The following is a 72,089-nucleotide window of genomic DNA, read 5'->3' as shown; positions in this document are numbered from 1 at the left end:
CTTGAGACCTCAAACAAATATACCAACAAGTCCTAAAACATCATACGAACTTAGTCGAATCCTCAAATCACCTAAAACAACGCTAAAACCTTGAATTACACCCCAATTCAAGCTTAATGAACTTTGAAATTTCTAATTTCTACAAACGACTCTGGAACCTATCAAATCACGTCTGATTGACCTCAAATTTTGCACACAAGTTATAAATGACATAACAGAGGTATTCCAATTTTCAGAATCAGATTCCAACCCCGATATCAAAAAGTCAACCCCCGACCAAACTTCTCAAAAATTAAACTTTCGGCATTTCAAGCCTAATTCCTCTACGGACCTCCAAATAATATTCCGGACACGCTCTTAAGTCCAAAATCACCATACAGAACTATTGGATTCACAAAATTTATATTTGAGGTTGTTTACACATAGGTCCATATCCGGTCCACTTTTCTAACTTAAATTTTCAATTATGAGACTAAGTGTCTCATTTCACTCCGAATTCCTTCCGGACCCGAACCAACTAACCCGATAAGTCATAAATCAATAGCAAGGCATAAATTGAGCAGTAAATGGGGAAATGGGCTTATAATACTCAAAATGACCGGCCGGATCGTTACATTCTCCCCCTCTTAAACAAACGTTCGTCCTTAAATGGGTTTAGAATAATACATGGAGTCTCAAATAAGTGTGGATATTTGTTTCGCATCTTCTGCTCCATCTCCCAAGTGGCTTCTCCGATTGAATGGCCTCTCCACTGCACCTTCACCGATGGTATGTTCTTTGACCTCAGCTTTCATACCTGCCAGTCTAAAATAGCCACCGGCTCCACATCATAAGTCAAATTACCGTCCAGTTGTACTGTACTAAAATCCAGAATGTGAGATGGATCCCCAACATACTTTCAGAGCATGGATACATGGAACACTGGATGAACACCCGATAGACTAGGTGGCAAAGCAAGTTCATAAGCCACCTCCCCAGTTTTCTTAAGTATCTCAAAAGGCCCAATATACCGAGGGCTCAACTTGCCCTTTTTCCCGAACCTCAACACACCCTTCATGGGTGAAATCTTGAGCAGAACCTTCTCCCCAACCATGTGAACAACATCACGAACCTTCCTGTCGGCATAACTTTGCTGTCTAGACTATGCCGTGCGAAGCTATTCCTGAATTACTTTGACCTTCTCTAAAGCATCCTGAACCAAGTCAGTACCTAATAGTCTAACCTCACCATGCTCAAACCAACCTACCGGAGACCGACACCATCTCCCATATAGAGCTTCATACGGAGCCATCTGAATGCTTGACTAGTAGCTATTATTGTAAGCAAACTCTGCGAGTAGCAGAAATTGATCCCAAGAACCCCCAAAATCAATGATACAAACGCGTAACATATCCTCCAATATCTGAATAGTGCGCTCGGACTGTCCGTCCATATGAGTGTGAAATGTTGTACTCAACTGAACTTGTGTGCCCAATTCTTACTGTACTGCCCTCCAAAACTGTGAGGTAAACTGCGTACCCCGATCTGAAATAATGGACACCGGCACACCATGTAGGCGAACAATCTCACGAATATAAATCCCAGCCAACCGCTCCTAAGAATAATTAGTACCGACTGGAATAAAATGTGCGGACTGGGTCAACCGATCTACTATCACCCAAACAACCTCAAAATTTCTCAAAGTCTGTGGGAGTCCAACTACGAAGTCCATGGTAATACTGTCAATGACCCAAATTATCCCTCTATAAGGTGTCGTGATGGCACCTAGTCTTTACGACTAGGTAAGCCTAATATTGCAAAAAATATAAAGAAAACACTATATTTTAAAGATAAACAGCATATTATAAATAACCAAGAGTAGCACCACTCGGCATATACAAAATAGTTTCCCAAGACCTGGAATATCACTAAGTCACAAGATGCTATAATCTATGTAGCTCTATACAAAAGTCTGAAGATAATAAAGAAAGTCTCTAGGCGAGGGAGTAGAAGGGGACTCCGAAGATCTGCGGACGCAAGCAGAAGTACCTTGAAGTCTTCTAGAATCAGCCGCACGCGCTAACCCCAAGGCTGATAGCTCGTACCTGGATCTGCAAATGAAAATATGTGCAGGAAAGGGCATGAGTACAGCACAATGGTAACCAGTAAGTGCCAAGCCTAAACTCGGTTGAGTAGTGACGAGGTCAGGTCAAGGCCCTACCGGAGTAAATATAATAAATTAAACAATAAAAGATATAAGTAAAATTTACGGTAACACAGTTAAAGAAATTCTCGAAAATTTAACAGTTAAGGGAGCCTTCGGCTCAAAACAAGATAAACACAATGGGAAATCTCCCGGGATGTCGTCCCGTAGTTTCGAATAAATTTGCAGTACATGGGGTGGATCTCCGGAATACGTCCGTAGTCCAAAGTAAATATGCAGTGCTGGTAGATCTCCCAGAATACGTCTGTAGTCCCAAAGTAAATATGCAAGACAAAGGGATCTCCCGGAATACGTCCGTAGTCCCAAAGTAAATATGCAAGACAGGGGGATCTCCCAGAATACGTCCGTAGTCCCAAAGTAAGTATGCAAGACATGGGGATCTCCCGGAATACGTCTGTAGTCCCAATTTAAATATGCAACGCAAGATAATGGCAGGTATGTCATCGAGTTATACAGTTTATACTAAACACAGATAAGGAAAAATAGGGATTTAACTAAGCATGGCGCACAAAATGTCAAATAGGCAGTTAAAACACGTAAGCATGCCTTTCTAGTCTAAACTAAACAATTAAACATATTAGTGCGATTTAATAAGAGAAATAATTTATGATTTAAAAAGGATAAACATGATTTTTGAAATAACAGCCCGTGTATGTACTTGTCACCTCATGTACACGGCGCCCATACACCAAATATTATCGGGATATCCTAAGGGGAAAGTCCCCAACACAAGGTAAGACAAGCCACTTACCTCGAACCGCTCAAATCAACTCAATATCACGTTCTTGCTGCGAGTATCCGACTCCAAATGGCCCGAATCTATTCAAAACAATACAATACCATCAATACGCGCTAATGGAATGAATCCCACAAGAAAAACTACAAAAATTAGGCCAAAACTCGAAATTGGCTCAAACCCGTCCCCCGGGCCCACATCTTGAAACCCAACAAAATTCACGAAACTAGAAAGCTCATTCACTCACGAGTCTAACCGTATCAAATTTACTAAAATCCGACACCAAATGGTCCTCCAATCCACAATTCAAACTTCCAAATCCCTAGCCTCCAACTTTCAATTTTCACCTTAAATATACATTAACTAGGTGGGAAAATACATGGCAAGGCAAGATTATTGACCAAAAATAAGCAAAGGAACTTACCTCAGGAAATGCCTAGAAAATGCTATCAAAAATCGCCCTAACCCGATTTTGCAAAGCCAAAAATGATAAAAATCGCGAAGCCCTTCAGTTTTAATCACTGCCCAGGTATTTCTGCACCTGCTAAACCTAGGCTCGCACCTGTTGGTGCGCATGTGCGGAAAACGTGCGCATCTGCGCAACTCACTTGCCATCTCTGCCTTCGCACTTGCGATGAAAGGGCCGCACCTGCGCACTTGCGCCTGCGGACATCCCTTCCACTTCTGCGCATCTTGCGCATTTGCGAACAACCTTGCGAATTTGCGGGCATCGCAGATGCGGAACTTCCTCGCACCTGCGACCCCAGGCCAACTCTCGACTTCTCGCATCTGCGCTTCAATCTCCGCATGTACGAGTCCGCTGATGCGCACAAATTCTCCGCACCTGCGGAGACTGCCAAGTCCAGCTCCTCTCGCACCTGCGCCTCCATCTTCGCATGTGCGGCTCGCGCACCTGCGGTCTCTTTTCCGCAGGTGCGAAACACCAGAATCAGCAAAGGCACCAGATTTTTCCTAAGTCCAAGTTTCTTCCCGTTAAACATCCGAAACACACCCGAGGCCCCCGGGACCTCAACCAAACATGCCAATCAATCCTAAAATATCATACGAACTTAATTGAGCCTTCAAACCACATCGAACAACACCAAAATCATGAATTAAGCACGGATTCAAGCCTAAGAATTTAAAATCTTCCAAATTCTACAACCGATGCCAAACCACATCAAATCTAGTCCGAATGAACTCAAATTTTACACACAGGTCACAAATGGCACTACAAACCTATAACCACTTTCAGAATTCCATTCGGAGCTCGATACCAAAATTTCCACTATCGGCCGAAAAACTAACTTTCGCCAATTCAAGCCTAAATCTACTACAGACCTCCAAAACATATTCCGGATGTGCTCCTAACCACAAAATCACTCAACGGAGCTAACGGAGTCGACGGAATTCCATTCCAGATCCGTCTTCACACAGTTCTGACTACGGTCCAAATTTTAAGGCTTAAACTCACTACTAGGGACTAAGTGTCCCAAAACTCTTTGAATTCCATAACCAATCACTCCGGCAAGTCCCAATAGCAGAAACAAATGTGGGGAAAATAGTTATTAGGGGATCGGGGCTCAAATTCTCAAAACGATCGGCCGGGTCATTACAAATACGCTCTCATTTCCACTCCGGAATTTCAAGTCTCTGTAGAAATCCGCCCGGTCTATGGTGCTCGTACTTTACCTGTTGACAATTTAAACACCGAGATACAAACCCAACTATATCTTTCTTCATCCGCCTCCACCAATAGTTCTGTCTCAAATTATACATCTTCGCGGCGCATGGATGAATAGAGTACCGCAAACTGTGAGCTTCCTGGAGAATCAACTCAAGCAAACCATCTACATTAGGTAAACATAGCCTGCCCTGCATCTGTAATACACCGTCATCTCCAATAGTGACTTCCTTGGCATCATCGTGTCCTTAAGGACAAGCAGATGTGGATCATTATACTGGCGCTCTCTGATGCAATCATATAAAGAAGATCGAGAAACCACACAGGCCAAAACTCGATTCGGCTCGGAAACATCCAATCTAACAAACTGATTAGCCAAAGCCTGAACCTCCAAGGCTAAAGGCCTCTCTGCTACCGGTAAGTATACTAAGCTGCCCAAACTCTCTGCCTTACGACTCAAGGCATCGGCCACCACATTGGCCTTACCGGGATGATAGAGAATGGTGATATTATAATCCTTAAGAAACTCCAACCACCTTCGCTGCCGCAAGTTAAGATCCTTCTGTTTAAAAAAATATTGTAGACTCCGATGATCGGTATATACCTCACACTGGACACCGTACAAGTAATGCCGCCAAATTTCAAGGCATGAACAATAGCTGCTAACTCAAGATCGTGGACTGGACAATTCTTTAACTGTCTGGACGCATAGGCAATCACCCTACCGCCTTGCATAAGTACTGCGCCGAGACCAATCTGCGACACGTCACAATACACAGTATAAGACTCTGAACCTGTAGGCAACACCAATACTGGAGCTGTAGTCAAAACTGTCTTGAGCTTCTGAAAGCTCTTTTCACATTCATCCGACCACCTGAACGGAGCACCTTTCTGGGTCAATTTAGTCATATGCGATGCAATTGACGAGAAACCCTCCACGAAACGACGATAATAACCGGCCATGCCGAGAAAACTCTGAATCTCAGTAACTGAGGATGGTCTGGGCCAATTCTGAAATGCCTCTATTTTCTTCGGATCCACCTTAATACCTTCATTGGACACTATATGTCCCAAGAATTCCACCGAACTAAGCCAGAACTCACACTTAGAGAATTTGGCATAAAGTTTCTCCTTTCTCAGCCTCTGTAATACAATACCCAAGTGTTGTGCATGCTCCTCCTGGCTACGTGAGTACACCAGAATATCATCAATGAGTACCACGACAAACAAATCAAGATATGGCTGAAAAACACTATTCATCAAATGCATAAATGCTGCTGGGGCATTGGTTAGCCCAAAAGACATCACAAGAAATTCATAGTGGCCATAACGAGTCATGAATGCCGTCTTTAGAATATCCGAATCCCGGATTTTTAATTGGTGATACCCAAACCTCAAATCAATTTTGGAGAACACCCTCGCTCCCTGAAGCTGGTCAAATAAATCATCAATACGCGACAATGGATATTTATTCTTGATTGTAACTTTGTTCAACTGCCTATAATCAATGCACATCCGCATAGTACCGTCTTTCTTTTTCACAAACAGAACCGATGCACCCCAAGGTGACACACTAGGCCTAATAAACCCATTTTCAAGGAGTTCCAGAAGTTGCTCTTTTAATTCTTTTAACTCAGCTGGTGCCATACGATATGAAGGAATAGAAATAGGCTGAGTGTCCTGCACCAAGTCAATACCAAAATCAATATCCCTGTCGGGTGGCATACCCAGCAGGTCTGTAGGAAATATATCCAGAAAGTTTCGCACGGCCGGTACTGAATCAATAATAGGAGTATTTGCATCAACATCTCTCACAAAGGCCAAATATGACAAGCATCCCTTTCCAACCATACATTGGGCCATCAAATAAGAAATTACCCTGCTAGGAACAAGATCTAGAGAACCCCTCCATTCAACCTTTGGCAACCCCGACATCGTCAACGTCATGATTTTTGCGTGACAGTCCAGAATAGCATGACATGGAGACAACCAATCCATACCCAGGATTACATCAAAATCAACCATACCGAGTAATAAGAGATCAACTCTAGTCTCCAGTTCCCCAATAGTTACCACACGTGACCGATACACACGATCCACAGTAATAATATCGCCCACCGATGTAGATACACAAACAAGTGAAACTAAGGACTCACATGGCATATCCAGATAATGAGTAAAATATAATGATACATATGAATAAGTGAAACCAGGGTCAAATAATATAGAAACCTCCCTGTGGCACACTGAAACAATATCTATGATCACTGCGTCTGAGGCAACAACATCTGGCCTGGCAGAAAAAGCATAGAATCGAGCCTGCCCGCCTCTTGATCGGCCTCCCCCTCTTGGGCGACCCCTAGCTGCCTGACCCCTACCCCGAGATGGCAAGGCGGATGGTGTAATTGTTGGTGCTGGTGTCGTCGGTCGAGAACACTGTTGTGAAACCCCACTCAACAACCTAGGACACTCTCTCTTGAAATGACCAAATTCTCCGCACTCGAAACAACCCTTCCTCTGACGGATCTGCTGCTCCTGATAACCTAAGGGATGGCCTGCAGAAGCCTGTGCGGACGAGGCATGATGAGAACTCTACGCTGGTAGTGCACTGAATAAAAACTGGCCTGAGTGAGCACTGTAAGAACCACGGCTAGCTGATGTACCACGATGAGCTGGACGACCCGTCTGAGCGTGTCTGTAAGAACGACCCCTACCACGGTGACACAGACCCCCTGAAGGAGCACCGCTGTAATCACCCGGACCACGAGGCCTCTTAGCCTCTCTCTCACCACGTTCCTCGCTACGAACCATCTCTATCGCCGAGCAATGTCCACTACCTCATCAAAAGTAGTACCAGATACTCTCTCCCTAGTCATAAGTAACCGCAGCTGATATGTGAGGCCATCAATGAACCTCCTAATCCTCTCTCTATCAGTAGGAACCAACCAGACTACGCGACGAGCCAACTCAGAAAATCTCATCTCGTACCGTGTCACAGACATATCACCCTGGCTAAGCTGCTCAAACTATCTGCGCAGCTCTTCTCTGCGGGACTGAGGTACGAATTTCTCCAAAAAGACCACGAGAACTGATGCCAAGTAAGGGGTGTTGCGCCAACATGCCTACGTCTCTGGTAAGTCTCCCACCATCTGAGTGCAGACCCAGAAAACTGAAAAGTAGTAAATGAGACCCCACTGGTCTCCAGAATACCCGTTGTCCGAAGCATCCGTTGACACCTATCTAGAAAATTCTGAGCATCGTCTGACTTAGTACCGCTAAATGGTGGAGGTCGAAGCCTCTAAAATCTATCAAGTCTCATCTGCTCATCGTCCGCTATAACAGGAATTACCGGGGCCTAAGCAGCTGCAACCGGCTGGGCTGGTAGTGCCCCCGGTATCTGAAGTCCCTATACTACCTGGTGTGGAGTACGGGCAACGGGGGTATGAGTACCTCCCCCAGCCTAAGAAGTGGCAGGTTCTGCCATAGCCGAAACCACCTGAGCAAGACCAGTGCAGGTTGCCAATATCTGGGCCAAAGTCTCCTGAATGCCTGCAATCTCAATGGGCACAACTGGTGCCTGAGCTGATCCTGTCGGCTCAACTATATCTGGAATCTGCTCCTGAGCTGGAACAATTGGTGGTACTACAGGTGCTGTTCCAACTGTGGTACGAGCTACACCTCGACCTCTACCTCGGCCCGGGCCTCTATCACAGCTCCGGCCTCTCGCGGCCCTAACTGGTGGCACTGGTGGCTGGCCATCCGATCCGGTAGTACGTGTCCTCACCATCTGTGAGAGAATAGAATAGCAGAAATTTAGTTTCCAGAATCAACAAATTCGCATGACAGAATACAAGAAAGTGAAATTTTCCTAAGAGTTCTACAGCCTCTCGAAGATAAGTACAGACGTCTCCGTACCGATCCGCAAGACTCTACTAAACCTGCTTGTGACTCATAACACCTAATATTTAAGAGTTTGAGATTGAGTAAGATTTTGACTCAAAAAGTTTCTATAAATTAGGCCAAGTAATAACACCTCACTTTTAAGTTCCTTTCACGTTAAGTTATGGATTCCAACAAGGAAATATGACCGAAATCTATAGTTATTTCTTTAAAGAAATACTTTTATAAGGTAAAATTTTAATGAACTTTAAAATTCTAAATATTATGAATTTCTACCTAATTCAAATAAGAAAAGATTTAATAATTTTTTAATTTAATTTTAAAGTTACAAATATTAGAAAATATCTAATGTGAAATTAATTTATAAAGAGTAGAAAAGATGAACGCTATTTTGCTAAAAATAAAAAATTTAAAATAAAATAATATTATTTAAAATATGTGTTTGCATTATAATATAAAACTTAACGAAAAGTTGCAAGTTCTAAAATGATAGATGTGTTAATCATGAATAATGTACAAACTCAAACATTTAGGTACTTAAATTATATCATAAAAAATATCTAACTAAATTTAACTTTAGGTAAACTAATATTAATTAAAACTTCAAAGGGTAAAAGGAACTTTCCAAGTTATAAATGCTTGGATAAAATTATTGCTAATTTAAATATTTAAAGCTTAGATGAGCTAATATGAATTTGAGTCAACAAAATAATTATTTGCTTTAAGGTTGAGAGAAAATAATTAATGTCTAAATTAATTAACTAATTAGCAATTAAAAGAATCCAATTCAATTTCTTTCCAAATTAATTATATAAGTAAAAATTATTTTTCAAGTTGAAAAACTACTAGGCTACATAAAATTGTTTTTATAAGAAGAACATTGGTAGTTAACGATATAAAAAATAAAACAAAATAGTTACTATAGTATAAAGGTCAAATTGGTAGAAATATAAACTTAAATCAATAATAATAAAACAGTAGTAGATAAAATGCATTCTAAAATGAATGAATTGGTATTAATTTTTTTGTTTCTTTTCACATTCATTTCAACACATGATAGCTCCTTATATTTTTTTTGTCACAACCCAAAATTCTAACCCGCCGTGATGGCGCTTATCTCAATACTAGACAAGCCGAAATTTCAATGAACCACAACTTCTTTCAATTCTAAAAATATAATATTTAAATAACATCCACAAATCTTACAATTACCTATACAACCATTCCCAAAACCTGGTGTCATTGAGTACATGAGCATCTAATTATAAATACAAGTCTGAAAAATACGGTCCGTAACAGTCTGAGATCAAATATAGTAAATAAGGAGATAGGGAAGGAGAGGCAAGGTCTGCGAAACACGGCATCTACCTCAGAATCTCCAAAAAATTAACTGTGTGAAAGAATTAACACCCGCTATGTCCGGGAACACCTGGATCTGCACACGAAGTACAGGGTGTAGTATGAGTACAACTAACTCAGCAAGTAATAATAATAAATAAGGAACTGAAGATAGTAACGAGCTACACAGTTATGGTTCATTTCCAGTAATTCCAGTAAAGAATAGACATGCTATCAAATCTGGCAGTTTAATGTCAAATTAATTTTTATACAGTTCCTGTTCATGTAATCAGTATATCAAAATCTTATAGAGATTTCACAACAATGACAGATAACAACTAAGTGCAACAACAAATGGAAATCAAGTACAACCTCTTAGGACAACAGTCACTCACTGGGCTCCCAACCCTCATCACTCACTCTCAATGGGTACCCGCACTCACTGGGGGTGTACAGACTCCGGAGGGGCTCATACAGCCCATTCGCTATAATCTGCACGGACAACTCACGTGCTGCACGGATAACTCACGTGCCATAATATAAATATCTGGATCAGCACGGCCAACTCACGTGCTATAGTAGAATATATGGATCCGCTCGGCCAACTCACGTGCTATAGTATAATATAAGGATATGCACGGCCAACTTACGTGCTGTACGGACAACTCACATGCTATGATATCAATATCTCACAATCAGGCCCTCGGTCTCACTCAGCCATAAATCTATCGAGTCTCTCGGGCTCTCAATAATTATGAAATCAGCCCAAACAACAATGATATGATGTATCAATAATAATAACAGAGACTGAGATAAAATATGCAACTAAAAACTGAGACTGAGTACATATAGCATTTAGCAGGCAATTCAACAAGTAAATGATCTCTGTGGGTCCTAACAGTACTATCATATTATCTACGCATAATTTCTAACATGATTTGGAGTCAAATTTTATTAACACATAAAGAGCATATAGCTAACAACAAATTATACAACTTTACAGTTTCCCGGGACAGACCAAGTCACAATTCCTTCGGTGCACGCCCATATGCCCGTCACCTAGCATGTGCGTCACCTCCAAAACAATCACATGATACCAAAATTCGGGGTTTCATACCCTTAGGACCGGATTTAAAATTATTACTTACTTCAAGTCGTGAAATTCTTATTCTGCAATGTCCTTTCCTCGTAAATTGGTCTCCAAACGCCTCGAATCTGGCCATAAATAATTTGTTTCAGTCAATAAAATTCATTTAAATTAATTCCATAAGAAAATAATAATTTTTCATAAAAATCTAAAAATTAGCTCAAAAATCGCCCGTGGGGACCACGTCTTGGAACTCGACAAAAGTTATAAAATACAGAAGTCCATTCAACCACGAGTCTAACCATACCAATTTTACCAAAATCCGACCCCAACTCGACCCTCAAATCTTCAATTTAAACCAAGAGGTTTTCAAACTTTCCCAACTCAATTCACCAATTAAATGATAAAAAATAACCATGGATTCGGGTAATTTAAGCAATATTGAGTTAAGAACATTTACCCCATTATTTTTTCTGAAAATCACCCATAACCCACCTCAATCCGAGCTCCAAATCGTCAAAAACAGTCCCATTTTCAGAACTTATACTCACTGCCCGGGCTTTTCTTCTTCGCGAACACGGTCAGTGCCTCGCGTTGGCGAAGCACAAAATAGTTCCCGTCCAAATTCCTCCTTCGCGAACGCGACATCACCCTCGCGTTCGCGAAGCACAACATGCCTCTGCCTCAATGCCTTCTACGCGAACGCGTTCAACCCATCGCGAACGCGATGCTTCGTTCCCCCTCACTACGCGAACGCGACACCCCGTACGCGAACGCGTAGACCAATTGCCTGGGGTCCTCAGCTGCTTCCTCTCTTCTTAGCGAACGCGTAACACCTTTCACGTTCACGATGTACACCCAGTCCACCCTTCGCGAACGCGTTCTTCTCTTCACGAATGCGAAGAGCAAATATTGCCAACCTCTCAGTTCCTCTACGCGAACGCGAGGCTCCACTCGCGAACGCGATGAAGGAAACCAAATGGTGCATCAGAAAAATTCCAGCAGAGTTCCAAGTCCAAAATCCAACCCGTTAACCATCCGAAACTCACCTGATTCCCTCGGGACCTCAATCAAATGTACCAACAAGTCCTAAAACATCATACGAACTTAGTCGAACCCTCAAATCACCTAAAACAACTCTAAAATCATGAATTACACCCCAATTCAAACCTAATGAACTTTGAAATTTTTAATTGGTAAAAACGACTCCGGAACCTATCAAATCACGTCCGATTGACCTCAAATTTTGCATACAAGTCATAAATGATATAACAGAGGTATTCCAATTTTCAGAATCGGATTCCGACCCCGATATCTAAAAGTCAACCCCCGGTCAAATTTCTCAAAAATTAAACTTTCGGCATTTCAAGCCTAATTCCTCTACGGACCTCCAAATAATATTCCGGACATGCTCCTAAGTCCAAAATCACCATACGGAGCTATTGGAATCATAAAATTTAAATCCGAGGTCGTTTACACATAGGTCCATATCCAGTCCACTTTTCCAACTTAAATTTTTAATTATGAGACTAAGTGTCTCATTTCACTCCGAATTTCTTCCGGACCCGAACCAACTAACCCGATAAGTCATAAATCAATAGCAAGGCATAAATTGAGCAGTAAATGGGGAAATGAGGTTATAATATTCAAAACGACCGGTCGGGTCGTTACATGTTTTATATTGAATTATTTTGGTAAAATATTAATGCAACATTAGTAATTATTTTCAAATCTCTAAAAGACCAAACGATTTAACTTTTTAATTTATTTTATTTGAAAATATTTTTGTGATTTATTTGTTTTCAGTATTAGGTAAAAGAAAATAAGTTTAAAATCATAATAAGGCATCTAATGACTTTTGTAGAGCAAGCTTTTTTCCATTGAGTTAGCTAAATGAGATTAGCATTCATTATTTTTTCAAGAACTTATTCTTTTTAAAATTTTATTTTTATATTACGTGATTTTTTTAAAATTGTGTACCCCTTAATATAAATACATGCACAAAGCGCGTACCCTAAGACTAGTTAATTTGAAAAACACTTCTGAGCAGTGATTAGTTGACCAAACTTTTAAAAAGTGTTTCTAAGTATATTTTTCTCAAAGTGCTTTTCAAAAGTATTTTTGGGGAGAAGCTACTTTTTTCTGCTTTTTCAAAACTGCTCCTACTTCTACTCAAACACACTTTTTTTTCTTTCTAAAAGCTTGGCCAAACACTTCAACTTAAAAAAAAAATATTTTAAAAAAAATATTTTAAAAAAAAAGTGTTTTGCTTTTGAGAAACTTGGCCAAACATGCTATTAATCAGAATACTATCTTGACTTGTACCGACGCAGAACTTAACTTTTGATGTATTTTTTTCCAGTTACTATTAATTCAGCCAAACACTTGTTCCAAATTGTATTTATTTTCCTCATTTTGTATGTTTTGTCGGACAAGCCCAAAACTTCTTCTTAGTAACTCTTTCGTAAACTACTTTATATCGCTATATGAAGATCTTTACCTAATACGGTATATATATACGTGTTATATTGGTTTTTCCATTTGCTTTTTATACAGTTATCCCAAGATATAGTCAGGTGTTCTTATTTAGGGAGTTCAATTGAATTCCTTCGCGAAAATATTATCGTTCTTAATCCATTTCTTTGTTCATGAATCTCCCCAATTATTTTATATCTTTGGACAAAAAAGAGGAATTTATCAATCTCTATTCAGTTATCAAGATGTTAGTGGAAAAGAATTGGATTTTTCGGCGACTAATTACGTTAATGTTCGTTGATTTTAGTATTGGTGTGATTTACAATACTCTCTACTTAATTAAGCAACATATATAACGCATTATCTGAATTGCCAGCTCCATTAATTAGTCAAGACATATATCCTAATTGGGAAACTAAGTAGGAAAGAATCACTCTTTGCATTTTCTATACAAAGAATTTGTAGCATAGGATATATGGTATTATATATATGAGGTGACAAGTTTAAGTTTTGCTAATATATAGGATTTGAACTAATTCTCTCGAAATTTATGGACTCCTACAATGATCTCAATTTAATACTATAAAAATAACCGGTAGGGGCGGACGCACCTTGACTCAAGGGTATCATCTGACACAACTTGGTCGGAAAATTTTACTGAAATGTATGTTTATCTGATATGCAAAGAATAATGTTACAAAATTTAGTGAAGTTACTCTGCTTCACACGAAGAGCTCCTAGCTCGCCTGGTCGAGCGCCGCTGTTTTGTTAGGAAGATCGGGAGTTCGAATCCTGATATATTTGTATGTTAGGAATTGTAATAATGTACTTGAATTGTCGTCTATTCATATATTTCGAATTGTGTTTTTAATTTTTTTTAATATGATGTACAATAATTTATTTATTTATTTACATCTTTAAGTGTCGACCCGCTTACAAGAAATCCTACGTACGCCCCTATTAATCGGGTTCATGTCATGCTCTTGTTTGGGGTTAGTTGGGTCGGGTACGCCCCTATTAATCGGGTTCATGTCATGCTCTTGTTTGGGGTTAGTTGGGTCGGATATCCAATTAAGGTGGGCTTGTAAGTTGATTCAAATCAAGGATATTTAGGGATCTTTATTACTCAATTAGTTGCCCAGTTTTACGGTTTACATTCCCTAGTCAGTATACATAAATTATATATTGATTATACGTAGTTGTACACATATTATACATAGATTGTACGTATATTATACATTCGCCAGCTTATTTTTATTTAAGTAATTAAGTGTGCAACCGATTAGGTTAATTCTTCTATTATTTAATATACTGATGTATTTCCTATATATATGCCAAGAATCATACTCTTTGTTTCTCATTTCCGAGCTAGTTTGATCATGACAATTGACCATCTTAAATTTACATATTTAGTTAGGAGTATGTTATAGTTATTTATTTCAATGACTTTATTGGATTGGCGCTTTTATCTTTGTGGAATCTCCACACATGTAGCATTAGTGTCCAAAGGTCATGCTATAACAACCTCGTTTGTTTTGATATTTTTTGGCTGCTTGACGAGCGCAAAACACACACTTAAATTATGTTCGCTAGTCAAAGATAGTATAATATAATTATCGTATCCACAAGGATTGGATTTAAATAATATTATCGTAGTTTGTAGCTAGATTGCTATCCAGGAGGATCAATAGTTGAGATTTATATAATTAATAATCTAAAATCTACAGCTATAGACTAATGACAATCGTAACAAAAGTAAGCAAGAAAGTTATCAATGGGAGAAAATAGGGGTTTGACGGAATAAGTACAAGATAATTGTCTGGGATTTAACTCTAGATAATTCATTTCTAATGTTCAAGTGAGTCTCTCGAATTCACTTAATTATCAGTACAAATATTTAGTAAAAACTCCTCTCTCGATTAAGTTTCAACCTCACAATATGAACCAATTTAAGCTCTGTGAAGATATGCAAATATGCGTAGTGGATCAGTCTTTATGAAAACCTCTTTCGATTATTCTCCTAACTAGATTTAAACAATGATTCAACTAGCTTCTTTCGATTACTTAGAAGAATCTATGAACTCAACCAACAATATAGTGCAAAGATATCACAAGTTATGCCTCTTTCGATTACAAGAACAAGTGAATATAGATACAACAATTAAATCTTCCAAAAATAATTCAAATACATAAAAATAGAGTTATAATCCACAAACAATCATCAATACACCAAATCCATCAAAATCCAAAAGGATCTACTCCATATACATGGAGAAGTTCTTCACAAATGAAACTAAAGTATAGAAAAATATAAATTCAATCCAAACCCGGATCTTAAGTGAGGAAGGAATGATGAAATCCTTGTGCTTGTGTTCTTCCAACTCCTCCTTAGCCTCCTTGGCCTCCTTAGGTCGAAATTGTGTCAAAAGTTCATCTAAAATGGTGTTTTGGTGTATTTAAGCCGCCCCAAAACAAACTCCGGACGAAACTACCCTTTTTAGCGGAATTGGGAAGTCACTCTAACATCTTTGGGCTACCTCGCCGTATGTCGTGCCGCCCCATGCGACGCGCATGTAGGAAATTCCAGAACGTGCCAAAATATAATTTTTTGCCACTTTTTGCACTAGCGCCCCGCGCTCCGCGGGGCATGCCGTGGGGCGTTAGTGCAAATTGTGCGCAGAAATGAGTTTTTAAAATTTTTGACATCCAGACTTGGTTTTCGACCCCCGAATATGATCCCGGCTTAATTGCTTGGGCTTCTATTCAGATTTCAAAGCTCCAAATAGCTAGAATTAGCTCCACAACATCTACATAACTCAGAATTACTCCTACAAGGCATAAAACACACAATAAGTGCAAAAACACTACCAATTAAAGCTCAACACAAGTAAAGTGCAGTGAATTAGAGTGTAATAAGCGACTAAAATACGAGATTATAGTCTACCATCACTGCTATAGAGAATTGATGTTATAACTTATAAAGGACATATATTATAACATTACATTAAAATCGGTTCCTAAAAACCTTAGCTTTGACTGTACCTGCCATGCAAATTCATGATAATATACTCATTTCCATTAATCTTCAAATTTAACAAGATTCGACAAGAGTGGGTTGCTCTAGTGGTGAGTATCCTCCACTTTCAACCAAGAGGTTGTGAGTTCGAGTCACCCCAAGAGCAAGGTAAGGAGTTCTTGGAGGGAGGGAGCCGATGCTCTATCGAAAACAACCTCTCTACCTCAGGGTAGGGGTAAGGTCTGCGTACACACTACCCTTCCCAGACCCCACTAGTGAGATTATACTGGATTGTTGTTGTTGTTAAAATTTAACAAGAAAATGGAAACCAAGAAAATGGCTTGACACTAAAATCAGTCAGCTCTTAGAATTTGATTTTTTTTTCTTTTTATTACATGCCCAAAAAAGCATTGTTCAAGAAAATAATTTCTTCAAAAAGGAACTGAAAAGTATATCAGATACTTAATTAATATGCCTCTGAATTCATTCCTCCAAAATAGAGGGTTAATTTCTCAAAACACAATTAGAAGGGAACACAAGTGCATCATGAAATATTGTTTTACCACAAGGTAAGTGCCGTAGACACGTTTCGCGTTTCGTACCTATAATAATAAGAATGAAGGCAAATTGACATGAAATTGTACGTATTATATTCCGGTCAAAGCGGCAACAAAAAGATTGTGAAAGTACTATGCGTTTGTACACAAAGGCTTAAATAACTAACCCTATAGTTAATTAGTCCCACAATTAGTAAGACTACTTATTCTTTTCTCAAATGGAGTCATCTAAGTCCAACTTAACCTAATTCCAAAAATAATTACACGTAAAATAATTTTATTGCTTAATACATTTACAGAAACGTTTCCTCATGTAGTATACAAACAAATATTACAGATAATGCCCAAGGTTTAGCACAAAACCTCACTGACGCAAAACTCAGATATATTTATCAAACATGGGAGCTGCACATGCTATACACTTCGGACTAAGAATTGTTGGTGAGTTGTTATGTGTTGTTTAATTTCAGGCTTATAAGTTTCTTTCTCTTATTTAACTTACTGTTCCTTAATTACAAGAAATATCACTGCGCTTATCCTTTTTGGGATATGAATGGGTGGCCCTCCAAAACTTTTTCCATTGGTTATAATTATTTATATTAGTAAAAAAAAATTAAGTTAACAAAACATTAACGTTTTGTTTCAATACATTACATTGGTTCTAGTTATCAAATATTTTGTTAGTAGATATGAATATTTGAATAATTTAACTCAAAATATTAAAATATTAGACAATGTTATACCGTGGAATACTTAAAAGAAAACTTAAAAACTTGAAAGAAAATTTGTTACATCATACAACTTTTTCTTGGTTATCTAACCGTTGTCACATTACTAATGCTATTTCCTCACATCTTCTTAAGTTTTGGCTTTAGGCCTCCGACTTCATTGAGCCGCCCCTGGGGATATCACCTCCGTATGTCAACTACAACTTTTTCCTCTTAAATTATGTTGTTAAACATGGAATTTAGGTTCACATTCTGGAGAATTGTGAGAACCTGGTCTCGTTCGGTATAGGTTGTCCTGGCTCGTTAGGTCCCAAGAATCCAAAGGATATAAGCTTCTCAAGGCCGAGTCGGAAAGCTTTACTTGTAGAGTCTCTTTCAATTTAGGTCTTGAATCATTTGATTCGGAAAATTTTTGGACGGAGAAAGACTATAGGGCTAAGAGAAGCTCTCTTGTGTCAAGCCTTTAATTCGACTTTTGGCAATGCCATTTTCAAAGAAAGGGAACCTGTTGGGAGAACCTAGATATGTTAGAAAAAGCCGATGCATATGGAAACGAAAGGTGAATAGAGGGATATGGAAACGAAAGGTGAATAGAGGGGTGCACCAACGAATCTCTCGGGTATTCCATATGTGATGACAATGCTGAACCGTATTATCAACATGGTAATTAATTTTGCCGAAACAACTTTCTTTCCTTCTTAAGGTATCTTTTTAATACTTGTGTACCGATTAAATTAATCTTTACGCGAATAGGTATGGTATGCCGCTAGTATCATCAAACAATGTGCGAGTGTCGACGAATGGGATTGGAGCAGCTTTTGCTCTTGTTTATGTGCTGATTTTCCTCAAATTTGCACCTAATAACGAGAGGAGGAAATTCTCGGCATTCTTCTTTCTAAACATTGCAATTTGTATTGCAGTAGCTCTTATTTCCATGCTTGCTTTTCATGGAAATAATAGAAAGAATATTTGTGGTATTGCTGCCCCCGTTGTCTCCTTACTTGTGTATGGAACTATGGATCACCCCTCTCAATCATAGTAAGTCTTAAGTCTTAATTTAACACTTCATTTCTTTTTTTTTAGTATTACTTTTCATTTTCCTTGACCGTTTTGCTATTCATACATGTAGACACAAGTCATCAGGACAAAGAGTGTGGAATTCATGCCATTTTGGCTCTCATTCTTTGTAGCTCTCTCTTGTGGTTCGTGGTTAACATACGCCGTCATTGGTAAAGATCTATTCATAAAACTAAGCGTAGAGTCTCTTTTTAAGCGCCTTTCTTTTTTAATTCTCAAGTGGATCAATTACATATTTACTTTTCTTGATTTATTGCAGATTTCAGCTGTTGTTGGCCTCATTTTGGATCTAAGCCGAGGGTCTTTCGGAAATAACTTTTCTATCTTCTTGAAATTAGGGGTAGTGTCTACGTGCATACTACCTTCCCCAGACCTCACTTGTTGGATTACACTGGGTGTGTTGTTGTTGGCCTCATTTTGGGCATTGTGCAGCTTATCCTCTACGCGGTTTATAGACGGGGTACCGGAGATGACAATAGTGATAGCAATGTGTAATTGAAATATGATGTAATAGTAGTAGTGGTATATGGTGTTTAAACAATCTCTGTCGTACATAACTGAATTTGGATTTGATCAATCTATATGTTTTTTTAAAATTTTTTGTTAAATTTATCCTGTCACTTGATCCTTTTCCCAGTTTAACTACATACAAAGTTGCACCAAGGCCTATGTACGAAATTGAAGGAAAAAGTCTGATTCAAAAGACCAATCTTCCGTGTGTCTTTACATTGAGCTTTGCACATGTATATATTATACACTTACATATATATTTATTCCTCCCACACTAACCCATTAACCTATGTCTCCTTATATTATAATTATCTTACTAACCCCATTAATTTATGTCCCCTAACCCATTAATTATGTCCCCCTATATTCTAAACACTAATATGCACGACATTCTTCTCCATTCTTCTTCTTCTTCTTTACCTTTCTTCTATATCTCCAAGTAAATGTCCAGAGATTGTTAGAATTAGGATATTGTTTCTGGTTTCTTCTTCCCAACATCCCCCCTCAAGGTAGAGGGTAACTTTGTGATCCCTAACTTGCTCAAAATCTCGGAGTGAGAAACCCCAGAAAGTGGCTTTGTGAAGAGATCCGCCAGTTGGTCTTTAGATGGAACAAAAGAAAGAGTAATTAAATCGGAAAGGAACTGTTGACGCACAAAATGACAGTCAATTTCTACATGTTTTGTGCGTTCGTGGAAGACGGGGTTACGGGCGATATGAATGGCTGCCTTGCTGTCAGAATGAAGAGGTATGGGAAGACTTACTGGTGCAGAGAGATCTTCAAGAAGTCGAACTAACCATGTAAGTTCAGCAGTTACTCTTCTCATCGATCTGTATTCTGCCTCTGCAGAAGATAGAGAGATTGACACTTGTTTCTTTGGTTTCCAGGAAATGGGTGTTCCTCCTAGTGTGATGAAAAATCCACTTACGGACCTCCTAGAATCCTTGCAAGAGGCCCAATCAGCATCGCAAAATGCAAGCAAGGAGAATGAGTGTTTTGCTGAGAGAAGAATTCCTTGTCCTGGATCAGAGCTCAAATATTTGAGCACTCGTAAGGCAGTAGAGAAATGAGACTTACATGGTTTCTGCATGTATTGACTAAGGGTAAGGACTGCGAAAGAAAGGTCAGGCCGAGTGTTAGTGAGATAGTTTAACTTGCCAACCAGATGACGAAATACTGTTGGATATTGCAAAGGGTGCCCATCATCAGCTTGAAGCTTGGAGGAAGGATCAAGAGGAGAACTGACTCGAGGCAAATGAGATACATCAAATTCCTCCAGCATATCTAGGGTAAATCTCCTTTGGCTTACAATAAAACCTTCTTTTTCTCGCAGAATTTCCATCCCTAAAAAATAATGTATGTCTCCTAGATTTTTTACCTTGAATTCACTGTTTAGAAAACCCTTGATATGCTGAATTTCTTCCAAGTCATCTCCAGTAAGCAGTATGTCATCTACATAGACAGCTAGGATAGAAATCAGGTTTCCTGTCCGTTTAAAAAATAGTGAGTAATCGTTTAATGATGCAGAATACCCTTTAAAACTCAAAGCTCCTGCAAGCCTAGCATACCATTGCCTGGAAGCTTGTTTTAAATCATACAATGACTTCCTTAGTAAACAAACATGCTTAGGACTAGGAGGTGTTAAGCCTGCTGGAAACCTCATGTACACCTCCTCTTGTAGATCCCCATGCAAAAATGCATTGTTTACATCTAATTGACACACATTCCAATCTCTTTTGGCTGCAATAGTGAGTAAACACCTTATGGTTGTCATTTTCACCACTGGTGAAAAAGTCTCACTATAATCTATTCCTTCTCTTTGGACATCCCCCCTGACCACCAGCCTTGCCTTAAACCTTTCAATTCTTCCATCCGACAAATGTTTTACCTTGTACACCCATTTGCAAGGTAGAGCCTTGTTTCCTTTAGGTAATTCAACCACATCCCATGTGTGGTTGTCTTTTAGAGCTTTAAGCTCTGAATTCATAGCTTCTATCCAACATGGATGTTGACAAGCCTGTCCAAAATTGTTAGGCTCTGTGACAGTAGAGAGGGATTGCAACACATGTTGATTATTGGGTGACAGAGAAAAGAAACAGAATTCCCTAGGCTTACTTGGTTGAGTGAAACAAGCTGCTGCTACATTTGTGAATATGATATTACTGCATACATAATCTTTCAAGTAGGTTGGTTGATTGGAAACTCTTCCTGGCTTTCTCAATGGTGTATGTTGCTTGGGTATAGAAAACAGGCGAGGTAGTGTGTGGTGTATCTAGGATAGACTGAAAAGGAATTGGGGTAGTAGACAATTTGTGATGAGAGGGAGTATATGAAGAACTTGGTGATGGTAAGGAGAAAATATCACAAACTTCAGGTTCTAAAGAGATGGGTGAGGATTGATCCTGTGATGAAGGTGAATATGTGGGTTCTGTAGTAAATGTTGAGCTTGGGAATATAGGATGTTGTGATGTGCTGGTTTCAACAAAAGGAAAGTGCGATTCATAAAATTTCACATCCCTTGATACAAATACTCTTCTCGTGGACAATTCCAATAGCTTATATCCCTTCTGATGAGGCGGATAACCAAGCAAAACACAAGCAGTTGCCCTATCATCGAACTTGCCTCTTCCCTGGGATATTGTAGAAGCATAACAGAGACATCCAAAATTTCTTAAATGATCATACTTGGGTTTCTCTTGAAATAAAACCTCATATGGTGTCTTTCCTTTAAGGACACTAGAAGACATCCTATTAATAAGATGTGTGGCAGTTAGGATAGATTCACCCCAATATGACATGTGTAGCTTGGATTGAGACATTAACCCTCTTGCAATCTCTAAGAGGTGTCTATGCTTCCTTTCAACAATTCCATTCTGTTGAGGGGTTGCTACACAAGACAGTTGGTGTAGAATTCCTTCTGAAGCTAGGAAAGCTGCCTCTTGTGTACCTTTTCCCAATTCTAATGCATTGTCAGATCTTATCATTCTGACTTTCACATTGAATTGCCTTTCAACCATAGACAGAAAAGATTTAAGCATAGGAAAACCATTGCTTTTTGCACTTAATAAAAATGTCCATGTTCCTCTGCTATAGTCATCTACTATAGTTAGGAAATATCTAAATCCATTATAAGTACTTGACTTATAAGGTCCCCATGTGTCTACATGTATAAGTTCAAATATATGCTTGGATTTTATGCTACTGATAGGAAAAGGATTCCTTGTTTGCTTAGCCTTATGACAAACATCACAGATAAACTCAAAATTTGGCTTACAATGAAGGAAATCTAAATGTTTCATTGCTGAAAATGGAAGGTGTCCCAATCTTACATGCCAAAGTTTAACATCAGGAGTACCATTAACTTGAACTGGACTAGAAAAAGAAACAGACTTTGAAACAGAATTTCTTTCTTTCGGAATTGAAGGTACATTACTACTGAATAGCCCCTTAGACTTAAGGCTACTTAGTTCCAATAAGTAGAGTCCCTCTCTAACTTCACCAAAAACTTGCGGACTCTTCATTAAAAGGCCCTGCAACACACACCCAATAGATGTGAATAGGACATCATACTTGAACTGAACACAAAACCTATTAACTGATAATAAGTTATATTTGAAATCTGGAACATGTAACACATTGTTCAGGATATGACCTGGCAGAATAGAAATACTCCCTATATGAGTAACAATCACCTTGAAAGAGTTAGGTAAACTGATATTCAAAGGTACAGGAAGTGGAGTTAGAAACAGGAAAGAATTAGGATCAAAACACATATGCTCTGAGGCACCTGAATCAATGATCCAGGTGTCTAATTTTAGACTAGCAAACACTGAACCTGAGTATTTTAGAATAGTACCAGCAACTGCATTAGCATTGATTCTTGTATTTCCTGCTTGTGCTAACTTTGCCTGCTTATACATGTGCATCATTTCTGCAATTTGTTCCTTGCTGAGTTGCTGTCCAAAATTACTGTTGTTGAGCTCAGTGCTTTGTCCTGCTGAATTCTCACGGTCCTCATGTATTAGGACTGTATTTCCTTTAATTTGAGTATGCTGACCTTTGTGATTGGTGAACTCAAAATCTTCTGGAAATCCAATAATTCTATAGCAATCCTCTTGTGTATGTCCTACTTTTCCACAATAAGTACAAGACACATTTGGATTGTACTTCTTTTTCCCTTTAAACCTTTGCTGAAGTTTAACAAACTTTTGCCTTGAGTTGTTATATTTGGGTGATATGGCTGCTCCTCTTTGTGTTTGGCTTCTAAGTTTTTGATAATTCTTCCCTTGTCCTGTGATCATAAAAACTGCAAAATCAGCTAGAAGTTGTGAATTACGCTGCTTAGCCTCTCCAGCTGCCATGAATGATACTGATTCAGAATTAAAATGTGCATTTGCATAAACTTCTCTTTGATTTTCATCCTGCAAGAGAAGTGAATAAGCAACATCTATGCTAGGCAAAGGGTTCATCATGAGGATATTTCCTCTTGCTTGTGCATAGATGTCATTTAATCCCATTAGGAATTGGATCAATCTCTGATCCTCAAGAGACTTAGTCAACTTTGTCTTTCCTTCACAAACACAAACACATGAACAACATATGATAACATTTAAAGCATCTAATTCATCCCACAGTCGTTTGAGCTTAGTGAAGTATGCTGCAATGTCACTGTTTCCCTGTACTAAACCTGATAACTCCTTCTGCAGATGATAAAGCTTGGCTCCATTTGATCTCCCAAATCTCTACTCCAAGTTGTCCCAAAGTTCTTTTGCAGTTTTGGAGTATATCACACTGTCTGCAATATCCTTTGAGAGAACATTTAGGATCCAAGAGATGACCATGTCATTCACACAACTCCATTGTTCATGGTCTGGAGATTTCAGATCTGGAGATAGACATGCTCCATTGATGAAACCAAGTTTCTTCTTGGCTGACAAAGACAGGAGAATAGATCTCCTCCACCCTGGGTATCCTCTTCCATCAAACATAGTGTTGACTAGAGTCATTCCAGGTGAATCAGAGTTGTTGAGATGATAAGGGTGATTGGCATCATAGCTGACTGATTTTGCAGCATTGCTCGTATCACCAGTATACGTGATGGTTGTTTCAGACATTTTAGGTTACTGATTATGATGGTGAATCTGATGTAAATTGATTTGATGGTTGGACTGTTGGATCGAGCTTATTGCTCTGATACCATGTACGAAATTGAAGGAAAAAGTCTGATTCAAAAGACCAATCTTCCGTGTGTCTTTACATTGAGCTTTGCACATGTATATATTATACACTTACATATATATATTTATTCCTCCCACACTAACCCACTAACCTATGTCTCCTTATATTATAATTATCTTACTAACCCCATTAATTTATGTCCCCTAACCCATTAATTATGTCCCCCTATATTCTAAACACTAATATGCACGACATTCTTCTCCATTCTTCTTCTTCTTCACCTTTCTTCTATATCTCCAAGTAAATGTCCAGAGATTGTTAGAATTAGGATATTGTTTCTGGTTTCTTCTTCCCAACAGCCTAGAAGAGAAGCAGTTGATCAATCAACAACTGAACCCCTTAAGAGAAACTACTATTTAAGGTACATAATTTTTCATCGTTTCTCCTTTGCTTTCTTCTGATTTGCAGTGAGCACAATATGTCTCCTTGTTAAGTTAATTCAACGATACCTTATCGACTTAAAATTGCTACATTCTCACATAAAAGAAATAAAAACCAGAGTTAGAGTTTTCTTCATAATGTTGTCTACTAAGCACACCTCAAAAAAATCCAACTCAATATTCAGAAAATCAAACTTTCTGCTCGAATTAAGTTTTCATTTTTCAGTGATAGCAAAGGAAATCAAGAAAACAAATATCAAGCATTGTCGGGCAAGTTATTTGTTGCAAAGATATGTTTTTTCTTGGATATTTAAGATTGTGGAGAGTATTGGAAAGAGAGTAACAGAACTTGCTATAGGAGATTTCAAGCTCAAAGAAGAGGAAATCAAGGCAGGAAATGAGAAGGTCTTGTCTATATATAAAGACTATCTCCTTCTAAATTTTGATGCCTATGCTTAAGATTGTTTTGTTCTAAGAAAGGCTATCTAGTCTTTATCCTGTAGTTGTCAAATTTATTGGGAAAATGACACTGTGTAGCAGCTCTCCAAAAAAATGTATATTTGTTTGTATATATATGCATTCTGTATTGTATATACAAAAAGTATACAAATTTTATACACTTTATCGGATACCAAATGTAAATAGTTTCTGATACGGGCTAAAAGTGATAATACCTCAAATTTGTTCACTTTGTGTGCTTGGCTGAAGTTGTCCCTGCTTCACCAATTTGTATATAGAAAGACACTGTAACCAGCTACTCATTTTGTCACAACAAAATATCATTAATCAGTCATTATCTCAAAAGTACTAACGATGAATGTTAAGAACAAACTTATTAGCTTCATTCTTTATGACTTGGTGAATTTAAAAGAGGTGAATTTTGCAGGTGCAACATAGAAGGGGTAAGATGAAAGGATCATAGAAACTGCAAAAGCAAAAAAGAAATCAAAGAAATCAAATTGGAAGACCATATGATATTGTTCTACAATCATTAAAAACATACTTAAAAGAGGATACGTGTCTCAATCGATCACTCAAAACAGACTTAGCAATCAGTAGTAATCTGTCTGTGCTTTTGCTGCAGTTGCCTAAGCAAGTGTCAAATTCAACACATCCTCGTTAATTTGAGATCGAAATTAAGAGAAAGCAAACATCTAATATGGGGGGAACTGAAAACTATACCATGTTACGTGCTTGACTCACAGCTTCATATTGTTTGAACATATTGGAGTTTGTTTCTACTTACCTCAGTAACGAGGTCAATACGGTCGCATCCTTCATTCTCTTTAACTTCTTTCTTAATTCTCACAGCTGAAGCCACAAGAGATTTATTGTCGTTGCACTACATCAACTTAATATGTTTCAGCGTTGGAATATCTGCAAAGCTAAGGGGGGTCTCCTTGAGAAAGCGACACCTTTTTATAACAAGTGTTTCAAGCAAGGGAAAAGATTCCTCTGAGGCGTCCCACCTTGAGATATTTAGGCTCAGTTTCAAGAACTTAAGTTTAGGGAACGTGATATCTCCAAGGCACCACTCTCCGGAAGGAAACAAATCCTTTAATTCGAGATACTCCAGACTTGGTAGTCCCGCAATGAAAATCGTGCTTTCTATCCGAGTCCCCCTCAGTAACAATTTCTTTACATTTGAAGGCAAGTGTAACTTAGGAACAACAGGGAACAAGTGAAAGAAAAGGCGAAGTGATTGAAGATGGGTAAGACTCTCCAATTTGAGACAAATCTTTTCTTCATCGAAATCATTTCTCAAAAAAATGATTTCAAGTTCGTGAAGATTAGGACACCTCTGTACTAAAACATTCAAGCAATCAAAATCGAGTGTAAATTCAACACCCCTTAATATCCTCAAATTTTCCAACTTAGAGGATTCTTCATTGATCTGCTTTCCCCCAAAAAAACCAGATTTAGTAAACTCTACATGCCTTAATTTTTTCATTTTCCAAAAATTCCCTGATAACCTTGTACGCTTTAAACACTTGAGAATTAAAGTTTCTAGATGGGGCAGATGTGATTTTCCATGAAAATCGAATGTATATATGAAAAGTGTGACGTACTTGAGGTGAATTAGTGGATTCAACGTAGCTAACGACAAACTAATAACCAATTTATGGGAACTTAAATCCAAGACCTTAAGAAGCCTCATCAAATTAATAACCTGACTGAAGTGATTCCAATATAAAGATTCTCCTCCATTGGTGGTTATCAGTGGCCTCAAGTGTTGGTGGAAAGGCTTCCCCGTTTTGGATGCAAACTTGGAAAGCTCATTACTGAAACTGAAGCTAACTCGACTTTCCTTCAAATCAGAAGGTTGAATGTTCCCTCTCACCGCCAACATAAACTTTTCTTCTCTACTCATCTCCAAGCAAAAGTGAAGCACTACATCATGAACCTGGCAGTATTTGACTTTACCGTTATATCTTCTCCTGAAACCATTACAACGTTACTGCTAATGAGATCCATCAAGTAACCTTCAGCTGCCTCTTCCATTAATCTCCCACATTCAATGTTCTGCACGAAACCTTCCGCTATCCATAAACTTATCAATTTAGACACTGAAATCCTTTCGTCCTCTAGAAACATCCCCATGTAGAGAAGGCAAGGTCTTAAATAGTCGGGTAAGTTATCATAACTTAACTGCATAGTTGCCCGACTATAGTCTTCAGACTCACGGTCAAGATAGGAAAATAGAGCTTTTTTAACCTCATGCCACCAAGATCTTTCCATTTTCTTCTTTTTGATTATTCCAGCTACCAAGACAACCACTAGGGGCAACCCTTTGCATCGTCTTGCAACATCTAGACTCACATCGTGTAGTTCAGGTGGGCAAGCTTTGTTTTGAAACACTTTTTTCTGCAACAATTCCCTACTCTCTTCGGGCGTGAGGAATGGAAGGAAATAAAGATCAGTATAGCACTTGACATGTTCACCCACTTTCTCAAGACGAGTTGTTACTACAATTCTGCTTCTATTTACAACATCAGGGAAACAAAGTCTTAAGTCATCCCATGCCATACAATTCCACATATCATCCAAGACAATGAGATATCTCTTTCCTATTAAGCTTTTCCTCAGCATGTCAGCTAGTTCGCCAACCTCATCTACCTTGTCCTTGGAACCGGTAACTTGATTGAAAATTTCTTGTAATAGTTCTCTACGGATATATGTTTGAGAAATGACGCACCATGCTCGAACATCAAAATGATAAACAATGTTGTCATTATTAAACAACTTTCTAGCACAAGTTGTTTTACCTTGTCCCCCCATCCCAACAATTGGGATGACATCTAGCTTATTTGTCCCTCGTGTCAGATACCGAATTATTCTTTTCGTGTCATTCTCAAAACCAACTATCTCCTCATCATTCATAAGATTGCTATGTTGAGTTGGCATATGTTTAGATGGCTCTACCATAGAGCAGGGCTTAAGAGCAAGGTTCTCCGACCACATCCTGGTCACCTCCGCATTATTATGCTTGATCTCTTTTAAGATTGTAGGAAGTGAGCAAAAAAGATACCAAAGAGCATTACACTGAGAAGGAATAGAGTCAATGGCAACTTCAGCTTCGTATGCCAAATTGATAGTACGCCTCTGAAGATCTTTAAGAATTTCATGTTCATGCTGCATCTTTGCAACATCTCTGAAAACAGATGTTAGATATGAGAACTCTTTCTCTAAAATAACAATATGAGGCTTCATCATGAAATCTAAACATAATTCAGATTTCATCATCTCATTCAATTTCCTTAATAGAGAATCCAGAAAGCTCAATCCACCAACTGTGGGAAACTGAGATGGCCTGTATTTTAAGGATTTGTAGTACCTCTCTAGTTGTGCCTTTAGATCTTCAATTTTCTCCAATATCTGTATCGTGCCAAGATCAATCTTGCTCGCATCATCTTTGATTGTCGATCCTGAAAGAAGCTGCATTTGAATTACACAAAGTATGTCGCCCACAAGCACTCCAACCTTTTCTAAGACTTCATTCAACCTATTACCATTAATAACATGATTTGGTATATCGCCGAGAAAAACTAACAAGAACTCTATTGCCACATCAATGTTTCGAGCAGAGAGAATAGTGGGAAAGTTATCAAGCTATCCTTTTGGTAATTTCTTGTCCTTGAAAGTTCTTGATTGAGTAAACTTTGACGCCTTTAGTTCACGGAGAAAAATCCTTTTCATTTCCAGCTCCACTATCACAACCAAGCATAGTAGATAAGGAGGCTTACTCTCGATATCAGATGTATCATCTCTATCCTTATTAATCCAAAGAGCAAGACAGAACTGTCGCACATTGTCAGCCATGAACTGTATTCGGGCATGCATACCTTCCAACCTCTCACGGTCGACATAACCATTTATCTCTGCACCATATAAGTATCTTACAAACCTTATTTTGTTTTGAATGACTTTGACTTTCCTTAAGTATCTATCTATCTTCTGCAGGATATTGATTTTTTCCACGAAAAAAGTGACAGATCGAACCAAGTACCTCAGTGCATCATTTAGATTCTGGTCAAGGTAATCCATATATTCCAACATATACAAATCATTCAGCTCAAAGTTGTATATTAGACTAGTACCGTTATCTTCACTGAATTCCTGCAACTCTGATACTAGCCTTTCCACATTAAGACTAGTTTTGTATTCACCTGGAATTCCATCAAAAACCGAGTGAAGCATTTCTGCAATCAATTTGGCCTTCTTTCTGATTTCTACTGAGAAATCAGGTAAAAGAGCATGAGGGTACTTGATAAAGGTTCTCAAAAATCTTAACTCCATTTCAAGTGTCTCAATCTTGACAACATTCAAATCACCTCTACTCTTAATCCTTCTCAGGTGATCTAACATATCCTCAATGTCGTTATGCGCCATCTTCCGTAGATAAATTAAAAAGTAGAAAATCCCTGCAAATTCACCAAGCTCTTGTCATATTAATCTTCACTAAGAAGGAAATTTTTTTAATCTCTTTTAATACTATTATCATAAGCTATAATGCTTGTGAAAGATTATACACGTTCTACACATATTTTATTATGAAAAATTTCACAAACTTCCCTTACGTTTTGACATATTGCGCATATCTCTTTTGCGATATCAAATATATTATACGAACTTCCCTTCTTTCATATTTTTTTAGGTAAGTAACTAGTAAAGAAAGGGCAACCCGATGCACAAAAGATCCCGCATTCATGCAGGGTCCGGGGAAGGGCCGCACTCAAGGAGGTGTGATGTAGGCAGCCTACCCCACGACTCGAACTCGTGACCTATAGGTCACAAGGAAACAACATGACCGTTGCACCAAGAAGGTAAGTAACTAGTAACGAGATGATTTATAGCCACATAAATATGTAAGTTTTATTTTAAACCATAAGTTTCAAAATTTCTTTTCTTAAACTATATGAAAAGTCAAACACTATCACATAAATTGGGATGGAAAGAGTAGTAGTTATTAAGACAAAAGTTAAATGGATTCATGTAGCTCTTCTAGCAATACAAGAACTAGATTTGTAGATTGCAAATGAAACCAATTTAGCACTACTAAAAAAATTGGAATTAACTACGAACTTCATTGCTAATCTGTCTCTAAATCGCTCATAGTTAAGATAGTTTTTCGATAATCCGTCGCTAAATAGGATTAGTGATGAATTTTTCTGTTTAACTACAGAATTTGTCCCTCCCTAATTCCTGATTTTAGTAGTGTAGAGATTTGGAAAAGAAGATAAGTTAACACAAGTTCAGTTCAAGTCTTACAATCAATCAATCGTGATTTTGGCTTCTTTCGTCTTCTTTTGTAACTCCAATTTCTGATACAATATATCCTAAGAGGAAGCACAAGAGATGAACATTAAAATTATAAGATTCAGGAGTAAATAAAAGAAATCACAGAAATGATCATATCAACAAATAATGATGAAAATTTTCAAATTTAACCAAATATATGGCCCAGAATTTTCGATATATATATAGGAGTATAATGTTTCAAGTGTTGTTAGAAAATTTTTATTGAAATACCTGTAAAAAGTAAAAGTTGCTGTAGGAGAAAACTACCTAATGAAGAAGATCGGAAGGAGGAAGATATATGTTAGGTTCAGTGGATGAATAATTATCTTGAAGATTTCCTAAAATCCTCATAATGAAAATAAAGTATAGTCCAATCTATTAAATATGAGCTCTAAATTATAGCATTATCTTTTCGAAACTAATATTGGGGCTCGAGCCAATAAGTATTGCGAATATTGTTCAAAGTTTATTTTTTAATCGATAATAAAATAGCACGGATTAAATAGTTTTTGAACTGGAAATTAAAAAATAACTAGTGTTTGTAAAGACATTGAAAAATAGTCACTAATTTGTCAAAACACAGAAAATTCCAGTATAATATGTTATTTTATGAAGCTCTTATGCATAAAACACTTTCAACATATTATATTAGAACTGCAACACATTATGAAATTCCATCACATTATGCTAGAAACTCATATATAAAAAATTCGAACTTCATCATATTATGCTAGATTTTTTTAGATTTTTAAGAATGTTTTTGTTTAGATTTTATCTTTATATGAAAAAAGTAGCTAAATTTCGATTATTTTTTAAACTATGGCTACTTTTTAATTACCGATTATAAATATAACTATTTTATTTTTTAATTTATCATATACATAATATAATTTTTCGGACTAAAAGTATTCAATTCAGCTTAGCCGCCCGAGCCCGTGACGGAAGGAGGGTGCATATCACTTCCTACATCTTAATTTATATTATATCGCACTATTTGTTTGAAATTTTTGGTGTAAAGTTATTTTTATTATTAAACTATTTTTAAATATAATAATACCTTTTTAGCATATACTAAAAGATGTGCCACTAAAGGAATAACCTTTTGGTTCTTTAGACGGGCAAATGGGATCCGTGAAAGGACTAGTCAAGCAATGATGGAGTCCCCCCCATATATATATATATATATATATATATATATATATATATATATTGCTTTTTCACATCGAAGGATATGACTAATAAAGCAACCGCAATCAAAAAATCAGTAAATATATTTTGAGGGAGAGAGAATAAAGTTGTTGAGTTTATAATATTGTTATTTGGATGAAGGTTTTAGAGTTTTTTAAAAAAAGGTATCATACCTCTAACAATATCCAAGAACTTATAAGTAGAATAATACTTCAAAGATTAGTTGTATGTTATCCATGTCAATCGAGTATTTATCGCCACGAAATCCAGATACTAACTTCTTCTAGTTAGACTGGCAACGACACTACGCTACGTCCCAAGTAATCACTTTGCAATTTTCATACTTGTCCCTCCAAATCATCAGCTATGATATTAGTTGTTAACATAGGATCCATGTCTTAGTCAATGTTTTGACTTCTCTTAAGTTACCATATCAGATTTACTATGAATATTTTATTTTTTATCATAAGTAAACTTAATCTGATGATATAAAAGATTTATCTATTATCGTAAGTGAACTTAACCTGATGGTATAAAAGATCTGTACGCTGACAGTGTACAAAACTAAAACTCTTTTGCATATATATATAGAGAGAGAGACCTTCACACACAGTCTTTTGCATATATTTTTCATCAGTTAAGTATTTAGACAGATTGGGAAAATGACTGAAAAAACAGAACCATTTCTAAGTAATGGCAAATTGAAGAGAAAAGCAGGATCATCTCTTGATGAGACAATAGAAAAATGCATAGGTGAATTTGGATGGGTTCAATTTTTGCAAGCTATACTTGTCTCTTTTGCTTGGTTTTTTGATGCTCAACAAACATTTATGTGTTTTTACTGATGCGCAACCATCTTGACATTGCATATCCTGCAATTCTTCTTCTTCCATTGACAAAACTTTTTGTAATCTTCCAAAGGATGCATGGGCATGGGATTTACCTAATTGATATAAACGTTCATTCTTTATTGGGAGAGGGAAAATAAAAAGACATGCAAAACTCTCATCGCCACACATTTAATTAAGCACAATTTTGGTAGTTTGCAATATATACTCCATATAACTTATGCATGAACAATTAATTCTTATATTTTGTACCCGAACATATATTTTCACATAAAATGGCACGTAGGGATTAAAATGTATACTATTTTCAAGATCTTTTGATAATATATTATTGACGTAGCCTGAATATAATGAGTTCAATTGAATTCACTCCTAACAATCGAGGTCCGCCTTTTTAATTACAGGCGCAATCACTGCCTTTTCCACCAATATATGGATATATTCATTCTTGAGATTTATTTCTGGATTTGGAAGAGCTACAATTGGCACTTGCGCGCTAGTCTTGTCCACAGAGCTTGTGGGAAGACGATGGCGAGGCCAAGTTGGAATCATTGGCTTTCTCTGTTTCACTATGGGATTTATTTCATTACCAACTTTGGCATTTATAACCAGAGGTTCTGCGTGGAGAATTCTTTACCTTTGGACTTGTTTGCCAACAATTTTATACTCTTTCTTAGTCCATTTTATAGTACCTGAATCTCCTAGATGGCTTTATATCAAAGGAAACAAAGAGGGATTTGTCCAAACTTTGAAAAGCATTGCACCTCCAGCAACAAGAAGTAGTTTAACCTTGAGTTTCTTCGGATCATTCATTGAATTTGAAAATCAAGAAGTACTTAACAACGACACAGTCGATCTATATTCAGCTATTAGGATATTGGTGGAAAGAAATTGGTCTTTTCGTCGACTAGTAACAGTGATGTGTGTTGGATTTGGTATTGGTATGACTTACATGGTATGCCATTATGTAACGACCCGACTTGTCGTTTTGAGTATTACAACCTCGTTTCCCTATTTACTGCTCAAATTGGACTTTACAGTTATTGTGACTTGCCGGGATAATTGGTTCGGGTCCGGTGAGGTTTTGAAATGAATTGGAACACTTAGTTCCAAGGTTTAAAGCTTAAGTTAAAATGGTGATCGGATGTCGACTTATGTGTAAACGACCTCGGAATTTAATTCTGATGATTCCAATAGCTCTGTATGGCGATTTTGAACTTAGGAGCGTGTCCGAAAAATTATTTGGAGGTCCGTAGTGAAATTAGGCTTGAAATGCCAAAAGTTAAATTTTTGGGAAGTTTGACCAGGGGTTGACTTTTTGATATCGAGGTCGGAATCCGATTCTGGAAATTGGAATAGCTTCGTTATGTCATTTATGACTTGTGTGTAAAATTTAAAGTCATTCCAGATTGATTTGATGTATTCCGGCACAAGATATAGAATTTGAAAGTTCAAAGTTTATTAGGCTTGAATTGAGGTGCGATTCGTAGTTTTAGCGTTGTTTGATGTGATTCGAGGTTTCGACTAAGTTCGTATGTTGTTTTAGGACTTGTTGGTATATTTGGTTGAGGTCCCGAGGGGCTCGGGTGAGTTTCGGGGTAGTTTCGGACCAATTCTAGGCCATTTTTAGTTGCTGATTTCTGCCTACAGAGGTGTGCATCGCGATCGCGAATATTTGGTCACGTTCGCGAAGAGCAAACAATAGTTTGGAACCTTGTGAATCGCGATCGCAGAAGCTCTTTCGCGATCGCGTAGAACAAAATCTCTGCTGCACTGACCCGACTTTGGAAGCTTATATCTCGCGATCTATAAGGAATTTAGAGATGATATAAAAATGAAAGTTGTATCCTTTGATATCTAGTTTTCAGAAATGTAAACCATTTGTCATTTGAAGTGATGTACAAAACGTTATGGTAGCTACACTATAGGCTGTCCGGGAAGAGTTTGGAAATCTATGTTGCACAGGGCTAACTTTGGAAGCCTATATCTAGAAATCTATAAGGAAGTGGGAGATGAGAAACAAATGAAAGTTATAGTCCTTGGTGTCTAGTTTTCAGAAAGTTAAACCATTTGCAATTTGAAGTTCTGTACACAAAGTTATGATCATTAAACTAGAGGTTGTCTAAAAGTGCTGAGAATTTGTTCTTCGCGATCGCGAAAGGCAAAGTTTGGGCTGAAAATTTTTGTGATTCGCGATCGCGAAGAGTAAATGGCCGGACAGAAGATATATTTTGAGGTTTCGGCCATTTTATCACATTTGAAGCTATGGAGCTCGGATTGAAGCGATTTTTGAGGCGATTTTCACCATATGGATTGGGGTAAGTGTTTTTATCAATAAATTAGTGTTTTGGGTTGAAAACAGTAGTAAAATTCATAGACTTTAATTGAGGATTTGAAAGTTGAGTTGTAGTCAGATTTGAGTAATTTTGGTATGGTTGGACTCGTGGTTGAATATGGGTTCGGATTTTGTGAGTTTTATCGGATTCTGAGACGTGGGCCCCACGAGTGATTTTTGGGGGTAATTTCGAATTTTTGGAAAATAATAGTATTTTGATATGGAATTAATTCCTATAATTTTTGTAAGCTGAATCAAATTAATTGTGACTAGATTCGAGCCGTTTGGAAGTTATACGCGCAGAATGGAATTTCTGGGGCATTGCTCAGCTTGCTCGACATTAGATTTGGCTTGTTCGAGGTAAGTAACTCTTCTAATTTTGGAGCTGAGGGTATGAACCCTGAATATATGTATTATGTGAATTGTTGGGAGGTGACGCACATACTAGGTGACAGGCGTGCACTATAAAAATTGTGACATAAATTGTTTCTGTGGAATGTTGTAGTTAAATAATCTTGGCATTTTCCATGTGATTTTATGTGTTAAAGAAATTGAGCTGAAAATCATATTAAAAATCATGTTGAGGCTATGTGCCAGTATTATTGGGACCCACAGAGGTCATATTGCTGTGAATTATTTATTTTAAATTGAAAATTATACTTAGTCATATTCATGTCATTACATACCATATCTCAGTCTCTGTTATTATTTATTGATACATCATATCATCATTTTTGAGCTATTTTTATGACATTGTGAGCCCATGAGAGAGAGACTAGAGAGATTAATGACTGAATGAGGCTGGGAGCCTGATTGTGAGGATTATTATGTGGATCGGGCCTGGCCGCCCGCAGCAGGCCATGTTGGCTTTATATATATTATACTATTGCACGTGAGTTGGCCGTGCGGATCCATATATTATACTATTGCACGTAAGTTGGCCGTGCAACACGTGAGTTGGTCGTGCGGATCCAGATATTATTATAGCACGTGAGTTGTCCGTGCAATACGTGAGTTATCCGTGCAGATCTAGATATGATATTATAGCATATGAGTTATCCGTGCTTATAGCGCTTGGGCTGTAGGAGCCCCTCATGAGTTTGTACACACCCTCAGTGAGCGCAGCCGACTATAAATAGGGATCGGGCTGCACGCCGCAGCAGGTATTGTATAGCGCTGAGTGATTGAGTGTGCTGAGCATAGTGAGAGAGAATGCGAGACATTGAGATTGAGTACTCTCAGAGTGTGAGTACATGAGTACAATCTCTAAGATACATTGCATTGACATGCACACATGATATATATGCATAGAGATGTGTTTTCCTCATACTGTACGGTATCACATTATTCATGATTTCTCACACATGTTGACAGATGGGCATAGTGATGCATTTGTTTTACACTGATTATCTGGAAAGAAAATGAGATATTTTATTTATTATTGAAAGGATTTTGGAAAAATTACTGTTTTCAAACTTATTCATAATTTTGGTAACTTCGGTAAACGATTTGGGTTTTCATTGATGTACTTGAAAGGCAGAACTATTTTCAGAAGTCATGATTTAGCTGAGCATCTATTCTTTGAGTTACTTCTGGTATTACTTATTTAATATTGTTATGAACTATTGTTGGTTATGGAAGTTGGACTCTGGCCTTGGTACAAACTCGTCACTACTTTCAACCTAATGCTAGGTTTGTTACTTACTCAGTACATAAGGTCGGTTGTACTGATACTACACTTCTGCACATTGCGTGCAGATGTTGGCTGTTGTTGTTGATGTGCTCGATGGTTGCGGGATTTGAAGATGTACTTGCATTCCTGTTGGAGCTGCCTCTTGTTCATAGTAGCCTTATATTTATAAAAGCTCTGTTTATGTATTATTCAAACAGACTATGTAATTATTTCATTTCCTCTTTGTATACTCTATTCTTAGAAGCTCATGATTTGTACTACCAGTTCTTGGGGGATGTATAAGATTAAGATCTTTATTCACTTAAATTGCTTTAATAATTGTTATTGGGATTTGATAATTGAAAGTTGGCTTACCTAATGGGTTGGGTTAGGTGTTAATACGACTAGTTGGATTTTGGGCCATGACACATTAGGTGTTGGAAGTTTAAATTTCAATCTTTACTTAAGCATTACATTGAATGTATTATCTGAATTGCCATCTTCCATTTTGATTCTTTTCCTTATTGGGAAACTTAGTAGGAGAGGTTCACTACTAGGATTTGCTATGCTAAGTGGAATTTGAATCATAAGTTGTGTTATACTTGAGGGTGAAAAATTCAAGGAATTTCAATTAGGGTTTGAATTGTTTCATATTTTAGCGCGTGTACATCGTTTAGCATTCTATTGATCTACACGTTGGAACTTTTTCCGACGTGTGTGAGGAACTCGGCTGTGGCGATGGTGAGACAAGCGATGGTTCTCGGCGGAGCTTTCAGTCCAATGCTCATAGCAATTGGAAGGAACAACAAATGGTATTCTTTTGGTGTGTTTGGTTTGAGCATAGCAATATGTGGTTGTTTTGTTGTGTGTTTACAAGAAACAAATGGTAAACCACTTAGTGATACAATGGATGAAGAGGAGGACAAGGAAAGAACATTTATATGTTGATTATTATTGAAATATTTTGCTTGATTAAACAAACTTTAGAAACTTGCCCTTGTGCTCTTTATTTTGGGTTGTAATGGGTTTGGATATTAAAGGTGGAATAGTTATCAGTAGATTCAAATCAAGGAGTAATCTATTGATGTATGTTACTATGAAATGAAATTTACTCTTTGTTTCTCATTTCGGAGTATGTTTGACCGTGACATTTGACCATTACATATTCACTTATTTATTTATATTGTAGTTATGCATTTCAATTACTGTCAAAAAATGCGCGCAATCACCCTGCCCAAAATTTTAGGGCGAGTCGAAACGGATCGGATATTGACGGGTTGAAAACAGGTAATGCAAAACGGATAGATTATTTGCCCCGATCCATATTTAATATGGATAAAAAATGGGTTATGTGATGACCCAAAATGTCATCTTTAAATTTAATAAGTAATTCTATGTTCTAAGATCTCGAAAAGTACTATTTATCATTCCTCGACTTGTGTGCGCAGTCTGTAAAATTTTCTGGAAAGTTTTTATGTGAAAAATGGATTAAAATTTGAAATAGAGCTTTAAAACTCAACTGAGTTGACTTTGGTCAACATTTTGAGCAAACAGACTCAGATCAGTATTTTGACAATTTCGGTAAGTCTGTATCATGATTTGGGACTTGGGCGTATGCCCGGAATCGAATTCCAAGGTCCCTGGCCCGAGATATGGAATTTTCATGAAAAATTTAAAGTTTGAAAGCTTAATGATTTTTTTAAGAATTTACTGATATTGAATTTATTGACACCGGGTCCATATTTTGGTTTCGGAGCCCGATATAGGTCCACTATAATATATATGACTTGTCTGCCGAATTTGGTGAGAATCGGAGTTGATTTGACGTGATTCGGACGTCCGGTTGTAAAAATATAAGTTTTAAAGTTTTATTGATAATTCCCTTTGATTTGGGGTCCGATTCATAATTTTAGGTGTTATTTTGGCGATTTGATCGCGCGAGCAAGTTCGTATGAGGTTTTAGGACTTGGATGCATGTTTGGTTTGGAGCCCCGAGGGATCGAGAGAGTTTCAGATATGCTACGGGATTCGAAGCTTTTGGAGACAAATTTAAAAGAAAAGGTTGTGGTCGAGCAATTGATTGGGATTTGCACAGCGAGGTAAGTGTCGTGATTAACCTTGACTTGAGGGAATAGAACCCTTAAACTATTTGTTATGTGAAATGCATGTGAACGACGTATAGGCGAGGTGACGAGTGTCTATACATCGTCAAATTAATTATTTGCATAATTACTTAAAAAATCATAAATCGTTTTAAATCATGAATTAATTATTATAATAATTGTTTCTCTCATATTCTTTGTCAAATATTAATTCTTGAATTCATGCATTAATTGTTACATGCTATTTGATTTATGTGTCATAATTGTTATTTGACATTTAGCATATTAAATATTAAACTGCCTATTTTCTCCATGATTTCCATAATAAATTGCTATTTGTCATTGTTTGTATCATAATTAAATTATAATTATTGTATGTGTGTTGTCTTATAATTTTATATTAATTGTTGCATTTATTGGGAAAATTTCTTCTATAAGAATTGGTAAATGAATATATTGGAGGAGCGGATTGCACGCTACAACGGAAATGAAAGAAAATATATATATATATATATATATATATATATATATATATATATATATATTGAGGGATCGGATTGAACGCCGCAATAAACTTATTTAAAAGTCAATATTTGGGGATCGGATTGCACGCCGCAGTAGAGTTATTTAAAAATCAATATTGGGGGATCAGATTGCACGCCGCAACAGAATTATTTAAAAGTCTATATATACTTGATTAAAATAAATATATGAAAGGATTGAAAACGAATATATTGTAGGAGCGGTTTGCACGCTGCAACGGAAATTGGTTGAAATAATAATGGGTTATGACTGTTGAGTTGGCTTCAATTATTATAAATGAGTTATCTGATTTATTTTTATTATTTGTTGTTGTTACTAATATTGCGTACATGTTAATGTGAGTGACCGGCCTTAGCCTCGTCACTACTTCGTCAAGGTTAGGCTCAGCACTTACCAGTACATGGGGTCGGTTGTACTGATACTAACTCTGCACTTCTTGTGCAGATTTCGGAGTTGGTCCCAGTGGCGTACCATAGACTTGCTCGAATTTCAACTACTCAGAGGAGACTTGAGGTATAACTGCACGACGTCCTCAGTTCCGAAGTTTCCGTCTATTTTACTTTAGCTGTGTGTTTATTTCCAGACAACTTTATTTTACTCCGACCCTTATTTGTATTCTTCTAGAAGCTCGTTCACTTGTGACACCAATTATGAGATGATATTTAGACACCGTTAGTTTTTTTATAGATTATTCACTATATTTCAGACCTTACTTCCGTATTTGTTTCTTTGTTATTAATTAAGTTAAAAAATATTTAAAAATAGCTAATATTATTCTAACATTGGCTTGCCTAGCAAGTGAAATGTTAGGCGCCATCACGGTCCCGAAGGTGAGAATTTTGGGTCGTGACAGTTGGTATCAGAGCACTAGGTTACATAGGTCTCATGAGTCACGAGCAAGCTTAGTAGAGTCTGAAGGATCGGTACGGACACGTCTGTACTTATATCTTAGAGGCTATGAAATTTAGGAACCATATCACTTATTTCTTATTCTGTTGTGCGAATTTATTCTATCATCGATGATTCAACCATTCTACTCTTATTCTCTCGCAGATGGTGAGACCACATAATACATCCTCCGATGGACAGGGACCAGAGCCCCCGGTGGCAACTATGTCCAGGGGTAGAGGTCGAGGCCGAGGTCGTGCTAGAGGTCGAGGCAGAGGCAGAGGTAGAGCTCATTCTAGAGCTCGAGCAACAACTCCTGTTTGTGATGACCCAAAAGGTCATCTTTAAATTTAATAAGTAATTCTGTGTTCTAAGACCTCAAAAAGTACCATTTATCATTCCTCGACTTGCGTGCATATTCCGTAATTTTTTTTTGAAAAGTTTTCATGTGAACAATGGATTAAAATGTGAAATAGAGCTTTAAAACTCAACTGAGTTGACTTTGATCAATATTTTTAGTAAACGGACCCGAATCGGTATTTTGATATTTTCGATAGCTCTGTATCGTGATTTGAGACTTGGGCGTATGCCCGAAATTTAATTTGGAGGTTCCTAGCTCAAGTTTTGACCATTTAACGGAACTAGCAATTTAAAGGCTAAAGATTTCCAAGTTTGACCACGGGGTTGACTTTTTGATATCGGAGCCGGAATCCGATTCTGGAAATTTGAACAACTCCGTTATGTCATTTATGACTTGTGTGCCAAATTTGAAGTCATTCCGGATTCATTTAATATGTTTTGGCATGAGATTTGCAAATTGAAAAGTTTAAAACTCAAAGTTTGAATCGGGATGTGAATTATAATTTCAGCGTTGTTTGACGTGATACGAGACCCCGAGTAAGTCCGTATTATATTATTGGACTTGTTGGTATATTCGTACGGGGTCCCGAGTACCCCGAGAGTGATATAGATTGAAATCGGATCAAGAATTGGACTTGAGCAAAATTTGAATTTTTTCTTCTGTTGTAATCGCACTTGCGGATTTTTGACTGCAGGTGCGAGCTCGCAGAAGAGAGCCTTCCATCGCAGATGTGCCCAAGCGTGTCCAGGCTTCGATCGCAAAAGCGGACAACTTCTCGCAGAAGCGTGTCCGCAGATGCGTACCAAATCACGCAGATGCGGGACTGGGCTGGCCTGGGTCTTCGCAGGTGCAGCCATTTTGCGCAGAAGCGGATGTCGCAGGTGCGACAGGAGTGTCCGCAGATGCGGAACTTCACCTGGAAGCCTGGAATCGCAAATGCAATCTTTGTCTCGCAAATGCGAGTCCGCAAATTCAGAACTTTTATCCGCAGATGCGGAACTTTTATCCGCAGATGTGAAAATGACTGGGTAGAGCCCATAAATTCGGAAGTCGCCATTTTTACTCATTTTTGAGTTTCAAGTCTCGGATTTGAGCGATTTCAGGGGGGATTTTCACGACTTTGAATTGGGTAAGTGTTCTTTAACCAAAAGTATTTTCATAAATCCATGTCTATATTCATCATTTATTACGGATTTAGGTGGAAGAAACTAAACTTTTTGTAAAACTTTCCAAAAAACGGAAATTTAAATTTAAAGGTCCATTTGACATCGGAATTGGATAATTTTTGTATGGTAGAACTCGTAGCGGAACGTGAATTCGGATTTCATGAGTTTTTTCAGGATTTGAGATGTGGGTCCCAATGTCGAATATTTTAATGTATTTTAGTTTTTTATCCAGAAAATTAGTAAATTCATATAGAATTAATTCCTATGATTAGTATTGAATATATCAAATTGTTTGTAAATAGATTTGAAGCTTTCAGAGACAAATTTAAAAGGAAAAGTTGTGGTTGAGTAGTTGATTGGAATTTGCAAGCGAGGTAAGTGTCGTGGTTAACCTTGACTTGAGGGAATAGAACTCTTAAATTATTTGTTATGTGAAATGCACGTGAACTACGTATAGGCGAGGTGACGAGTGTCTATACGTCGTAAAATTAATTGTTTGCCTGCTTACTTGAAAACCCATAAAATGTTTTAAATCATAAGTTAATTATTATAATAATTGTTTCTCTCCTATTCTTTGTCAAATATTAATTCTTGAATTCCTGCATTAATTGTTACATGTTATTTGAATTATGTGTTTTAATTTTTATTTGACATTTAGCATATTAAATATTAAATTGCCTATTTTCTCCCTGATTTCCATAATAATTTGCTATTTGTCATTGTTTGTGTCATAATTATTGTATGCTTGTTGTCTTATAATTTAATATTAATTATTGTATTTATTGGGGAAATTTCTTCTATAAGAATTGGTAAATGGATATATTGGAGGATCGGGTTGCACGCCGCAACAGACTTATTAAAAGTCAATATTGGGGGATCAGATTGTACGCCGCAACAGACTTATTAAAAGTCAATATTGGGGGATCGTATTGCACGCCACAACAAACTTATTAAAATGTCTATATATACTTGATTGAAATAAATATATGACAGACTTGATTAAAAGGAATATATTGGGAGAGCGGGTTGCACGCTGCAACAGAATTGAAAGTGAATATGTTGTGAGAGCGGGTTGCACGCTGCAACGAATTTGATGGAAATGATGATTGGTTTTGACTGCTGCATTGGCTTCAATTATTATAAATAAGTTACCTGATTTATTTCTATTATTTGTTGTTGTTACTAATATTGCGTACAGGTTAATGTAAGTGACCCGCCTTAGCCTCGTCACTACTTCGTCGAGGTTAGGCTCAGCACTTACCAGTACATGGGGTCGGTTGTACTAATACTACATTCTGCACTTCTTGTGCAGATTTCGGAGTTGGTCCCAGCAGTGTACCATAGACTTGCTCGGATTTCACCTACTCGGAGGAGACTTGAGGTATAACTGCATGGCGTCCGCAGTTCTGAAGTCCCCGTCTATTTTACTTTAGTTGTGTGTTTATTTCCAGACAACTCTATTTTATTCAGACCTTTATTTGTATTATTCTAGAAGCTCGTGCACTTGTGACACCAATTCTGGGATGGTATTTAGACACCGTTGTTTTAATGGATTATTTACTACATTTCAGACTTTACTTCCGCATTTCTTCTTTGATTATTAATAAATTAAAAAATTGTTTTAAAAATAGATAATATTATTCTAACGTTGACTTGCCTAGAAAGTGAAATGTTAGGCGTCATCACGGTCCGAAGGTGGGAATTTCGGGTCATGACACTGTTGTAGAACCTCATGTGGATCTTCAGGAGGAGGTCCAGTTCAGAATGTACCAGTTGGATCAGTTAAGGTCCCGGAAGGATTCATAGCCACTCCAGTACTTCAGGACGCTCTAGTCCGTTTGGTAAATCTTATGGAGGGCGTGGCCCAGAATGGTACATTTCCAGTGGCACCAGCCGTCTCACATGCTGGGAGAGGAACACAAACTCCCATAACTCCTGCTCCGGAGCAGATGGCTCCCCAAAATCAGGTTCCAGTATCCCCGCTAGTTGGGGTAGTTCAGCCAGTTGTTGCGGCACAGACCAGTGATAGGCCTGCCATGTCTTTTGAGGCCTTATTGAGATTGGATAAGTTTACTAAGCTCTTTCTAGTTCACTTTTGAGGACCCACAGGATTTTCTTGAACGCTGCCACGAGGTGCTGCGGAACATGGGAATAGTTGAGACAATGAGGTTGATTTTGCTGTATTTCAGATGACGGGTTCCGCCAAGAGGTGGTGGAGAGATTATACATTGACCAGACAAGTTGGATCGCCTGCACTTACGTGGGAGCAGTTCTCTCAGCTATAACTGGAGAAGTTCCTTCCTATCACACTAAGAGAGGAATTCCTCAAGCAATTTAAGCGTCTACAGCAGGGCAGTATGACTGTTACTCAGTATGAGTCCCATTTTTCGGATTTGGCCCGTCATGCTATCCTTTTACTACTTACTGAGGGAGAGAAAGTGAGGAGGTTTATTGAGGGACTCACTCACCCTATCACGCTTCAGATGGCCAAGGAGACCGAAATTGAGATTTCTTTTCAGGCAGCTGCTAATGTCGCGAGAAGGATCGTGATGGTTCTTGCAAAGGAGAGAGGGCAGAGGTCTGATAAGAGGCCTCGTTAGTTCGGTGGTTTTAGTGGTGCCTCATCTGGAGGCAGGGGTAATTTTAGTAGGGGTCATCCTCCCAGACCGTTTCATTCAGCATTTCATACATATCATTGTGCTTCAGGGAGTCACGTTACTATTATGCCTTACTATGGGCAGCCATCATCCAGTGCACATTCAGCTCCTATCAGTGCACCACCACTCCAGAGTTACTACAACGGTTATCCGGCCCATCTAGGTCATCTTCAGCTTCAGCAGCCACGACATCAGGATGAGTGTTATGAGTGTGGGAACATTAGTCACACCAGGAAGTATTGCCCTAGGTTGGCGAGTAACAGATCTCGACAGGATTCTCATGCCATCATACCGGTACCGGTTGCTTCACCGCCTGCTCAGCCAGCTAGAGGTAGGGGTCAGGCAGCTAGAGGTGGAGGTTAGGCCATTAAAGGTGGAGGTCAGGCTATTAGAGGTAGAGGCCAGACCGTTAGAGGTGGATGCCAGCCAATTAGAGCCGTCCTAGAGATGCAGTTCAGAGTGGTGGGGCTCAGCCCTGATTTTATGCTTTTCCAGCTAGGCCTGAGGCCGAGTCATCTGATGTTGTGATCACAAGTATTATTCCAGTTTGCCATAGAGATGCTTCAGTTCTATTTGATCCAGGATCTACTTATTCCTATGCGTCCTCTTATTTTGCTTCATATTTGGTTGTGCCTTGTGATTCTCTTAGTGCCTCTGTGTGTGTATCTACACCGATTGGAGACTCTGTTGGTAGATCATGTCTATCGTTCATGTGTGGTTATTATTGGTAGTCTTGAGACTAGTGTGGATCTTCTACTTCTTAATATGGTAGATTTTGATGTCATCTTGGGTATGGATTAGCGGTCACCTTATCATGCTATATTGTATTGTCATGCCAAGACAGTGACTTTAGCCATGCTGGGGTTACCTCAGTTAGAGTAGAAAGGAACTCCTGGTCATTCTGCCAGCAGGGTTATTTCTTATATGAATGCTCAGCGTATGGTAGGGAAAGAGTGTCTAGCCTATTTAGCTTATATTCGCGATCCCAGTGCGGATGCTCCTTCTATGGACTCAGTACCAGTTGTTCGTGAATTTCCAGAAGTATTTCTTGCAGATTTGCCGGGGATGCCACCTGACAGAGATATTGACTTCTATATTGATTTGGCTCCGGGCACTCAGCCCATTTCTATTCCACCATACCGTATGGCCCCACCGGAGTTGAAAGAATTGAAGGAGCAGTTACAAGACTTGCTTTATCAGGGATTCATTCGACCTAGTGTCTCGCCCTGGGGTGCACCAGTATTATTTGTAAAGAAGAAAGATGGTTCCATGCGGATGTGTATAGATTATCGGCAGTTGAATAAGGCTACTATCAAAAACAAATATCTGCTGCCAAGAATTGATGACTTATTAGATCAGCTTCAGGGTGCCAAATTATTTTCGAAGATCTATTTGAGGTCTGGTTACCATCAATTGAAGATCATGGCATCTGATGTCCCTAAAACAGCTTTTCGGACTCAGTATGGGCATTACGAATTCCTAGTGATGTGATTTGGGTTGACAAATTCCCCATCAACATTTATGAATTTGATGAATCGTGTGTTCAAGCCCTATTTGGATTATTTTGTCGTTGTATTCATTAATGATATCTTGATTTACTTCAGTAGTCGAGAGGAGCACGAGTAGCATCTTCAGAGTGTGCTTCATACTTTGAAGAATAATCAGTTATATGCCAAATTTTCAAAATGTGATTTTTGGTTAGACTCAGTTGCCTTTTTGGGGCATGTTGTATCGGTATAAGGCATAAAGGTGAATCCTAAAAAAATTGAGCCTATTCAGAATTGGCCTAGACCTACTTCAGTTATAGAGATCCGGAGTTTCCTGGGTTTGGCAGGTTATTATCGTCGGTTCGTGGAAGGGTTTTCATCTATAGCAAGCCCATTGACCAGACTGACCCAAAATGGTGTCCCATTCAGAAGGTCAGACGAGTGTGAGTTGAGCTTTCAGAAGCTCCAGACTGTTTTGACTATGACACCAGTGTTGGTATTACCTACAGGTTCAGGATTGTATACGGTATATTGTGATGCATCTCACATTGGGCTTGGTGCAGTATTAATACAATATGGCAAGGTAATTGCATATGCGTCACGGCAGTTGAAAGTTCATGAGAAGAATTATCATGTTCATGATTTAGAACTGGCAGCCATTGTTCATGCGCTGAAGAGGAGGCATTACCTCTACGGTGTCTCGTGTGAGGTATTTACTGATCATCGTAGCCTTCAGTATCTGTTCAAACAAAAAGATCTTAATTTTAGGCAGAGAAGATGGTTGGAGTTGTTGAAAGACTATGATATCACAATTTCGTATCATCCTGGAAAGGCCAATGTGGTGGCTGATGCTTTGAGTAGAAAGGCTGTGAGTGTGGGTAGTCTAGCGTATATTCCAGTTGGTGAAAGGCCATTAGCTGCAGATGTTCAGACTTTGGCTAATCAGTTCGTGAGGTTAGATGTTTCAGAACCCAGTCAGGTTCTAGCTTGCACAGTCGCTCGGTCTTCTTTATATGAGCATATCAGAGAGAGGCAGTATGATGATCCTCATTTACTTGTCCTTAAGGACAAGGTGCGGCACGGTGATGCCAAACAGGTTGCTGTGGGGGAAGATGGAGTTCTGCGAATGCAGGGTCGTATTTGTGTGCCTAAGGTTGACGGACTTCATGAATTAATCCTTGAAGAGGCACACCGTTCTAGGTATTCTATTCATCCAGGTACCACTAAAATGTATCGAGATTTACGACAACATTATTGGTGGAGGAGAGTGAAGAAGGATATAGTTGCATATGTAACTCGATGTCTGAATTATCAGCAAGTTAAATACTAGCATCAGAGACCTGGTGGTTTGCTTCAGAAGTTAGAAATTTCTGAGTAGAGGTGGGAGCGTATCACTATGGATTTTGTTGTCGGGCTCCCACGGACTTAGAGAAAATTTGACGCAGTTTGGATCATTATGGACAGGTTGACCAAGTTAGCATATTTCATTCTAGTGGTAGTCATGTCACACCCCAAACATGAAGGGGCATGGCCTACACCCGGTACCATACTCGGCCCGAGCGTACCACTCTGTAACTATGAACTCTAGAGGGTTAAACCCCAACCTAGGTCGATGAGGCCATATTCTGAATCATCTGAAAATATCGTCTCTCTCATCTGAGGGGTAAACATACCCAAAAACTCATATATATATATATATATATATATATATATATATATATATATATATAAAAATGTGCAGGCTGACGAGGCTGCCATGAACATCTACTAATATACAAACTATACAAGACTTATCTACAAGCCTCTAGAGATAGTTGAGCTGTATCATGGTCGGGACAGAGCCTCGACCTACCCATCAAACCTGTATATATAAAACGGACTCCAAGGTCTAGACCTGGTAACTCCGGGGAAGTGGAGCTTACCAAACAAGCTGATATTTGGCTCTGTCTACTGGAAGGTCTATCCAACTGTCTATCAGGACCTGCAGGCATGAAATGCAGCGTCCCCAGCAAAGGGAGTACAAATAATGTACTGAGTATGTAAGGCAATAGAATAACTGAAAGTTAAAACTGAACTGATGATATAATAACTGAATGTAACTGGGAGTCAAAAATAATCTGAAGATATGCTTACCTGTTGATACTGACTCAACTCTCTCCATATAGTATGTAAAATAGTTGTCCGGCCCTATAAGGCTCGGTATGTGTAACTGCCCTGCCGTAGTAGGCTCGCTCATAGGTGCTCGGCCATACTAAGCTCGGTATCTCGACCATTCTGGGCTCGCTCATAGGCGCTCGGCCACAGTAGGCTCGGTATATAACTTACCATATGATCAGAGGTTGCCCAATAGGGGCCTTCCCACTGATTATTGCTCGATGGTGGTGAAAATACTGTAATACTGTATATATATATATATACACACACACACACACACACACACACACACACACACACACACTCTGCTCTCTTAGCTGAAAGAAGACAATACTAAACTGAATTTGAAGTCCCGATAAGGGAGAATATTGTAACTTTTGAAACTAGGATAATGTTAATAAATTCAGGAATACGAACTTCTTTTTATGCCTCATTATCAAACTCATGTAGTTACGGGATCATGCCAAAATGAAGAAAGGCTTAGCCTTAACATACCTTATCACAATCTTTTCAATCACCAACTTGAACTCGCCTCTTCTCACCTTAATCTACAACAACAATAATAATACTATCATTAAGTTACGAAAGGTACAACTAACGCACAACGAACGACAAGCTTATTTTGTATTAAAACGTACAACATCTCCCCTATAATCCTTACTTCCTCCAAATTCAAGATAACACCAACAACACCAAAAACAACAATAAAAACATATATACATTATTTTCCAACCTTATGCACACCACACAATACTACAAAACAGCCCAACACACCTCAATCTCTTCATACACAAAATGACCATTGTAGTAGTGTCAACAACCTGAAAATGTTATGATGAACGACCAGCCCAACATCCTACATTTATGTGGTGTTTCTCCACACCCTTCCTCCTCCAAAACTCCATAAAACAGTAGTAAAACACGCATCCCAACAGCACCATAAAATAGTCCATAAAACAGTTCGCTATAAGTGAATAACTTGAACTCACGGCTTCCGATCACCGTCCCGTGAGTTCTTACAAATATAGAACGACCTACTATGCATCTACAGCAGAAAAAAATGGCTGAAATAGAGCAGTAAACTTACCTTATTTGTTGGATAACTCGGCTCCTATCTTGGCTCTTTAAACTCTAAGCTTTACCTCCAATTAGAACTTGAAAGGGCGAGAAAATCAATTGGGGTTTGGGGGAAATTTTTGGGAGGAGTTTTGCAGAGATTAAGTCTGGTTATTTTACCCTGTTATAATCCTAATATATGAAGGGGATATCCCTTTAAAAAGGCCTCTTTTAACGACCCGAAGAGGCCCATTTTTGGATTCTCGTTTAAGCAAGTAGGTGACAGTCTGTGCAGTCTCGGAAAAACTCCCATATCTCTCTACTCCGATATCGTATTGATAAACGGTTTAATGCGTTGGAAAATAGTCTCATAGATCTTTAATTTTCTGGATGGAACACCCCATAACTCTACGTATATTGGGAGAAAATGGCAGTTACATTTGACCCAAAGTTTCAGTAAAACTTATTAACGTAACTTGTGATGACTTTCATCGACTTTTGTTCCACCACTCGCTTGACTTCAAAACATAACACACGACTATCATACGAATAACATAACTCATAACATAAACTCCTTATCTTATTAAACACCCTGGTCTCACTCCAAAAGTACATGTTATAACATTCCCAATTTGTCGACTCTCGACAAAATATTTTTTTTTTCAATTCCTTTAGCTTCTGAAACTTCCAACCATCTTTGTACTTGTTGTTCATGATCTTTAATTTTTGTAACCTCCGAGGTAACATGATTAACTTACTTTGTAAACTTTTCAAATATGATTTCATTTCTGAGCTTACATCAATTGACTTACGGCGTACTCGTACGTACGAAAACATGGGTTGTAACAAGTCACCTATTCTTTAGAGCGGTTAGCTAAAATTTACATTCGTGAGATTGTCTGCCTTCACGGTGTGCCTGTGTCTATTATTTCAGATCAAGGTATGCAATTTACCCACACTTCTAGAGGGCTGTACAATGTGAATTAAGCACGCGGGTTGAGTTGAGTATAATATTTCATCCACAGACAGACGGACAGTCAGAGCACACCATTCAGCCAATTGGAAGATATGCTTTGCGCTTGTGTTATAGACTTTGTAGGTTCTTAGCATCATTTCTTACCACTTGCGGAGTTCTTAGCATCATTTCTTACCACTTGCGGAGTTTGCTTATAATAATAGCTACCACTTACCATGGCTCTATATGAGGCATTATACGAAAGGCGATGCCGTTCTCCAGTTGGCTGGTTTGAACCGGGAGAGGCTCGGTTATTGGGTACAGGATGCCTTGGATAAGGTCAAGATTATTCAGGATCAACTTCGCATAGCTCAGTTTAGGAAAAAGAGTTATGCCGACCGTCAAGTCCGTGATATTACATTCATGGTTGGAGAAAGAATATTGCTCCGGGTTTCACTTATGAAAGGTGTAATGAGATTCAGAAAGAAGGGCAAGTTAAGCCCTAGGTATATCGGACCCTTTGAAATTCTTGAAAGGGTGGGTGAAGTAGCCTACAGGCTTGCATTACCACCTAGTTTATCAGCGGTTCATCCGGTGTTCCATGTGTCTATGCTTCGAAAATATTATGGTGATCCGTCCCATGTGTAAGATTTCAGTTCAGTACAATTGGACAAAAGATTTGACTTACGTGGAAGAGCCGATGGCTATTCTAGCCTGGCAGGTCTGACAGTTGAGGTCTAAGAGTTATCCTTCAGTTCGAGTTCAATGAAGAGGTCAGTCGGTAGAGGCATCTACATGGGAGTCTGAGTCGGACATACGGAGTAAATATCCACACTTATTCACAGCTCAGGTACTTTTTCTAACTTCGTTCGAGGACGAACGTTTGTTTTAGAGGTGAAGAATATGATGACCCAAAATGTCATCTTTAAATTTAATAAATAATTCTATATTCTAAGACCTTGAAAAGCACTATTTATCACTCCTCGACTTGCGTGTGCAGTCCGTAAAATTTTCTGAAAAGTTTTTATGTAAAAAATGGATTAAAATGTGAAATAGAGCTTTAAAACTTAACTGAGTTGATATTGGTCAACATTTTGTGCAAACGAACTCGGATCAGTATTTTGACAATTCCGGTAGGTCCGTATCATGATTTGGGACTTGGGCGTATGCCCGGAATCAAATTTCGAGGTCCCTAGCCCGAGATATGAAATTTTGATAAAATATTAAAAGTTTGAAAGCTTAATGATATTTTTAAGAATTTACTGATGTTGGATTTATTGACACCGGGTCCGTATTTTGGTTCTGAATCCCGGTATAGGTCCACTATAATATTTATGACTTGTTTGCCGAATTTGGTGAGAATCGGAATTGATTTAACGTGATTCGGATGTCCAGTTGTAAAAATATAAGTTTTAAAGTTTTATTGAAAATTCCCTTTGATTTGGGGTCCGATTCGTAGTTCTAGGTGTTATTTTGGCGATTTGATTGCGCGAGCAAGTTCGTATAAGGTTTTAGGACTTGGATGCATGTTTGGTTTGGAGTCCCGAGGGCTCGGGTGAGTTTCGGATAGGCTATGAGATGATTTTGAACTTAGAAAATCTGATTTTTGAGCTTCTGCTGTCATCTGGTGCATTGTGCTTCGCGATCGCGAAGCCATTCCTGCGATCACGAAGAGGAAATTGTAAGTAGTGAGTTTTACCCTTTGCGTTCGCGAAGATAGGCACGCGATCGCGGAAGGTAAACTCCCAGTGTACTACGAACGCAAGGGACCAGCTGCGATCGCGTAGAAGGAAGGAAGGCAGAAGCTAGGCACGTCAATTGTGCTACGCGATCGCACAAGTAAGTACGCGATCGCGTAAGGATTAAAAAAATGTACTCCACGATCGCATGACCATTTACGCGATCGCGTAGAGTTAAAAGTCTGGACAGCCAAAATGTGCTTTGCGATCGCGAAGCCATTCCCACGATCGCGAAGAGTAAAATGAACCTCAACAAAGTTGTTCTACGTGACCGCGAACGAATTTCCGCGATCGCGATGAATAAAAATCTGAAAAATAGAACTTAAGTTCTGGAAATGGGGTTTCGACCCATTTTCGACCCATTTTCATTTTTGAGCTCGGGTAAGGCGATTTTTGGGCGATTTTCACGGAAAAACATTAGGGTAAGTATTTCTTATCCTACATTGATTATATTTCATGATTCCATACTCAATTACATCATGAATCTGTGAATTTATGGAAGAAAAATCAGATTTTTATAAAATCTTCCAAAAATAAAAATTTAAGATTTGAAGGTCCATTTGACATCGGAATTGGATAAATTTTATATGGTTGAACTCGTATCGGAACAGGTGTTCGGATTTCGTAAGTTTTTTCGAGATTTGAGACATGGGTCCCACTGTCGAATATTTAAATAAATTTCGGATTTTTATCCGAAAAATGATTAAATTCATATGGAATTAATTCCTATAATTCGTATTGAGTATATCAAATTGTTTGTGAATAGATTCGAAGCTTTTGGGGACAACTTTGAAAGGAAAAGATGTGGCCGAGTAATTGATTGGGATTTGCAAAGCGAGGTAAGTGTCGTGGTTAACCTTGACTTGAGGGAATGGAACCCTTAAACTATTTGTTATGTGAAATGCATGTGAACGACGTATAGGCGAGGTGACGAGTGTCTATACGTCGTCAAATTTATTGTTTGCATAATTACTTGAAAACTCATAAATTATTTTAAATCATGAATTAATTGTTATAATAATTATTTCTCTCCTATTCTTTGTCAAATATTAATTCTTGAATTCCTGCATTAATTGTTATATGCTATTTGATTTATGTGTCTTAATTGTTATTTGACATTTAGCATATTAAATATTAAACTGCTTATTTTCTCCCTGATTTCCATAATAAATTGCTATTTGTCATTGTTTGTTTCATAATTAAATCATAATTATTGTATGCGTGTTGTCTTATAATTTTATATTAATTGTTGTATTTATTAGAAAAATTTCTTCTATAAGAATTGGTAAATGAATATATTGAAGGAGAGGGTTGCACGCCGCAACGGAAATGAAAGCAAATATATATATATATATATATATATATATATATATATATATATATATATATATATATATATATATATATATATATATATAGGGGATCGGATTGCACGCCGTAATAGACTTATTTAAAAGTATATATTGGGGGATCGGATTGCACGCCGCAATAGACTTATTTAAAAGTCAATATTGAGGGATCAGATTGCACGCTGCAACAGACTTATTTAAAAGTCTATATATACTTGATTAAAATAAATATATGAAAGGATTGAAAAGGAATATATTGTGGGAGCGGTTTGCACGCTGCAACGGAAATTGGTTGAAATAATAATGGGTTATGACTGTTGAGTTGACTTCAATTATTATAAATGAGTTATCTGATTTATTTTTATTATTTGTTGTTGTTACTAATATTGCGTACAAGTTAATGTAAGTGACCCGCCTTAGCCTCGTCACTACTTCATCGAGATTGGGCTCAGCACTTACCAATACATGGGGTCGGTTGTACTGATACTAACTCTGCACTTCTTGTGCAGATTTCGGAGTTGGTCCCAGCGGCGTACCATAGACTTGCTCGGATTTCAGCTACTCAGAGAAAACTTGAGGTATAGCTGCACGGCGTCCGCAGTTCCGAAGTCCCCCGTCTACTTTACTTTAGCTGTGTGTTTATTTCCAGACAACTTTATTTTATTCAGACCCTTATTTATATTATTCTAGAAGCTCGTTCACTTGTGACACCAATTCTGGGATGATATTTAGACACCGTTAGTTTTTTTTTAATGGATTATTCACTATATTTCAGACCTTACTTCCGCATTTATTTCTTTGTTATTAATTAATTTATAAATTATTTTAAAATGGCTAATATTATTCTAACGTTGGCTTGCCTAGCAAGTGAAATGTTAGGCGCTATCACGGTTCCGAAGGTGGGAATTTTGGGTCGTGACAGTACTGCCGGATAATAAACAGACCCTCAAACTTGGCCTCAGTTTGCAAGTATGCCCTCCAACTTTGGGTGTGCACAAATAGGTACCTTAACTTGTATAAAATTGAACACGTAAACACGAATGCTGACATGACAGATAAATTTTGGAAGTGTCTAGATGATCATTTTGTAAGTTGGAGTGTTCAACTGACAAAATGGAAACAAAATGAGGTGCCTACTTTATGCACACCCAAAGTTGGAGGATATACTTGCCAACTAAGGTCAAGTTTGAGGACCTGTTTATGTATTATGCGGCGATTATTTGCACTTCTGCTACGGACTGAGTAGGAAGTGACTAGGAGATGATGTATCTCTAAACGAATTGAGTATTTGTTTATGTTTTTACTTCTTTTCTTTTTTGGGTTAATGGTTTATTTTCTGTTTATGATACTTATATTTCTCCACTCTTTGGTTAAAATTTGATCACCGAATTGAATCCTAAGATTTTGGTTTTTGTTTTTCCAATTTCAGTAATTTGGCTCAGTTTTGGATTTAAGAACATTGATAATTCAGTTTTTGGTTCGATTGTTCAATTTTTACAAAAATAATCGAATAAATTAAACACAAATACCCGATACTTACCGTATATATACTTTTTTCTTTTTAGTCGGTTAACAAATGATAATTTTCTATATTTACAAATAATTTAGTTTAAAACTTTTTAATTTATTGATATGATTTAATAGCCTTGCAAATGTGTAAGGGGTTGCCCCTGTTGGAGAGGTGAGGGTAGTTTTGTTGATACATTTATTTTGAGAACCTTTTTTTTTTTTTTTAATTTCAAAGGGGTTTGGCCTCAATGGGGCAAACTATGTATTCTATCTTTGACCGTTGTGAACAGCTTGATGCACTTTCTCCTTTCAGCTCTTTGAGCGAATGCGGGAAAAGAAAATGAAGGAAAGTTCATGGATCAACCCCGTCATCTTCACCCCGTAAGAACTACGAGATCACCCCAAGAATTGAATCATGTCTCATTCACTAAATAATCGTCCAAAATCTAAATTAGAGCAATGGCTATATCCCCTACCAATTAACTTTTCTAGAGTGTCACCTCCGCCACATGCATTCGACACCTTTTCACCGAAAAATTATACTGTGTAAATACATATTTTTTTTAATGTATATATACTATGTGTTGAATCTTCTTAATTTCGTGTATATTTACTTTTTTATATTTTGATACCCCTTAGTAAAAATCCTAATTCCGCCACCGATGTTATCGACATATGAAAGTGGCTTAATCAGATTATTATCTTGACTTGTACCTTACCTACACAGAACTAAACTTTTGATGTATTTTTTTCAGTTACAATTAGTTCAGTCAAACACTTGTTCCAAATTGAATTTATTTTCATCATTTTGTCTGTTTTGGAGGACAAGCCCGAAACTTCTTAGTAACTTTTTCATAAACTACGTCGTATCATTGTATGAAGATCTTTACCTAAAAATAAGGTAGATATATACGAGTTTTATTGGTTTTTCCATTTGCTTTATATACAATTATCCCAAGATATAGTCAGGTGTTCTTATTCAGGGAGTTCAATTGAATTCCCTTTGCGAAAAAATTATTGTTCTTAACCCATTTCTTTGTTCTTGAATCTCCCCGATAATTTTATATCATAGGACTAAAAGAGGAATTTATCAAACTCTATTCAGTTATCAAGATGTTAGTGGAAAAAAAATGAACTTTTCAGCGATTAATTACGTTAATGTTCGTTGATTTTAGTATTGGTGTGGTTTACAATACTCTCTACTTAATTAAGCAACTCATATAATGCATTATCTGAATTGTTAGCTCCATTAATTAGTCAAGACATATATCCTAATTGGGAAACTAAGTAGGAAAGAATCACTCTTTGCATTTTCTATACAAAGAATTTGTAGCATAGGATATATGGTATTATATATTGAGGTGACAAGTTTAAGTTTTGCTAATATATAGGATTTGAACTAATTCTCTCGAAATTAATGGACTCCTACAATGATCTCAATTTAATACTATAAAAATAACCGGCAGGGGCAGACACACCTTGACTCAAGGGTATCATCTGACACAACTTGGTCAGAAAAGTTTACTGAAATGTATATTTATCTTATATGCAAAGAAAAATATACAAAGGATAGTGAAGTGACTCCGTTTCATACGAATAGCTCCTAGCTCGTCTGGTCGAGTGCCGCTGTTTTGTTAGGAAAATCGGGAGTTCGATTCCTGATATATCTGTATGTCAGGAATTGTAATAATGTACTTGAATTGTCGCCTATCAATATATTTCGAATTGTGTTTTTTTTTTTTTAAATATGATGTGATACAATAATTTGTTTCTTTATTTACATTTTTTAGTGTCGACCCGCTTACAAGAAATCCTGCATACGCCCCTTGTTTGGGGTTAGCTGGTTCGAATATTCAATTAAGGTGGGCTTGTAAGTGGATTCAAATCAAGGATATTTAGGGATCTTTATTACTCAATTAGCCGCCCAGTTTTACTGTTTACTTTTCCTAGCCGTTATACAATATATTGATTATACGTAATTGTACACATATTATACATAGATTGTATGTATATTATACATTCGCCTGCTTATTTTTATTTAAGTAATTGAGTGGGCAACCGTTTAGGTTAATTCTTCTATTATTTAATATACTGATGTATTTCCTATATATATGCTAAGAATCATACTCTTTGTTTCTCATTTCCGAGTTAGTTTGATCATGACAATTGACCATCTTAAATTTACTTAATTAGTTAGGAGTCTGTTATTTATTTGAATTACTTTATTGGATTGACTCCTTTGTCTTTGTGGAATCTCCACACATGTAGCATTAGTGTCCAAAAGTAATGATATAACAACCTCGTTTGTTTCGATATTTTTTGGCTACTATAGAAAATTGATGTTATAAAGGACATATATTATAACATAACATTAAAATCGGTTCGAAGAAAAACTTAGCTGTGATTGAGAGCTTTGAATGTACCTGCCATGCAAATTCATGATAATATACTCATTTCCATTTATATTAAAATTTAACATTGATCCGGAAGAAAATGACTTGACACTAAAATCAGTCAGCTCTTAGAATTTGATTTTTTTTTCTTTTTATTACATGCCCAGAAAAGCATTGTTCAAGAAAATAATTTCTTCAAAAAGGAACTGAAAAGCATATCAGATAATTAATATGCCTCTGAATTCTTTCCTCCAAAAAAAAAGAGGGTTAATTTCTGAAAACACAATTAGAAGGGAACACAATTGAAGCGTGAAATATTGTTTAACACAAGCTAAGTGCCGTAGACACGTTTCACGTTTCTTACCTATAAATAAACAGAATGAAGGCAAATTGACATGAAAGTGTTCGTATTTTATTCCATTCAAAGCGGCAACAAAAAGATTGTGAAGGTACACAAAGGCTTAAATAACTAACCCTATATAGTTAATTATTAGTCCCACAATTAGTAAGACTACTTATTCTTTTCTCAAAAGGAGTCATCTAAGAGTCCAACTTAACCTAATTCCGAAATAATTACACGTAAAATAATTTTATTACTTAATACATAAAAACCAATTAATCATATAAACGTTTCCTCATGCTAGTACCATGTCTCTGCAATAGTCAGCTCATTCTTATATAAGCCCATTGCAAAGATCGTCTCTTCCAGTGTTAGATACAAACAAATATTACATACATCAGGGTTTATCACAAAACCTCACTAACTCACTAACTCAGATACATGGCAAACATGGGAGCTGCACATACTTTACACTTTGCATTAGGCATCGTTGGTGAGTTGTTATGAGTTGTTTAGTTTCAGGCTTTTCTTAATTAACTTTCTGTTCTTAACTTTTGTTTTTCAATTACAGGAAATATCACCGCGCTTATACTTTTTGGGATATCACCCGCGTATGTCAACTATAACTTTTTCCTCTTAAATTATGTTGTTAAGATTAACTTATTTCTTTTCATCGAATTTAGGTTCACATTCTGGAGGATTGTGACCACACAATCAACCCAAAATTTCTCGGGAATCCCGTACGTGATGACAATGTTGAATTGCCTATTGTCAGCATGGTAATTAGTTTTTCGTTGCTGAAACAACTTTCTTTCCTTCTTAAAGTGTCTTTTAAATACTTGTGTACTGATTAAATTAATCTTTACGTTAATAGGTACGGTACGCCGCTGATATCGGCAAACAATTTGCTTGTGACGACGACAAATGGGACAGGAGCAGCTTTTGCTCTTGTTTATGTGCTAATTTTCCTCAAATATGCACCTAATAACGAGAGGAGGAAAATTTCGGCACTATTCTTTCTAAACATTGCAATTTATATTGCAGTGGCTCTTATTTCCATGCTTGGTTTTCATGGAAATAGTAGAAAGAATTTTTGTGGTATTGCTGCCACCGTTGTCTCCATACTTATGTATGGATCACCCCTCTCAATCATAGTAAGTCTAAGTTAATTAATTTAACACTTCATTCCTTTTTTTTGGGTATTTCTTTTCAGTTTCCTTAACCGGTTTGCTATTCATACATGTAGACACAAGTCATCAGGACAAAGAGTGTGGAATTCATGCCATTTTGGCTCTCATTCTTTGTAGCTCTCTCTTGTGGTTCGTGGTTAACATACGCCGTCATTGGTAAAGATCTATTCATAGAAGTAAGCGTAAAGTCTCTCTTTTTAAGCGCTTTTATTTTTCAATTCTCAAGTGGATCAGTTACGTATTTACTTTTCTTGATTTATTGCAGATTTCAGCTGGTGTTGGCCTCATTTTGGGCATTGTGCAGCTTATCCTCTACACGGTTTATAGACGGGTTACCAGAGATGACAATGATAATAGCAATGTGTAATAGAAATATGATGTAATAGTAGTAGGATGTTTAAACAATCTCTGTTATACCTAACTGAATTTGAATTTGATCAATCTATATGTGTTCTTCATAATGTTGTGTTGTCTACTAAAATCACCTCAAGAAAATCCAACTCAGTATTCAGAAAATCAAACTTTCTGCTCGAAATAAAGTTTTCATATTTCAGTGATAGCAAAAGAAATCAAGAAAACAAATGTCAAACATTGTCGGGTAAGTCATTTGTTGCAAAGGTATAACAAACTTTCTTGGTTTTTTTTTCCTCCTTTTTTCTTTTTGAGAAATTTGGTAGTAATTTTGAGCTAATGGTGATATGTTTTTTTCTTGGATATTTAAGATTGTGGAGAGTGTTGGAAAGAGAGTAACAGAACTTGCTATAGGAGATTTCAAGCTCAAAGAAGAGGAAATCAAGGCAGAAAATGAGGTCTTGTCTATATATAAAGCTGTTAAAGACTATCTCCTAAATCTTGATGCCTATACTTAAGATTTTTTTGTTCTAAGAAAGGTTATCTAGTCTTTATCCTGTAGTTGTCAAATTTATTGGGAAAATGACACTGTGTAGCCGCTCTCGAAATAATAGCCGAAAAAATATGTATTTTTTTTTGTATATATATACATTATGTATATAGAAAAACACTGTAACCAGCTGCTCATTTTGTCAGAACAAAAATCATTAATCAGTCATAATCTTAAAGTTTTCAATTTATCCATTTCCTGTCTCTTGTATTCTCTCTTAAGTTTTTAATGATGAATGTTAAGAACAATCTTATTAGCTTCATTCTTTATGACTTGGTGAATTTAAAAGAGGTGAATTTTGCAGGTGCAACATAGAAGGCGTAAAATGAAAGGATCATAGAAACTGCAAAAGCAAAAAAGAAATCAAAGAAATCAAATTGGAAGACCATATGATATTGTTCTACGATCATTAGAAACATACTTAAAAGAGGGTATGTGTCTCAATCGATCAATCAAAACAGACTTAGCAATCAGTAGTAATGTTACAGTATAAGGAGATTAATTGGAGTTTCCGCTAGCTGCATAATAGACCCCAACACAAGAGCGTGACTACAACAATTGGATGCAAATTAAGACACTCAAACATCACATTGGAGTTTGTTTCTACTTACTTAAGTAATGAGGTCAATACGGTCGCATCCTTCATTCTCTTCAACTTCTTCCTTAATTCTCAAAGCTGAAGCCACCAGAGATTCATTGCTGCTGCACCTCATCAACTTAATCTGTTTCAGCGTTGGAATATCTGCAAAGCTAAGGGGGATCTCCTTGAGATATTCACACTGTATTATAACAAGTGTTTCAAGCTGGGGAAAAGATTACTCTGAGGCTTCCCACCTTGAGATACTTAAGTAGCTCAGTTTCAACAACTTAAGTTTAGGGAACATGATATCTCCAAGGCACCACTCTCCGGATCCGGAAAGAAAAAATTCCAGATCCCTTAATTCGAGATACTCCAGATTTGCTAGTCCCGCAATGAAGAAAATCGTGCTTTCTATCTTAGGCCCGTATAGTAACAATTTCTTTATATTTGAAGGCAAGTGTAACTTGGGTACAACAGCGGACAAAGGAAAGTAAAGGCGAAGTATTTGAAGCTGGGTAAGACTCTCCAATTTGGGACAAATCTTTTCTTCATCAGAATCATTTCTCAAACAACAGATTTCAAGTTCTTGAAGATTAGGACACCTCTGTTCTAAAACATTCAAGTAATCAGAATCGAGTTTAAATTCAACAACCCTTAATATATTCAAATTTTCCAACTTAGAGGATTCTTCATTGATCTGCTTTCCCCAAAAAAAAACCAGCTTCAGTAAACTCTACATGCCTTAATTTTTTCATTTTCCAAAAATTCTCTGATAACCTTGTATGCATTGAACACTTGAGAATTAAAGTTTCTAGATGGGGCAGATGTGATTTTCCACGAAAATCGAATGTATATATGAAAAGTGCGACGTACTTGAGGTGAATTAGTGGATTCAATGTAGCTAACGACAAACGACCCAATTTATGGGAACTCAAATCCATGACCTTAAGAAGCCTCATCAAATTAATAACCTCATTGAAGGGATTCCAATATAAAGATTCTCCACCATTGGTGGTCATCAGTGACCTCAAGTGTTGGTGGAAAGGCTTCCGCGTTTTGCATGCAAACTTGGAAAGCTCATTACTGAAACTGAAGCTAACTCGACTTTCCTTCAAATCAGAAGGTTGAATTTTCCCTCTCACTGCCAACATAAACTTTTCTTCTCTACTCCTCTCCAAGCAAAAGTGAAGCACTACATCATGAACCTGGCAGTATTTGACTTTACTGTTAAATCTTCTCTTTGAAACCATTACCACGTTACTGCTAATGAGATCCATCAAGTAACCCTCTGCTGTCTCTTCCATTAATCTCCCAGATTCAATGTTCTGCACGAAGCCTTCCGCTATCCATAAACTTATCAATTTAGACACTGGAATCCTTTCGTCCTCTGGAAACATCCCCATGTAGAGAAGGCAAGGTCTTAAATAGTCGGGTAAGTTATCATAAATTAACTGCATAGTTGCCCGACTATAGTCTTCAGATTCACGGTCAAGATAAGAAAATAGAGCTTTCTTAACCTCATGCCACCAAGATCTTTCCATTTTCTTCTTTTTGATTATTCCAGCTACCAAGACAACCACTAGTGGCAACCCTTTGCATCGTCTTGCAACATCTAGACTCACATCGTGTAGTTCAGGTGGGCAAGCTTCGTTTTGAAACACTTTTTTCTGCAACAATTCCCTACTCTCTTCGGGCATGAGGAATGGAAGGAAATAAAGATCAGTATGGCACTTGAAACCAACTATGTCCTCATCATTCATAAGATTGCCATGTTGAGTAGGCAGATGTTTAGATGGCTCTACCATAGAGCAGGGCTTAAGAGCAAGGTTCTCCGACCACATCCTGGTCACCTCCGCACTAATATGCTTGATCTCTTTTAAGATAGTAGGAAGTGAGCGAAAAAGATACCAAAGAGCATTACACTGAGCAAGAATAGAGTCAATGGCAACTTCAGCTTTGTATGCCAAATTGATAGTACGCCTCAGAAGATCTTTAAGAATTTCATGTTCATGCTGCACCTTTGCAACATCTCTGAAAACAGATGTTAGATATGAGAACTCTTTCTCTAAAATAACAATATGAGGCTTCATCATGAAATCTAAACCTAATTCAGATTTCATCATCTCATTCAATTTTCTTAATAGAGAATCCAGAAAGATCAATCCACCAACTGTGGGAAACTGAGACGGAGTGAATTTTAAGGATTTGTAGTACCTCTCCAGTTGTGCCTTTAGATTTTCAGTTTTCTCCAATATCTGTATCGAGCCAAGGTTTATCTTGCTAGTATCATCTTTGATCATAGAGATATGAATTACACACAGAACATCGCCCACAAGAGCTCCAACCTCTTCCAAGACCTCATTCAACCTCTTACCATTAATAACACGATTTGGCACACCAGCAAGAAAGACCAACAAGAGCTCTATTGCCACATTAATATTTCGAACAGAGATAGTATCAGAAAAGTTCTTAAGCTTCTTGAACTTGAGACACACCAGCAGACTGTGGAGCTGTTGTGAAAAATCTTTAGGGAATTTCTGCTTTTTGAAAGTTGTTGATTGACAAATCTTTGAAGCCCTTATCTCACCAAGAAAAGTCTTCTTCATTTCCAGCTCCACTAGCACAATCAGACATAATAGATATGGAGGTTTACTCACGAAATCATTTTCATCCTCATATGAATATGTATCATCTTTATCCTCATCTGAATCGGCATTATCTTCAACCTCATCTGAATCTGCATCATCTTTAACGTCATTTGAATCTGCGTCATCTTCAACCTCATCTGAATCTGTGTCATCTTTAACCTTATTAAGCCAAAGAGCAAGGCAGAACTGTCCCACGTTGTCAGCCATGAACTGAATTCGAGTCTCCAGACCTTCCAGCTTCTCATGGTCGATGCAACTATTTATATCCGTGGCATATAAGTATCTCAAAAATCTCATTTTCTTTTGAATGATTTTCACTTGCTCTAAAAATCGATTAAGCTGAAGGATTCGTTTATTCGTCCACTCAGTATCCAATTCCAAGAACATCTGTACATCATTTAGATTCTTGTCGAGGCAATCCATATATTCTGATAGATGAGAATGATTCAACTCAAAATTGTACCTTAAGCTGGTATTACCTTCAATAAATTCCAGCAACTGTGAAACTATCCTTTCCACATTAAGGTTAGTTTTGCATTCATCTGGATTACCACCAAAAACGGATTGAAGCATTTCATCAATCAGTTGGGCCTTCTTTGCGATTTTGACTAAGGAATCAGGCAAAAGAACATGATGGTATTTGAGAAAAGTACTCAAAAATCTTAGCTCCATTTCAATTGTCTTAATCTTGATGCTGTTCAGATCACCTCTGCTCTTCATCCTTCTTAGGTTATCTAACATATACTCAATATCATTTTGAGTCATCTTCTGTAGATAAAGTAGAAACTTCCTGCAAGTTTACCAACTCTTGTAATATTGGTTTCACTAACAATAACATTTTTCTTAATGTAATATTAGCTCCGTTTCAAGTGTCTTAATCCATCCAATGTCATTTTAATTTTTTTCTAGTTTAAAATCCTTGAAGTTTAGTTTTCTATTTAATCATATGGAAGTTAGACAAAATGATGTTTACTTCAGGATAAAATCACATAGTCAAAGTGAGGGTAGAATGGTTTTAAAAGGGCATTCTAGTGCACTAAGCTCTCGCTATGCGCGGGTCTAGGGAAGGGACGGACACAAGGGTCTATTGTACGTAGCTTTACCCTACATTTATGCAAGAAGCTATTTCCACGAACCCTACTTAGTTTGTCTTCATAAAATTGTTTTAGTTGGTCAATCATTACCAAATTAATTAGTGAAAAATGAGATAATAGCAAGTGAAACCAACATAAATCATTATCATACTATACTAAAAGTGGGAAACCCCTAGTGTTCAATGTTGAATTACAAAATCGCCCATCAAAAGTTTGAATGATCTTTTTACCCTTCAATCACTCATTACTTCGATAATATTTTTGTGCAAAAAAAGTAAATATACATTTTTTTTTGTGTCTTTAGTTTTATGATCCTTTAAAGGAGCAAAAGAGTATTAGAAGCTATAATGCTTGTGAAAGATTATACACATTCTGCACATTGGGGTGGGCATAGTTTAGGCAAACCCGAAATCCGAATTGTTTAGATTTTTGGTTTGGATTTTCAGATTATGGATTGGATTTCGGATTGAATATTGGATTTGGCACTACAGATTTTTGGATATCCGAAGATCCCCAATTTTTATACTTTATAATTAGTTCATTATTCATATGTCAATAGTAACAAGTCCAATATCATAACCATTAGACATCATCTCATATATTCAATACTAATTACTAAGTTATTATCAGAATACTTTCTATTCGGATATGATTTTACTATTACTACTTATTGGCTTTATTAATGTATTTGTTGTATTTCCTTGGTGATGAATTCATTACTTGAATACTTTATTTGGATGATTGCGGTAAAAATGCGGAACTTTTTAGGTAATTTAATATGAATATGTCATTTGGATGTCACTATCGTAGAAAGAAGAAACATCTTAGCTTATAAGTTCAAAATCCAAAATCCAAAATATCCAAACCGATTAATTAGAATCCAAACTTAAAAAATTCGATCCAATCCGAGTTTATTTGGATTGTCATTTCTTCAATCCGAAAACTGAAAATCCAAACCGAAATTTTCATATCCATTCCAAATTGCCCGAACGCCACCCTTACTGCACATTTTTTATTATGAAAAATTTCACAAACTTCCCTTAGGTTTTGACATATTGCCCATAACTCTTTTACGATATCAAATATATTATACAAATATATCAAACTTCCCGATATGTGCGGGTCTGGGGAAGAGACGGACCACAAGAGTCTATTATACGTAGTTTTACCCTGCATTTTTGCAAGAGGCTGTTTCCACGAACCTTGCTTTAGTCCGTCTTCATAAAAGTTTTTTAGTTGGTCAATCATTACCAAATTAATTAGTGAAAAATGAGATAATAGCAAGTGAAACCAACATAAACCAAACCATCATATATATATATATATATATATATATATATATATATATATATATACTAAAATTGGGAAGACTCTTAAGTTGTGAAGTTGATTTACTAAAATATCCATAAAAAACTAGACGGCATTTTTACCCCTCATCTAAAAACTACTCATTTAATAAATTTGTACTAAATAGTGAATTTACATTTCAATAAATAATAAATATATCAATTAAATGGGAAGTCATTGGCTTGAAAGTTCCATGTATCTGCCAAGCACTTATTCACTTTCTTGAAATTGGAATTGCTTTCAACTTCCAGTAATTATTACTATGTCTATTCATTAATGTTTTGAAAGCTCTTTCATTTTCAAATAATATTGTCTCAAAATTAGCCGAAGAGTTGTATTTTTGGTGACTATTTTGCCATTTATTTTGTAAAGGTGACAAAAGAAATTAATTTAATAAAGTTAACAGAAAAAAGTGATAAAATCCAAAGAAAGAGAAACATTCAGATGAGTTCAAGTGGCCAGCTTTTAATAGGACAATCTTTTAACAAGGCCTTTGGTTTTCTTAGGATGTGTGTCAAAGTGCAATAGTGAAACTGAAACTTTTTATAAATTAAACAAGCTAAATGTTGAGAATTATTTCATCTGCCAGTTGTTATTGCAGGGTGTCAGTTACGTAAATATTTTTAATTGTTATTTACAAATCTTTTCACATTTCATTCTTTGTTGGTGTTCCTTTCAGCTTGCACTGTAATATTCTCTTTGCACAATCTTTGACATTTTTTACCGCAATCTATAGAAGTGCACAACTAAAAGTTCCTATTTCTCTTGTTTTTGTCACAAATTCCATTTTCAGGTACTTTTCTCAGCATTATCTGAGAACTATTAGTTTAAATCTGTATAAGTTGTTGAACAGATAAATGATTTTCTATATATTGTACATAAGAATATGATCTACTGTTTTTTTAAAATTTGTGTGAATAATACGCTTTAGAAATGAATTTCGTGGATATTTTTTATGGGGTATTTAATCATCATTATGAATGTAAAATTTATAGCAAGTATATTCTCTTTTTCTTCGCAATTTGACAAGGTGGAAGGTATGAGAAATATAATTTTTTAAAACAAGAGTTTCACAAAGACAATACTTACATGTTTTTTTTTTCTTTTTCTTTGAGATCTTGAACGTTAAAGTGTCTAAAATGAAATTACCCGAAAGCAGAACATTTAGATTACTTTTGCGAAAAACTTGACATTTTATTACAAAGACGGATATCAAAATTTATCCAAAAAGTTATAAATAATATAGGGAAAAAATTTATACTCTGGATGGCTGCTGCTGAATTTCTGATCTACTTCCGCTTTCAATAAAATGTTTCCAAAAAACAAAAAACATTAGTTCATCGCACCTACCTAATGTTATACTAATTGATATGGACACACATACAATGCACGTGTTCAGAAACTAGTACTATACTAAAAGTAGGAAACTCCTAGCGTTCAAAGATGAATTACAAATTTTTTACCCTTCAATCACTCATTACTTCTATAATATTTTTGCACAAAAAAGTAAATATACATTTAAATAAATACTACTCTACCAGATTTACTCAACCACCATAATGTCTCTTGAATATATCAATTTAATGTATTTGGTATGCTTTGGGCAAACCCGAAATCCGAATTGTTTGGATTTTTGGTTTGGATTTTCAGATAGATTGAATTTCGGATTTAATTTTAAAAATTTTTGGATTTCAGATTGAATATTGGATTTGGCAATTCAGATTTTTGGATATCCGAAAATCCCAAATTTTTATACTTTATAATTAGTTCATTATTCATATGTCAATAGTAACAAGTCCAATATCATAACCATTAGACATAATCTCATACATTCAATACTAATTACTAAGTTATTATCAGAATACTTTTTATTCGGATATGATTTTACTCTTACTACTTCTTATTGGCTTTATTAATGTATTTGTTGTATTGCCTTGACGATGATTTCGTTATTTGAATACTTTATTTGGATAATTGCGGTGAAAATGAGGAACTTTTTAGGTAATTTAATATGAATACGTCATTTGGATGTCATTATCATAGAAAGAAGAAACATGTCAGCTTATAAGCTCAAAATCGAAAATTTAAAATATCCAAACCGATTAATCTGAATCCAAACTTAAAAAATCTGATCGAATCTGAGTTTATTTGAATTGTCATTTCTTCAATCCGAAAACTGAAAATCCAAACCGAAAATTTCATATCCAATCCAAATTGCCCGAACGCCCACCCCTGCTGCACATTTTTTATTAGGAAAAAAATCACAAACTTCCCTTAGGTTTTGACATATTGCGCATATCTTTTTGCGATATCAAATATATTATACGAACTCATTGGCATGGAGAGAGTAGTAGTTATTAAGACAAAAGTTAAATGGATTCATGTAGCTCTTCTAGCAATATAAGAACTAGATTTGTAGAATGCAAATGAAATCAATTTAGCACTACTAAAAAAATTGGAATTAACTACTAACTAATTGCTAATATGTCGCTAAATCATAGCTAATATAGTTTTTTGATAATCCGTCGCTAAATAGGATTATTGATAAATTTTTCTGTTTAACTACAGAATTTGTCCGTCCCTAATTCATGTTTTTAGTAGTGTAGAGATTATTGGAAAAGAAGATAAGTTAACACAAGTTCAGTTCAAGTCTTACAATCAATCAAGCGTGATTTTGGCTTCTTTCGTCTTCTTTTGTAACTCCAATTTCTGATACAATATATCCTAAGAGGAAGCACAAGAGATGAACATTACAATTATAAGATTCAGGAGTAATATAAAAGAAATCACAGAAATGATTATATCAACAAATAATTTTAGAAAAAGTTTATTGAAATACCTGTAAAAAGTAAAAGTTGCTGTAGGAGAAAACTACCTAATGAAGAAGCTCGGAAGTAGGAAGATTAATAATTATGTTGAAGATTTCCTAAAAACCTCATAAAGGAATATGAAAATAAAGTATGGTCCAACCTATTATAGCATTATCTTTTCGAGTTTTTCGGATGTAATATGCGGGCTCGAGCCAATAAGTGGTAAGCCAAAAAATTCAATAAGCGTGTTCAAATTTTAATTTGAATACTCTTTGCTCGAGCCAATTTTAATTTGAATACCCTTTGCTAGTGGGTTATGCAAAGAGTGTTCAAAGTTTATTTTTTAATCAATAATAAAATAGTAATGTCTAGCCAGTTTTCGGACTGATAATTTAAAAATAGCCAACGTTTGCAAGTCATTGAAAAATAACCACTATTTTGCCGAAACACGAAAAATTCCAGCATAATATATTGGATTATGGAGCTCCTGCATGTAAAATACATCCAACATATTATATTGGAACTCCAACAAATTATGAAATTCCATTACATTATGCTGAAAACTCATATATAGAAAAATTTGACCTCCGTCATATTATGCTGGATTATTTTCGATTTTTTCAGGATATTTTTGTTTAGATTTTATTTATATGAAAAAGTAGCTAAATTTTGATTATTTTTTTAAATTGTGCTACTTTTCAATTATCAATTATAAATATGACTATTTTAATTCCCCCCCCCCCTAATTTATCCTATACATAATATAATATTTAGACTAAGGGTGTTCAACTATCTCATACATAGCTTAGCCGCCGGAGCCCGTGACGGATGGGGGTGCATATCACTTCTTACATCTTAATTTATGTATATTATATGACACATTTGTTTAAAATTTGTGGTCTAAAGTTATTTATATTATTAAACTATTTTAAATATAATAATACTTTTTAGCATATTCTAAAAAAATGTGCCGATAAAGGAATAACCTTTTGGTTCTTTAGACGGGCAAATGGGATCCATGAAACTAGTCAAGCAATAATGGAGTCACATATATATAATATATGTGATATGCAGAACTTTTGTTTTGCTTTTTCACATCGAAGAGTATGACTAATAAAAAGCGATGAATTTTTATATTCATAGTATATCAAACCTTTACACCTTATTTATTATAATTAAATACTTTTTTATAAAATTATATTCTATCACTTTCTTTTAAGTTTTATAGCAAATTATGTATTTATAGTACTTCCTACTGTTAAGCCATTAAATACGTTGTGAAATATTTTTCTCCCCCATATTTTCTATTCTCTCTTTCCCAATAACAACGGTATTGTATACAATTTTGTTAAACCTACGTTCTCTCTCCCAACCCAGTATATTCCCTACGAATACAATTACCATTATCAACTGATTCATCAAGCTTCTCTCTCTCAAGTTTTAAAGTTGATTGCTCAAAAAAGTTGCGGTAAGTATTAAACTTGTTAGATTTTCGCGGGCACTTGTATTCATATGTATATCTATATTATTTTTTTAGAAACAATTATCAGTGTTATGCTTTTACAGGAAACTCGGATTTTCTTCTCCAATGGCTGATTCAACTCCTTACAAGAGGGTTATCCGAGGTATACCGACCAAAGTACTCAATTTCGAAGGACCATATTTCGATTTGTAAATCACTCAAGCGGAACATGTATTTGCAGGTTCAGCAGCAAATACAGTTGAGGAAAAGAGAACAAAAATACGCTATGACACATCGAAACAAGCCCAATTCGAGAAATTTCCGAAAGAATCAACACTTACGCAGTTTACGTTACTGTATTCACAAATACAACTCGCGAATACAGTCGAATACAATCGTTGCTTAGCTGGACTCCCCTGTTTCACGCCGAGTTTTGCTACTGTATTCATGAATCCAGTAGCTTAAATACATCGAATACACTCTATAACAACTGAAAACATAGCTATATGAAGTAATTTAGTAAATGGTAGCTATAGCTAGCTAATAACCACTCTGGTTTGTGAAAATTTTACTTTTTTTAAATGTACTATAATAGGCCCATTAGAATTAATACTAAATGCTTCTTAACTAATACTTACTATAAGGTATTAAACAACCACTCAAAACTACATCATTATTTGATTATGTAAATAGCAGTATGCGTAATTCTAAAAACAACAAATTTTATAAAACGGGTAAATAATTACCTTCTATTATTTATAGTGGCACTAATATATAAGTTATTCATGATCTAGTGGTTTTGTTTGCCCTTACCACCTAATAGTCAAGGGTTCAAGTCCTGAATTTTATATTTTTGTCATATAGTATAAGGATAAAAAAAATTAAAGCAAAAAGAACATGCAGATATTTCAGAAATCGAACTCCTGATTTATTTGTAATATTATTCTTTGCATATCGGAATACACCTTTGAGGCAAGGTGAGTCCGCCCCTACTGGTTATTTTGTAGTATTAAATTGAGATTATTACGGGAATTCATAAATTTCGAGAGAATCAGTTCAAGCCCTATTTGCAAAACTTAAACTTGTCACCTCAATAAATAATACCATATATCCTTTGCTACAAATTCTTTGTATAGCAAATCCAAAGAGTGATTCTTTCCTACTTAGTTTCCAAATTAGGATATATTTCTTGACTAATTAATGGAGCTGGCAATTCAGATAATGCGTTCTATGTGTTTCTTAATTAAGTAAAGAGTATTGTAAACCACACCAATACTAAAATCAACCAACATTAACGTAATTAATCACCGAAAAGTCCAATTTTTTTCACTAACATCTTGATAACCGAATAGAGTTTGATAAATTCCTCTTTTAGTCCTATGATATAAAATCAACGGGGAGATTCAAGAACAAAGAAATGGGTTAAGAACAATAATTTTTTCGTGAAGGGAATTCAATAGAACTCCCTAAATAAGAACACGTTACTATATCTTGGGATAATTGTATAAAAAGCAAACGGAAAAACCAATAAAACTCGTATATATCTACCTTATTTTTAGGTAAAGATCCTCATATAATGATACAACGTAGTTTATGAAAGAGTTACTAAGAAGAAGTTTCGGGCTTGTCCTACAAAATGATGAAAATAAATACAATTTGGAACAAGTGTTTGACTGACTTAATTGTAACTGAAAAAAATACATCAAAAGTTTAGTTCTATGTAGGTAGAAGTCAAGATAATAATCTGATTAAGCCACCTTCATATGTCGATAGCACCAGTGGTGTCACGATCCGAAATTCTCACCTTCGGGACCGTGATGACATCTAACATTTCACTTGCTAGGCAAACCAATGTTAGAATAATCTTAACCATTTTTAAACAAATTAAATTAAACGGAAGTCAATTACTGAAATAAAGTGCGGAAGACCATAACTACTGAATCATCAAAAAATACATCCCTAAATCTGGTGTTATAAGTGCACGAGCTACTAGAATAATACAAATAAACATCTTAATAAAATTCAAGCTGTTTGAAAGATAATACACAGCTAAGATAAGATAAAAGGGGACTTCAAAACTGCGGATGCTGTGCAATTATACCTCAAGTCTCCTCTAGGTAGCTGAATCCGAGCAAGTCTATGGTACGCCACTGGTATAAACTCCAAAATATCGATTTGCAACCAACTCAAGATTCCAATACACCTTTGCCTCGCGAATTAGTGTCCTAACGCCTCGAATCCCGTTATTTTCCTTGAAAATCTCCCAAAAATCGCCTCTTCCCGAGCTCCAAATCGTTAAAAATATTCCCATTTTCAGAACTTAAACATTCTGCCCAGGTGTTTTCCTCTTCGCGAACGCGACAGGATCCTCGCGTTCGCGAAGCACATTTTTGTGCTGCCCCAGATTTCTTCTTCTCGAACGCGAGGGCAGTCTCACGAACACGATGCTTTTCCAAGCTTGGCCTTCGCGAACGCGGTCTTCCCTTCGCGAACACGAAACCTTATCGCCTGGAGCCCAGCTAGGCCTCTCCCTTCTACTTGAACGCGAATACTCCCACACGTTCGCGATGAACACTGTCCATTACCC

The 72,089-nt window shown here is 36.8% G+C and overlaps 2 protein-coding genes, 1 long non-coding RNA gene and 2 pseudogenes across 4 annotated transcripts; 3 read left to right on the top strand and 2 right to left on the bottom strand.

Annotated features, from left to right (window-relative positions):
• Positions 1-15,591: 15,591 nt before the first annotated feature.
• LOC108942856 (putative late blight resistance protein homolog R1A-3) lies at positions 15,592-31,097 on the bottom strand (annotated as a pseudogene).
• LOC104112812 (uncharacterized) lies at positions 18,350-19,474 on the top strand. Its single transcript, XR_011411326.1, has 3 exons — positions 18,350-18,762; positions 18,854-18,953; positions 19,061-19,474. It is a non-coding gene; the product is annotated as an uncharacterized lncRNA (long non-coding RNA).
• Positions 31,098-32,578: 1,481 nt separating the features above from the next.
• Positions 32,579-37,719, top strand: LOC104087249 (organic cation/carnitine transporter 3-like; annotated as a pseudogene).
• Positions 37,720-57,745: 20,026 nt separating this feature from the next.
• On the top strand, positions 57,746-59,101 carry LOC108947900 (bidirectional sugar transporter SWEET1-like). Of its 2 annotated transcripts, XM_070186187.1 has the most exons (6): positions 57,750-57,963; positions 58,042-58,081; positions 58,154-58,249; positions 58,345-58,624; positions 58,717-58,836; positions 58,926-59,101. In XM_070186187.1, exons 1-6 carry the CDS (start codon positions 57,912-57,914, stop codon positions 59,025-59,027), a joined length of 690 nt encoding a protein of 229 aa, XP_070042288.1. In that variant the 5' UTR covers positions 57,750-57,911; the 3' UTR covers positions 59,028-59,101. The 2 variants fall into 2 exon arrangements, with proteins under 2 accessions (XP_070042287.1, XP_070042288.1); XM_070186186.1 differs by having other exon boundaries at positions 57,746-57,963; positions 58,042-58,249.
• An 837-nt stretch (positions 59,102-59,938) lies between these two features.
• Positions 59,939-68,177, bottom strand: LOC104112261 (putative late blight resistance protein homolog R1B-11). The gene is made up of 3 exons (XM_018776349.3): positions 68,070-68,177; positions 67,887-67,954; positions 59,939-63,579 (listed from the first exon to the last, which is right to left on the bottom strand). The coding sequence occupies exon 3, from the start codon at positions 63,552-63,554 to the stop codon at positions 60,831-60,833; it is 2,724 nt and encodes a 907-aa protein (XP_018631865.1). The 5' UTR covers positions 63,555-63,579; positions 67,887-67,954; positions 68,070-68,177; the 3' UTR covers positions 59,939-60,830.
• Positions 68,178-72,089: the final 3,912 nt, after the last annotated feature.

Source organism: Nicotiana tomentosiformis, chromosome 9 (assembly GCF_000390325.3).
Source record: "Nicotiana tomentosiformis chromosome 9, ASM39032v3, whole genome shotgun sequence".
Classification (NCBI taxonomy): domain Eukaryota; kingdom Viridiplantae; phylum Streptophyta; class Magnoliopsida; order Solanales; family Solanaceae; genus Nicotiana; species Nicotiana tomentosiformis.
The sequence above is the reverse complement of the archived record's forward strand: the minus strand, read 5'-3'. Positions and strand labels throughout refer to the sequence as shown.

What these genes read in the sequence shown, in the direction of transcription:
- LOC108947900 (XM_070186186.1), top strand. Translation starts at nt 57,912, where the DNA reads ATGGCAAACATGGGAGCTGCACATACTTTACACTTTGCATTAGGCATC. An exon ending in CTTTGCATTAGGCATCGTTG is followed by an intron (nt 57,964 to 58,041) that starts GTGAGTTGTTAT and finishes TTTCAATTACAG; the next exon opens with GAAATATCACCGCGCTTATA. An exon ending in AATTGCCTATTGTCAGCATG is followed by an intron (nt 58,250 to 58,344) that starts GTAATTAGTTTT and finishes TTACGTTAATAG; the next exon opens with GTACGGTACGCCGCTGATAT.
- LOC104112261 (XM_018776349.3), bottom strand. Translation starts at nt 63,554, where the DNA reads ATGACTCAAAATGATATTGAGTATATGTTAGATAACCTAAGAAGGATG.